Source organism: Talpa europaea, assembly GCF_964194135.1.
Source record: "Talpa europaea genome assembly, chromosome: 7".
Lineage (NCBI taxonomy): Eukaryota > Metazoa > Chordata > Mammalia > Eulipotyphla > Talpidae > Talpa > Talpa europaea.
The window spans coordinates 9,378,998-9,451,086 of record NC_140074.1 but is presented as its reverse complement, the minus strand read 5'-3'; the positions used below and the strand labels follow the sequence as shown (position 1 = coordinate 9,451,086).

Sequence of the window (72,089 nt, the reverse complement as noted above, 5' to 3'; positions counted from 1 at the left end):
CCCATCCTGGTCATCAGGCCGTTGTGCATTGAAATGCTCAGTCATTTGATTAATCAGGGCAAAAAGTCAGACTGTAGAATCCAGAATATTCTGCTGTCAAAATTATGGTGGGGGAAAGAGGTTGGCTCCTCATAAACTAGAGGGCCAGACAATTGCTTGCTTTGGTGGAGAGTCCAAATTTATGGGTGTCTCCATCTCTCTGTCTCTATTTTCTGAAGTCCTTGTCATGACTTCAAAATTCTAGGAAAACTGACAACAAAAGTTCATTAATATAAGAAGGATGCCAAGGGAATCACAAGTCTTTGAACAGACACAAATTTGTCTCAGGAATTTTTGTGGAAAATGAAGGTTTCTACAGTACTGAGAGGGAATGAAAAAGATGTGGTTTTCTGAGGAAGAAAATGATGGGGGCGGGGAAATGTATGAATATGAATTTTCTTTAGCTCTTGAGCCAATTATTAAATCATAATAAAGTCTCAGTGGTTGACTGTTGCATGTGGAAAGAAGTGGTCATAATCAACATCTGTGACACATGAGCTACATGTACTGACTTACCAGAGTTTAGATTGTGTGTCAGGAACCAACACGTACAGGGAAGCAGAGATACCCATGAACATGCACAAAGAGGTCTGCTAGGATTTCCTCCTGCCCATCAGCTTCCCCAGGCCCCTCTTCATGTCTTTGTTTCTTAGACTGTAGATAAAAGGGTTTAGCATAGAGGACAGAACTGTGTAGACAATCGTTGCCACCCGGGTTTTAACAGAGTAGTTGGACAAGGGCTGTAAATACTCATAGAAGATGCTTCCATAGAACAGAACCACCACCGTCAAGTGGGAACCACAGGTGGAGAAGGCTTTGCGTATTCCAGCAGCAGAAGGCATCTTGAGAACTGCGATGAGGATGCGCATGTAAGAGAAAGCAATGCAGAGAAAGGGGGTCACCAAAGCAACAGGGCCTTCGATCATGATCACCATCTCATTGACAAATGTGGAAGAGCAGGACAATTTCAGCAGAGGGTTGATATCACAGAGGAAGTGGTGGATCACGTTGGCACCACAGAAGTTGAGAAGAGTTAGCAGAACTGTGTGGAGAAGTGAGTGGAGAGCAGAAAATGAACAGGAGAAGGCCACCAACAGGACACAGCGGCGGTGGCTCATGGTGGTGACATAGTGGAAGGGGTCGCAGATGGCCACATAGCGGTCAAAGGCCATGACTGCCAGAAGGCAGCTGTCAGTGTTACCCAAAGCATAAAAAAAATACGTCTGTGTCAGACACCCAGCATAGGAGATGGTCTTCACCTCTGACAGGAAGTTGACTAGCATCTTAGGGACGATGGTTGTGGTGAAGCAAAGGTCAGTGCAAGACAGAACACTCAAGAAGAAATACATGGGGGTCTGGAGCTGGGGATCAGTATGGATGGCCAGGATGATGAGCAGGTTCCCTGTTATGGTGATCAGGTACATGGTGAGGAAGAGAATAAAGAGGGGCTTCTGGTCCTCGGGCCTGGAGGAGAGTCCCAGGAGGATGAACTCAGAGACACTGCTGGTTTGGTTGATTTTTTCCATGATCATGCAGCTAAAATGGAGAAGGTCCTACCATTCAACACACATTCTCAAAAGAGCAATCACAAGTCAAGTCTATGCTTCCTCTTGCCTCACTTCGCCCCCACAGGGTCGTGACTAAATTAATTCCATGTGGACAACTTGCCAGCTTCACGGTCCTGGAGGCTGCTCTTCCTTTCATTTGAAAAACCTCTCAGGCTCCTTGTGAGGATAGTATGGACTTGGGAGGAAGAATTTTCTTTCTAAAAGAGAGCTAATCTCTCTATTCAGTTTAATATTAAATATTAAAAATGATTAGTCTCTGAACACATATTCTATATGAAATATTCTTCCACTTATTTTAATAAACTGTGCCTATATCTCATTTTTTCTCTATACAATTTTTTGAGATTTCTCTGTGTTCTGGTTCTTTTGACTGTTTCTTATATGCGTGAAGCACAGAACGTGTTTCCTTAGAGATCCTCCAAGACTTTGCCTCACAAATGACCTGGATTCAAATGTCATCATGCCCACAAAGTATTTTATTCATTCAGATTGACAATGGGCAGATGGGATGGGCAGTTAAATAGAATTTCAGGAATGAACATTTATTTACTCATTCACTTATGCCACATTTAAATATTTGCTTTCTAGCTGGCTCACATCAGGCACGTTAATTAAGCATTCTTTTCAGCTTGCACTTTTTCTTTTCTAACGATGGTTTGTTAACATTTACCCCATAAAATTTTGACGAGTTTTTCACGATATAACGATTAAGGCATGCAGACTGGGTCCAGGAACGGAGCCAATATTTTTTGATACCACCCTCGTCCCCCTCCCTGGCATCATCATTGCCAATTGACATTTTTCTTAACTAGATATTTGTACCTATGTTCAGAGGTAACTAATCTAAATTTCTAAATGAACCTAGTCTTCACACTCCAATACATTATTGGTAAAATTAACTTGTATATAATTTGACAAAGCTTTTTAAGGTGAGTATTTGTCCATACTTTGAATCTGAGAGTTAATCAGTGATCAAATCCTTACCTTACATGGTAGGATGGTACCATGGTATTTTGGCATCTTGTTTACTTTATAAGAACCTAGTTGTTCCTATTTTACTTTCCAATGAAGCAACACATAATTTTCTAAACTCCCCATCAAGTAAACAGTAAAACATCAGGACAATTTCTGAATCTCAAAATTTATCCACATGCATATTCTTACATTTTTATAAAAGTATCTCTGAAACAATTGTGCACAGGATCTATTGTTTTCCAATTTGATAATTTTTTGCTTTAACACACTCACACACACACACACACACACACAGAGACACTCAAACATAACACACACACCACGTGTTTTTCTCCTTACATTTTCTTGACCGCCCTCTAAGAACAGACTTTTTAATAGGATATCTGCTATTTTCTGTGTTGAACAGATTGCAAAATTTGCAGATGCTAATATGCGTGACTGACCACCAGCAATGGGGTCTGACTCTGGATGGGCGGGCATGAGTGTGTGTTGACTTGAGCGTGTGGTAGAACGTGCTCTGGGCTTGGCAACAGGAAAGGCTCTGACTCCATTCCCCGCTCAGCGCTTGATCTTAGATTCGAAAGAGCTAATGAAATACAAATGAGTGCAATTTGTAGAACATACCTGAGGGAAAATAAGTTATTCATGAAGGGGCTGCTGGGGAATGTAAGATGAAGAGATTAGATGTGATTAAGCAAGGCTGGCTACCCAGTGTCTCATCTACGCAGAAGACTTGGGAAAATGAAGGGCATTTTCAGAAGAGAGAATCTTCAGGAATAATTCTAAAAACTGGGATATGTCTGGGAGAAAGACTTTTTCTCCTTTTACTTTCACTGCCAAGCTTCTGTATCTACTAATTAGGGATCCGCTTTCTTAGAAAGCTGGGAGACACACACACACCGTGGCTCAGTGACCGACAGGGTCGTCATGAAACACAAGTTAGACTTAAGCATCGCACCGAAGCCTCTGGTCTGTCTACTCTGCCCCTGTGATTTCTGCAACTGCCAGGCCCGGGGACGAGCACCTGACTGAGGTAGAAGGTCAGCGGCCCCCCCCCCCCCCCCCCCCGCTGCTGCTCTTCACTCCCGTACCCAGGTAACCTCTCACCTTTCCCCGTTCAAACAATCTGTTCTCCTTCCTGCACCACTTCTCCAGATTGGTTGAGTCCACATATCAGTCAAAGCTGACTTCTTGGCCTTCCAGTCAAAGGCGTTGAGAGGAAAGAGAAGGGGGCGGATTGTTCTAGATTCCAGGGGAACAGAGTACTTTGCCTTTGGCGCAGCTCACCCCTGTGTTTTTCTGCCCCTGTCTGTCAGCGTTATTCTGGTCTCTTCTGCTCCCCATTGTGGAAGGCAGGGATGCCAGGCCCACTGCGGCAGAACTCAGTCGTGGAAACCCTGTCAGCTTCTCATGGGCTTGAGCTCTACTCTCCTGGGCTCCTTTGGGTCCTGCTGGGCGGAGGGAGCTGCCACGTGCTCCCTCTAACCTGACCCCTCGAGGGAGTTTGCTCTGTGACCTCTCCAGGTGCACAAGTCACAGAGAGCAGCAGAACTGAGCGCATATGCCCTTCGGGGGCACAGCCTTCCTGAAAAAGATTGGGGCTGTTTTTAGGAGTCTTTACAAAGGGTCAGGAAAAGATAAAACTTGCAAGCTGACCATAGGCATGACCACAGCAGGGGAGTGGCAGGGTGGGGGTCAAAACAGTGGAGGAAAGAGCCCAAAGGCAGTGGTGACGGATCACAGGGCTATGGTGTGGGAGAACTTGGGGGACCAGGCCTGAGGGGAGACATCAAGTACTGTCCAAAAATGAACAATGATGTAAAAAATAAATAATCAAAAACCACCACCAACAAAGTAACAACACGTCCAGGGTTTCCTCAACTGTGGATAATCAAATGTGGTGGACAGTGCATGTGCATTTGTGTGTATGTGTATATGTGTGCGTGTGCATGTGTGTGTGTGTGTGGTATGTGTTGAATAGGAGATGTTGCAGTTTGGATCTTTGGGTAGTTGACTTTGAGATTAGCACCAGGATGTCTGCTGGGGAAGGCTCCTGGGTTCAACACCTATGGGATGGAGAGAAGGAAGAAGAGCTGGACAGAGGCGAAGTTGGGGTGTGATAGTGTGATAGTCTCAGCGGATCCTACCGCGAGCTCTCAAGTGAGCATTTCTTTATGCCCACCCCACACCCCCACCACCGTTGATCACTGGGTGGGGATGTCCCTGAGAGGAAGTATGTTCTTGGTGAAGCAGTTTCCCTAGTCAAGACCACCCCCAAAGCAAGCTTACAGTGCAGGTCTACCTCCCAGGTCAAACTGATGAGCTGCAGTGTAGACACTATCCACTTTTGGCCCGCATGCACACAGTGAGCTGGCCCACCCACCTGACACCTTGACGCCTGACTCCAAGAGGAGGGAAACTCCACTGTCAGCTGTTGCGGGAAATGTTCTCAGCATTCACAGCAATCTGATCCTCCCCTTACATCACTGGATTCTTAAAAATAATCCTGATGTGGAAGGTCTCCTACATCTTTGCAGTATTGATCAGAAGTACTGATTTTATATTACTGATTTCAGAAGTGCATGTGTACTGAGAAGACTAAGCTTCCTAATGAAATTTGGGCTGTCTGTTCCAATCACCATGTTGACATCATTACCGTGGACCAGCATGATGTTCTGTGGATGTCCAGATTATCAGTATATTTTCAACTATTACAACAGAATTCAAGAGCCAGTTGGAAAATCCATCATGGCCCACTGTCCAGTCGATGGGCACGCAAGCTGTCTGACCCTTGTACATGACTGAAGTGGGAAGAGTGTGCTCATCAGCTCCATGGTGGCCGAACACGTATTAGGGCCATAGTGATTCGCCAAATATGGCGAATCTGGCAGGATGCCCACACTGAGGCTACCGCTTGTGTGGCCTGGCAGTAATACGCTGTCATCCTCCAGGATGTCTTGTTTTTGCGGGGACTAGACTATGAGATGGGAGCATCCACCCAGGCTGTGGAGCAGCCTCCACAGGACTGAATCAGAGAACTCTCCAGCTGATGGGGCCACCAGTTCAGCTCTGGGTGCTCTGAGCTGCAGGCTGAATAGATCTCTGCTGGGATGCAGCTGGGAGGAGGGGCGTTCTGCCAAGATCTGAGCTGGGTGCAGTAAGCCCTACCCTCCAGCTCCATTTTTATCTGCTCCTCATTGTCAAGCCTCATAGAATTTCCTAGGGAGCCCTGTAGGTGAGACCAAAGAGGGCCTCCTAGACAGTTCCTCACTAGCTTGGGTGGGGGGGTCTGGATGTCTGGAACCATTTCATCCACTGGAGAAAAAATGGAGAGAGCTGGGTGCTTTTGGGGTGGCACAGACCAGCTGGGGAACAACCACAGGTCAGAGTGGAGTTTCTCCCCATCCTTCTCATGTGGTTCTTCTCAGTCTTCTGTGCCAGGAGGATCCTTCAGCTTCACCTCCGGCTTCTTGTTTACTCTGCAGCCTTTGACTGAACAACCTCCACAATTACGAGACACTTCCTTAAAATAGATGTCTCTCTACAATCCCGCACCTGAAAGGTGCCATTTCTCTGAGAACTTGACTGATACATTTACCATGAACTTAACTGACCTACACACCTCCTCCCCCAATATCGCTCAGCTTAGAACTGGTGATGCAGGCCCCTGACTCAGTCCTGTCCAATGACAGAGGCCCTCAGCATGTTCCTGGATAGGTAAGGCATCACCTCACCTCAGAGGATTTCTAGTCCTGATCTTCACGCTTGGAATACTTCTCTCCAGATATCCCCATGACTTGCTACCTGTCATCTCTAACATGTGTATGTTATCCTTCCAATAAACTGGACTATGCGATGTTAACTGTAACATATAAATATCACACAATGTATCAACATAAATAAGCAACTATAAACCAGAGCAAACTACTGGGGGGGGGCAGGGAGGGGAGGGGTTAGGGTCAAAATAAGGGGGGCAGAACCGTATAGGGAATATAACCAAAAAGAAAATGCATACATTGTGCAAAAATGAAAAATGATGTAAGAATTATATAAAATAAAATATATTAATCAAAAAATTACAAACTCCACCCCAGTACTTTTGCTTCCCCTTTTTATGCTTCCTTTAATCATAGTAGATTTTACCAACAAATCAAAGTAGAATTTACTTATTTATTTCAGAACAAACACCCATGTCCCACAGACCTCATATTCTTATAGTTAAAAAGAAATAATGACAATAAGGAAAATAAGGATGCTTCTAGGTTAAAAACTACTAAGGAAAATAGCATCATGAGTGGGATCAGGAATTCTGGAATGTGAACTCCACATGATGACGGAGTTGGGTTCTTCTTTCTCTAAACTTGTATTTTCAGAACTGAGAAGAAGCCTGGAGTGTAGCACTCATCATTCAGTACTTTTCTGTGCATGAATCATGAATTCATGCACTTCACTGTTCTCTATCAAAAGTGTGTTCTCTTGTTTGGAAACAAGACAATGGTCAGACTTAAATTAATCTCACCGATGTAGGCTGTTCTCACCACCAAAAATCTAATGTCCTTCTTTTAAAAGGAAGCAGAAAAATCTGCTATCATGTTTTCTTTTCGATAGAATGTGTTTTGTATTTTAGCAAGTGATCCAGCTCTCGTCAGAAAGGTAAGACAAAAGTGTGGCCACATACCTGAGTAATAAAGGTGTTCAGTGCTTTGAAAACTACAAAAATGAATGTGTTCTGGGCAATGGCATATTTAGGGTTACAGAAGAATAAATGTCCAACAAATATGATGAAGTGAAAAGGATTTGGTCCAGTAAATGACTGCCATCTTAAAGACACCATTTTTTTAGAAGGCATCTTGACAGTCAGTGGTGAAATAAAAGCATGACCAGGTGATTCTCACCTGACAAAAGGGACATCTTTTCTGAAAAGAAACCTAAAAGCCAATTTGATGTCTCTGTTCCGTAGGCTGTAGATGAAGGGGTTCAGCATGGGGGTCACCACTGTGTACATCAGGGAGGCAATCATGTCTTTGTCATTAGAGTTGCTTGAAGAGGGGGCAAAGTAGACCGCCATGATTGTTCCATAGAAGAGACACACCACAGAGAGGTGGGAGCCACAGGTGGAGAAGACTTTGGTGATGCCTTTGGTAGAGGGGACCCTCAGGATGGAAGCCCCAATGCAGCCATAAGAGACCAGGATGCCACTCAATGGAAAAATGACTGTTGCAGCCCCTTCAGTAAATATCACCAAATCATTGAGAGAGGTGTTTGAGCAGGACAGTTTGAGTAGGACAGAGAGACTACAGAAAAAGTGCGGGATAATGTTGTCAGCACAGAAGGACAAACCCACCAGGAGGACAGTGTGCAAGAGGGCACTGCCACAGGAGATGACCCAGGAGCCCACCACCAGCAGCAGGCACAGTTCTTCCCTCATCATGATGGTGTAGTGGAGGGGGTGACATATGGCCACGTACCTGTCATAGGCCATCACTGCAAGAAGGAGATTGTCTACACACCCAAAAACCAAATAAAAATACACCTGTGAGATACACCCTGGATAGGAGATTGACAGGTCCTGAGTGTGCATGTTCCACAGCATCTTAGGGACAGTGACAGTTGAGAAGGAGACGTCAGTGAGGGCCAAGTGGCTGAGGAAGAAGTACATGGGGGTGTGGAGGCGCGAGTCCAGCCTGATGAGCAGGATGATGAGCAGGTTCCCCAGCACCGTGGTCAGGTACATGCCCAGGAACAGGGCAAAGAACAGGCCCCGCTGCTCTGGACGGATGGGGAGCCCCAGGAGGAGGAACTCGGACACGCTGCTCTGGTTCTCCCAACGCATGTTGCTTTACTGTCTTCTGGGGTAGAGGGAAGTAGGAGATGTCAGGATCTTAGAAACAGTGACATAGCAGTGAAAGATGGTCACATAGTGTGTGAGTGATGGTATCTCTGCAGACACACCATGATGCTCTCTCACCTGCTGGGGCCTTGTCCAGTCTGGGGAGAGCTGGGCAGCGGGCTTTCCTGGACACTGACCTCAAGGCCTTTGACATTAATCAGGATTAGTATATCTTTTTAAGAAGTGTAGATGCTAATTTAGGCACTCAAGAGAGAGAGTGGTAAATAAGCCACAGTCCTTTGGGGTGTCCATTTTTCAGGGCATGTCCTCACAGAACAGTGATGAAGAACAGGAATCTCAATCTCACTCATAAGCTTTGTCTGACTTTTACTATTCTATTAGTAAGTCCCCCCCTCCCTCTTCCTTACACATACACACCATTTGCAGAATTATTGGGGAATTAAAAAAATTCTAAGTATAAAATAAGTGTTCAACACATAGAATCAGATCACATCATTAGAATAACTATTAAGAAACCAAAAATAACAGTGAGAATGTGGAGAAACTGACACCTTTGTGCATTGCTACTGAGAGCGTAAAAATGTACAGTCGCTATTTAAAACATGGAAGTTTTTAGAAAAATTAAATGCAGAATTACCACGATTCAAAAATTAAAATTAAAAACATGGTCTCGAAAAGATATCTGTGCACCATGTTCAGAGCAGTGCTGAATAGCAAGCGCCCAAGGCAGAAGCAAATCGGTCTATTGACACCTAAAAGGATAAACCAGATTTGGCATCTGAACACAGAGTAATATGACTCAGCCTTAAAAAGGCGCAAATCCTGGCACATGCAACAGTAGGGGTGACCCTTGATGACTTTATGCTACATGAGAAAGGCAGTCACAGGAGGATAAAAATTGCATATTTTCACTTTATGAGGTTTTTAATGCAGCCTAACCCATAGAGACAAATTATGGGATGGTGCTTGCCGGGGACTGGGCAGAAGGAGGGTGTAATGGGCAAACTTTCAGTTTGGAAAGTGGATAAAAGTTCTGGAAATGCACGAGGTGATGGTTGCACAACAGTGTAAATGGACTTAATGCTACTGAACTCAACTTAAAAATGCTTCAAATGGTAAAATGTAATAATTATAATATTGGTGTATTACATCCATATTATATAGCACTGATGTAGAAAATATATCAAGAGACATTAAATTGCTGATGAAAACCAACTGTTAAAACAGTTGAATGAAACATAAAAAGAAAGCTCGTTATTTTGGCAGCATGAGCATGAACTACACATGTCAGCAATTAAAGGTCCGAGAAGCCAAGAGACACAGTCAGGTGTCCACCTGAAATGTGGGCTTACATCTGTGGACCACTCCCATGTCCAGGGGAACAAGAGGAGCCCACACCAAGATCCCCAGCGATCAGAGCATCCCCAGCACTTGACTGCTGCCTTGTAGACAAAGGTGTCAAAAATAACTTTTTCTTTAATCTGCCATTCCTCGTTCTCATTTTTGCATCATAGCTGGGCAGTCTCAGGGAATTATTTTTAATTTATTATAATTGATATGGTCACATACGTCACAGCGTGTGAGTCAGACACCCACTGAATAACTTGGACATATAAGCTACACAAACACATTCTCTCTCTCTCTCAATCTCACCAAAGGTCATATCTACACCAGTGATGATTCCTCACCTTTCTCTGAACTGTGACAATTCTTGCTCATCTTAGCTCCTACATGAATCCTGCTTCTTATGCTTCCGTGGTCTAAGGATCTTTTGCACCTTCCATGTCTATTCACAAGCACCACACAATGGGCAGGAAGATCCACATTTACCAACACAAATCACACCCAGGGGAAAACAACCCCAAGCCTCTGGTTACATGGAAGCCCACAGAGCTAATTGCCCAATCTCTTGCCTTCCCCTTGAGAGGATCCTGTGCAGGGGCCAAAGGGACTGAACTCTGGCATCCCAGGGGGAGGTGTCCCTAATGTCAGTGACATGCTCCCTCCCTCTGCCTGTCATGAGGAGGAGGAGCAGATGTGAACACCCTTGACCCCTGAAGAGCCCAGCAATGGAACGGGCCTCTCCACACATCCCAGAATGGCCCAGACAGGGTAGTACCAGCCCATGTAGACCCATACCAGGCACCCCAACCTCCAGGACAGCACACTCTCTACTGGCCACCCAGTCTCCAGGGCTTCCAACTCTCTTGAGAGGCCTGCAGAGCAGGAGCTGAGGTTGATTCAACTGAAAGCCATTGAATTGAGCACTTCAGAAGGGTGAAATATGTGTTACTGTATCTCAATAAAGATGGTAATGGGAAAAGAAAACCAAAGAAACAGAACCAATAAAGGATCACAACAAATATTGTAAAAAAGTCAGTAAGTGACAAGTCTTTAACAAAATAGACCATGAGATAAAATGATCATAATCCCAGAAAAGTGGTCATTACCAAAATGAAAACAAAAACAAATAGAATATCTGAAAACACCTATAAAAACTAAAGAGGTTGAATCAATAATTAAATTTCCCAAATGAATAGACTGAGTTCAAGCAGATTCATTGGAAATTTCATCAAATATTTAAAGAAGAAATTACATAAAACTTCACTTTTTTTCCACAAAAGGAAGAAGAAAGATGTAATTCCTAAGTCATTCTCGAAACCCTACTGTTTCTCAAACTTCTGACATATTCATCAGCATGGAAAAGCAATCTGAAATATGTGTGCACTTAATAATAGAGCTTCAAATATTTATTTAAATGAAAGACTCATAGAACTTCAAGATAATAGATGAATTCACAGTCACACTCATCTGGAGTTGCAACACTCCCCTCAATACCTGAGAGAACAAGCAGACAGAACATCATGAGGACGAGACCTGAATACCACTAGCTACTAAGTTCAGCTGTTAAACTACAAAGTCTACCAATGACATTTATAGAACACACTGACCCCTCCACAGCTGCAGCTTTACAAATGCTCGCTGCCCTTCTGTTTTGGGGGGTGCAAGTGAGGCACTTGGAAGTCATGACTCTACCCTCCCAAATTATTCTTCAACAGTGAAAGGGAAGTAAAGACTTTCTCTGTCAACCAAATACTGAAGGAAACTGTTGGCAACATCAGCATCATCAGAAGTGTTAGACGTTCTTAAGAGGCAAGGAAGGTAACAGAGTTCAGAAACTGAGTCTAACTAAAAATGAAGCTTTGGAGAAGGAATAAATAAAGGTAAATGAAGCACTTATATATTTTTATTCTCAATGCTCTAAAAGATAATTTTATCTTAAATAGAACAGTAACAATAACTCAATTATACTTATGTACATATTTTATGTATTACTATATATATATATATGCTTACGTATGCTTTGAACATTGAAATGAACCATAGCAGTGATATCATGAATGAAAAGAAGGAATGAGAATTGCTTAGTTATTATTAGGAAGATTCACCATAATCTGTTATAAAACAGATCTCAATACATTTAGAAGTATTTAAATCACATCAGATATGCTTACTAAGCACAAGGCAAATAATTGGACATCAATGATATTAAGATAGTTAGGAAAGGTGTAAGTATTTGGTAACAAATAACACAATTACAAATAGCATTTTAGCCAAGCAGGAAATAAAAAGGAAATAAGAAATTAGTTTTAAATGAATGAAAATGAAAACATAACATATAAACTGTGGAGTTCCCCTAAAATAATACAGACAAGAATTTTTTTATCACTTAAACTAAAATTGCTAGGAGAAATTGTTTTGTTTTTTTCTCTTGTTTCCTGAGAACTGAGAAAATCGCCTGGCACATAGTGAGCATGCAGTCAGTAATCCTGTTGTACAAATTATGAATTTGTGCATTTATTAGAAGTGGATATTTTCAGACTGGAAACAACACATTTTTTTCCCAAAGTTGCATCAAACAGAGGATATGGGATATTCTCAACACAAAAATCCAACTTTTCTCTTCAAATGGAAGTCTGAAACCTGGTGTTTTTTTATTCTGAGTGGTGGTGATGTGCTTTGTTATCTAGCAAGGACTCATCTCCTCCAGGAACAGAGACAACAGTGCAGCTATCACGCGTGGTCAGCCCTACCGCCGAGGTTAGGAGCTCGGGAGTTTGAAAAACAAAAATATCAGTGTGTGTTTTGGGCAATTCCATAGTTAAGGTTGTGGAAGAAAAGATGGGTGATAAATATGACTAAGTGGGGAGGAACAGATCCAGCAACATGACCCCCCTTTCAAGAGTACTTGGAGGGGCTGGGACATGGGGGATAGCACACAAGTTATGGGGCAGATCTTGACAAGGTCAGTCATGGAAGAGCATGATCAGGTGATTCTCACTGGGAAAAAAGGACATCTTTTCTGCAAAGGACCCTCATAGCCAGTTTGATGTCTCTGTTCCTTAGGCTGTAGATGAAGGGGTTCAGCATGGGGGTCACCACTGTGTACATCAGGGAAGCAATCATGTCTTTGTCATTGGAGTTGCTTGATGAAGGGGAAAAGAACTCAATCATGATTGTTCCATAGAAGAGAAACACCACAGAGAGGTGGGAGCCACAGGTGGAGAAGACTTTGGTGATGCCTTTGGTAGAGGGGACCCTCAGGATGGAAGCTCCAATGCAGCCATAAGAGACCAGGATGCCACTCAATGGAATGATGACAAACACAGCCCCAGAAATGAATATAACCAAGTCATTGACAGAGGTGTTTGAGCAGGACAGCTTGACCAGGATGGGGAGACTACAGAAAAAGTGGGGGATGATGTTGTCAGCACAGAAGGACAGCTCAGTCAGGAGGACGGTGTGGGACAAGGCACTGCCACAGGAGATGACCCAGGAGCCCGCCACCAGCAGCAGGCACAGCTCCTCCCTCATGATAATGGTGTAGTGGAGGGGGTGACAGATGGCCACATACCTGTCATAGGCCATCACCGTGAGAAGCAGATTATCCAAACAACCACAAACCAAATAAAAATACATCTGTGAGATACACCCTGGATAGGAGATTGACAAGTCCTGAGTCTGCATGTTCCACAGCATCTTAGGGACAGTGACAGTTGAGAAGGACACATCATTGAAGGCCAAGTGGCTGAGGAAGAAGTACATGGGGGTGTGGAGGCGCGAGTCCAGCCTGATGAGCAGGATGATGAGCAGGTTCCCCAGCACCGTGGTCAGGTACATGCCCAGGAACAGGGCGAAGAACAGGCCCCGCTGCTCTGGACGGATGGGGAGCCCCAGGAGGAGGAACTCGGACACGCTGCTCTGGTTCTCCCACCTCATGTTGCTTTACTGTCTTCTGGGGTAGAGGGAAGTAGGAGATGTCAGGATCTTAGAAACCGTGACATAGCAATGACAGATGGTCACATAGCGTGTGAGTAAAGGTGTCTGTGCAGACACAACCCAATGCTCTCACCTGCTGGGGCCTCATCTAGCCTGGACACTGATGCTGCCACGTGAACAAATATGTGACCCAAAGCCTCTCAATGCTAATTAGGGTTAGTGCATCTTTTTTAACAAGTGTAGATGCTGATTTAGTCACTAGAGAGAGAGTAGTAAATAAGCCACCACCCTTCCTTTGGGGAGTCCATTTTTCAGGGCGCATTCTCACAGAGTAGTGATTACAAGCATATTAAATTATAATTCATGAGTTATTCATGTTAAGCATTATACAAACAAACAACGAAGGGAAATTTTAGAAGGTGAGGGCTGTGAGTCCTTCCTTTTGAGATGGTCTCACGTGTGTCTGTATTTATCTAAACTCATCAAAATGTATCTATTCAGTAGCTTTAGTTTTATGAATATTAATTACACTACAATAAAGTTGCTTGCAAAAACACAAAATCGCCACAAGTAGTTGGCCAGACAACTCCCAAACCACACACAGCCAAAGAAGCTCTACTGTGCACACGGACAGTCACGTCAGATACAACACACAGTTACCATGAAGAGGTGCAGCACGAGCACAGCAGCACAGGCGCCCGCGGCATGCAAGCCAGTCCAGCCCCCTGGTCTAGATCAGCGTGGAAGGTGCTCACGTGATGGGAAACACTCCTGTGTGTCCCGACCACGGCAGCGCAGACTCCGGTGACCCCTGAGGATCTGAAGTGCAGCTCATGCGGGTGAGGCTGGTGCCTCAGTTTTAGTTCTTTCTACTTGATTATAATGATATGGCTGTGTGTGTGTATTAGGGTGTGTGTGAGTCAGACACCCACTAAAACACTTGGCTCTACAAGCTACATGAACTCATCTCTAGTTCTTATTGAATAGTCAGCTCGCCACATGATGATCCCCACCTTGCTCTGATCTGTGACAACTCTTCCTCACCCTGGCTGCTGAACCCACATCTCTTACGCCTCTGTGGTCTAAGGATCTTTTGCACCTTCCATGTCTATTCACAAGCACCGCACAAGGAGCAGGAAGATCCACATTTACCAACACAAATCACACCCAGGGGAACACATACTCAAGCCTCTGGTTACATGGAAGCCCACAGAGCTAATTGCCCAATCTCTTGCCTTCCCCTTGAGAGGATCCTGTGCAGGGGCCAAAGGGACTGAACTCTGGCATCCCAGGGGGAGGTGTCCCTAATGTCAGTGACATGCTCCCTCCCTCTGCCTGTCATGAGGAGGAGGAGCAGATGTGAACACCCTTGACCCCTGAAGAGCCCAGCAATGGAAAGGGCCTCTCCACACATCCCAGAATGGCCCAGACAGGGTAATACCAGCCTGTGTAGACCCACACCAGGCACCCCAACCTCCAGGACAGCATGCTTTCCACCAGCACACTCTCCACCCAGGCTCGGGGTTCTCTTCTCTCTTGAGAGGCCTGCAGAGCAGGAGCTGAGGTTGATTCAACTGAAAGCCATTGAACTGAGTGGCACTGTATCTCAGTAAAGATGGTAATGGAAAAAGAAAACCAAAGAAACAGACCCAATATGGGATAACAACAAGTATTGTAGTGACAAAAAAAAAGTAAGTGACAAATTTTTTAGTTGGATTGACCAAAAAAGACAACAAGGCAAAAATTATCCAGATGAAGAATGAGAAACGGGCATCACCACCATCCTTATTAAGTTTAATGAGAATAAAAGGAAATTCTGGGAATAACATACATGAACAAAATAGACTTCTAGATAAAATGATCACACTCCCAGAAAAGTGGTCATTACCAAAATGAAAACAAAAACAAATAGAATATCTGAAAACACCTATAAAAACTAAAGAGGTTGAATCAATAATTAAATTTCCCAAATGAATAGACTGAGTGCAAGCAGATTCAAGGAAATTCCATCAAATACTTAAAGGAGAAATTACATAAAACTTCACTTTTTTTCACAAAAGGAAGAAGAAAGATGTAATTCCTAAGTCATTCTCGAAACCTTACTGTTTCTCAAACTTCTGACATATTCATCAGCATGGAGAAGCAATCTGAACTATATATGCACTTAATAATAGAGCTTCAAATATTTAAATCAAAAACTCATAGAACTTCAAGATAATAGATGAATTTACAATCTCACTCATCTGGAGTTGCAACACTCCCCTCAATACCTGACAGAACAAGAAGACAGAACATCATGAGGATAAGACCTGAATACCACTAGCTACTAAGTTAAGCTGTTAAACTACAAAGTCTGCCAATGACATTTATAGAACACACTGACCCCCCGCCCCTCCACAGCAGCAGCTTTGCAAATGCTCGCTGCCCTTCTGCTTTGGGGGCTGCAAGTGAGACACTTGGAAGTCATCCCTCTACCCTCCCAAATTATTCTTCAACAGTGAAAGGGAAGTAAAGACTTTCTCTGTCAACCAAATGCTGAAGGAAACTGTTGGCAACATCAGCCTCATCAGAAATGTTAGAAGTTCTTAAGAGGAAAGGAAGGTAACAGAGTTCAGAAACTGAGTCTAACTAAAAATGAAGCTTTGGAGAAGGAACAAGTACAGGTAATAGAAAGCATTATTTATTTATTATTTATTTATTAATGTCACTTAGATTTCAGGGTTTATTACAATAGCTTGGTAAGTACTATCTTTTCCAATTTTTTTAAAAATAAATTTACTTATTTTCTTACATCATGGTTCAGTTTGGGACAGTATATGATTTCTATCCTCGGAATAGTCCCTGGAGTTCTCTTACCACCATGCCTTTTGTGATCCATCCCCACTGTCCCTTGTGCTCTTCCCTCCCCTGTTTTCACCCCTTTACCACCCTTTTCACCCCTTTCACCCCTTTACCACCCCCTGCTGTATGTCTCAGAGGTATGGTCAGCTTGCGACTTAAGAAACTTTTTCCTGAATCCTTTGTTCATTTTCTCTAGATTCCACATATATGTGAAACCATCCAATATATATCTTTCTCCTTCGATCTTCCACTGAGTACCAACTACCGTCAGGAAAAGGTCAATCAAAACCACAATGAGATACCACCTTACACCATTGGGAATGACATTTAATTTTATTCTTCATTGCTCTAAAAGATAATTTTATCCTAAATATAACAATGACTGAAAAATATATTTCACCTTCAATTTTTGAAGGCTATATTTACTTATAGAGTTGTCTTAGTCAGGTAAAATTTTTTTTTTAACAAAAGATGCCATTCCTTTGTCTTCCGATTTCCTTCAACCATTTGCTGCTGCTATTATATATAAGTCAACTCTAATCCTTATGGTTTGTTTGGTGGGATGCTTGTGTGTATATAGTCACTACTTATTCTTGACGCTCACTTTTCACTCCAATAATTGGTTCCATTCACTCTTTCATCTCTTCTAGCTTCTGAGCCTCCTGGGTAGGCTCTGGCAACTTGGCAACACAGGTGACCATCACCCACACCTGTGTCCACTATTGAGTCCCAAGATCATGAATCTGGAGAGAACCCCCTGGTGAATGTTCGATAATGGTGCAAGAAGAGAGAAGACTTCTGTGTAAGTTGTGATGCAAGTAAAAGAAAGAACATTTGGGAAGAAAGAAATAACCCAGGAAGAAAAATGGGAGCATTTCCTTGTCAGGAAAATGACATTCATTTTATATGTACTTGTGCAGCATGCAAATATAGGACATACATATATTTATAAAACATTCATACAAAATACAAATCATATATATGTATAGATTATCTGTGTATAATATTTTAGAATAAAAGTCACATATTTATCAAAAATAAAATGTCCTCCAAATTATATAATTTTACACACACACACACACACACACACACATATATATATATATATATACACACACACACACACACCCTAACCCTTTGACTGAGAAAATCTGGCCTCCGTTTGTGTATTAATATAGGACATGAATAGACGAAGCATATAAATTTGAAATGTAGAGCCTGATAAATTTTTACATATTTATACATCTACTGTAACTACCACTTGGGTCAAGATGTAGAACAATTTTATCACTTTACTTAGAAATAACCAAAATATTTTGCTTAGCATAAGTTAGAAGGAGAAAGACAAATACCAGATGACGTCACGTGTAGAATACAGAGCAACCAGAAAAAAGGTCAGATGGAGTCAAAGCGAAAAACTAGCTTGCAAAAGCCGACTATGGAACTGAGGCATTCAGAGGGGGAGGGAAGGGGGACAGGCGAGGACAAGGTGGGGATCAGGGAGCACAATGGACACGGGGTGCACTACCAGTGGGAGTGATAGGGTCACATCACGGCACAGGGCAGGTCCTACCCTGTCAAAATACAGACAACAGTGTGAACCAAGATAACTGTTACAAGATAATTTATAAACAAACAACTAAAATATTCACTAAAATAGAAAAATTTCAAAATGTTATCATTACATATATTGGTTAAAGGCAGGACTATTCCTGTGAACCCACACTTTACAGGATGCTAGGAGCCATCGGGAGTTTACTGTGGGGATGTCAGATGTTTCAAAGTTAGAAATTCAGCTTGTGTTAGCAGAATGTTCTAAGATGCTCTCTCTAGCTCCTTCCTCCCTTTGACTGGGAGGAGCCATGAAGAAAGGCAGGATTCCCTTAAGGTTGGTGGGACTGAAGGAGTTTCCTACCTTATTCCTTCCAGTTGGCATCCTCACGCCTCTCCCACCCCTAGTCCTGTTCATGTTACTATAAGGAATCGTGTATCCCAAGAATTGTTAAGAAAACATCACAATCATTGAGTCAGTCTGGGTAAACACAACTGGTAGACCTCAGCAGAGAGGGACACGGGAGAGGCCAACTTCCCTGGGCTCTACATGCAGCCCAGATTCAACTGGACATTCAGATGTCGGTCAAGGGTAGATGGTTTCCTTGTTCATCGGACTATGTAACACATTCAGATCAAGTCTTTTGACATAAGGAACTTAGCCCGCTTAACAACAGTTTCCAGGGCACGTTTCATGTCTCTGTTTCTCAGGCTGTAGATGAAGGGGTTCAGCATGGGGGTGACTATCATATACATCACAGACGCAATTATGTTTTTATCACTGGAGGTGGATGATGAGAAAAAGTAAACTTCTGCAGCAGTCTCATAGTATAAAGATACAACAAGCAGATGGGAGCCACAGGTAGAAAGGACTTTGAAGAATTTCTTAGCAGAGGGTTCTCTTAGCACCGTGGACCAAATCTGGATATAGGAGCCGAAGATGCCACTCAAAGACAGAATGACAAGTATTCCCCCCTCAATGAGGACCACCAACTCATTGAGGGACACATCTGAGCAGCTCATCCTCAGGAGTGTAGTGAGGTCACAGAATAAGTGGGGGATGGTATTGTTAGCACAGAAGGACAGTCGGGCCAAGAGCAGAGTGTGCAACAGAGAATGGAGACAGCAGAAGAGCCAGGACCCAGCTACTAGGGAAACACACAGCTCCTGCCTCATGATGGTGGTGTAGTGGAGGGGCTGACAGATAGCCACGTACCTGTCATAGGCCATCACTGCAAGAAGGAGACTGTCAAGACAAAAAAACACTATGAAAAAGTACATCTGAACTATGCATCCAGCATAGGGGATGGACTTGTGATTAGTGTGCATGTTGGACAGCATCTTAGGGAGAGTGACAGATGAGAAGGAGACATCATTGAAGGCCAAGTGGCTGAGGAAGAAGTACATGGGGGTGTGGAGGCGCGAGTCCAGCCTGATGAGCAGGATGATGAGCAGGTTCCCCAGTACCGTGGTCAGGTACATGCCCAGGAAAAGGGCAAAACACAGGCTCCTTTTCTCTGGATGGATGGGGAGCCCCAGGAGGAGGAACTCGGACACGCTGCTCTGGTTCTCCCACCTCATGCTGCTCATGTCTCTGCCGGGGATGACGGAAAGAAGGGGAGGTAGGAAGTCTAGAATTAGCCACAAGGACACTGCAATATCCTTTTTACCTGAAGGCATGAGTTTTGAACCACGATCTGTTTACTGCTCACACCTGTGGTTGTGTGAATCCCAGTCTGTCACAGCGGGCTCTGAGGGTACGTAAGACCTCATGATACCCTACAAAGTTTCCTTCCACAGAACCAGAGGGCATTTTTCTCTATTCCACAAATATGTCTTGAACAACTGCTTTGGCCCAGGCTCCCCACAAAGCACTGAGTTCATAACAGCAAGCAGGAAATGCAGCCTCTGCCTTCAAGGAGTTTCCATCTTTCTATCATTGCAGGTCACATGACAGTAACTGGCATCATGGCAAAGTCATGAGATGGGCAGCAGGAGAGAATCCATAACTTCCTCTTGAAGAGACCTGACACTCTCTAAATTGGAAAAGAATACCTGGTGATTTCTCGCCAGGTAGAGTGAAACTGGCAGGATGTAACTGATCTGAGATATTGCTGATTTCCTTTTAACAAAAGTCCATCAGCTTCCCCAACCAACACTACTAATATTGTTAAATATTTATCTTAAACATAGAGCATGCCAGACTCTATGCTATGGTTTCATGCACTTTCTACCTAAATCCTAGGCATCTCCCTAATAAATCAACAGTATAAATCCTATTTTAACAATGAGGAATAAAATATACTTTATCTAAATGTGCAGCGATACATGAATAATTAGCAAAAAAGGCCAAGTCACAATATCTGTCTCTGGCCAGACTCCACCAATTAACCCTCTACATACATGTCACACCCCCAGTAGTTAGAATAAGGGGACAGAAGTATGACATCATTTGTCATTCCTTTGTCCAAGAGTTATCAAACATTACTGGTGTATCACACAACTAACAAAGTGCTTTCACACACTTTAATTAATGTATATCTAGAGATTATATGATATATAAGGTAGTTATAACCTTCACTGGAAGATATATAAGGTAGTCCTAATTTCATAGATGGGAAAAACTGAGGACAAAGATATAATGACCAATGAAGGCTCTCAGTTTTCTGATGGTGGATTCCAGACGCACCCTTCCTTTGGCAGTGAGGTTAGAGTTAGGATTAGACACACACGTACACACACACACACAGACACTAAAGAGTGATCTGCACTGACTCTCAATCAAGCAGGAGCAGGACAATGAGGCCCACGCAGCGACCATGAACTTGCTGAGGGCTCTGATTGTCTTGGTTCATGGCTTCCCACTCATGTGAGCTGTGTCAGCCTCACTGAGAAGCCAGGAAACAAGCAGGACCCACTGGACTGACTGGGACCTTGACTGGGGCAGAGCTTGGAGGAAGGCACTGGGTCCTGAGCCCTGGATGGATCAGGCCATGTGCTCCAGTATGTGAGGGTGTGCAGGGGCCCCTGTTCTGAGGTGTCTACTCACCCTGAACCAGACAGCAGCAAAGTGGGGGTCTCCATCACACTGGCACTGGCTTGGGGAAAGAGAATAAAACTCCTCCATTCTTCTGAGCACCAATCATGAGCCAGGCGAGGTCCTAGGTAGTCTGTTTCATTGGCCCATTGTTCCTCAGAACACCAATTATGTGGGAGTAGTTACCCTCCGTTCCCAGGGAGGGATCTGAATATCAAGACAAAAATATGTAAGGACAAGCAAGGACTGGGCCCCAGTGGAAACTGCTGCAGGCACTGAGGTCCCATCCATTAGTATGTGACACCTGCCCAGTGTGGGAGACCGAGTGACCCTCTCAATGCAGAGCATGACCACTGTGAACGGCCACAAGGTGTCAGTGAGGATGGCACGTGGGCCCCATGCCATGGGTGGTGCCCCACAGAAACATTGCCTACGATGAAAACATCAAAACATAACCACACACCCTAAACCTTGGGTGAATGCATATGTTAGTTTTGTCATAAACAAAAAGCGACATCGCACCTACTGCTTGACTCTATAACAATTTCAGATCCTCCATCCCCTGCTGCTCATGGATAAAGGCAGGATCCCTGCTCCAGAGTGGGGAGCACATCTTCTCTCTTTACCCTCTGCAGTCTCCTTCCTTACCTGTGCTGAGTAGCCAAGATGAACATGGGGGAGTCATGCAGCAGGGAGGGCAGAGACTTGAAATCAAAGGACTGGTTAAGAGACTGCAGGTCCCACCCAGCAGTGGTGCCCACTTGCCTATTGGGGACCCAGTAGGTGCTTGAGCTCTGGGTCAAAGAGAGGAAAAGAATCACCTTGTGTTATTTACCCCTCTCTGTCTCTTGTGTCCGTCTGTCTGTCTCTTCCTATCATCTTTTCAATCTCCGTCTCTCAGTCTATGTATGTATAAATATGTATGTACGTACAAAATTCTGGCAGGAGACAAATTTGTATCTACATTACAAGCAAAGACCCATAAGGAATCCATAGGAAGAAACATTTTTTTTCTCTTAGAATTTACACCACACCCTGACCTGCCATTCTTACTACGTCAATGACCTTCTAATTCAGTATCTGTTATGGACACCAGGAAAAAAGTATGAAGCAAATCTCTGCGAGTCCACGACCTCCTGACTTTTCCGTGTCTGTCCTTGTACATCAGAGCAATAGCCAGGAGGATGCTCTTTTATAAACCACGAGAGGACAAAGAAATGGTCCCTAAACTCTTGGTGAAAAAATGCCAGCAATTAATTGCCTTTAATTCCTATCAGACCCTGGGGAGAAGCCTGTGAAGAGGCCAAAGAGACTAAGCTGGGGAAACACCTGGGATGGTGTCTTGGGTACAGGGACACTCTGGGTTGCCCAGTAAGCAGGAAATGCAGCCTCTGCCTTCAAGGAGTTTCCATCTTTCTATCATTGCAGGTCACATGACAGTAACTGGCACGCATGGCAAAGTCACGAGATGGGCAGCAGGAGAGAATCCATAACTTCCTCTTGAAGAGACTGAAACTCTCTAAATTGAAATAGAATAGATTTCTCACAAGCTAGAGTGAAATTGACAGGGCCATAACTGATCAGACATGTTGCTATTCCCTGTCAACAAAAGCCCATCCAGAATTTTAAACAAACTCTAAAAATATTGTCAAATCTTTGTCTTTAACCTACAGCATGCCAGATCAACGCCTATGGTTTGATATGCACTCTCTACCAAATCCTAGGCATAGCCCTAAAAATCAATAGCATAAATCCCACTTTCACTATGAGGAACAAAATATACACTATCTAAATGTGCAAAGATACATCAATAATCAGCAAAAAAGGGCCAAACCACAATATATCTCTAGGGACAGAATCCATCATTAAACTCTCTGCAAACATCTCAATCCCCCAGTAGTTAGAATCAATATAAATATAAATCAAGGGATTATATGATATGTAAGGTAATTATGCCCTTCATTTCATAGATGGGAAAACACTCAAGACAAAGATATAAAGACCAATGAGGTCTCTCAGTTCTCTGATGGTGGATTCCAGATGCACGCTTCCTTTGGCAGTGAGGTTAGAGTTAATTAGATACGCCCGCACACACACACACACACACACACACACACACACACACACACACTGATGAAGGACCCTCACTGACTCTCAATCAAGCAGTGAACAGGACAGTAAGGCCCACTCAGGGACCACGAGCTTGCTGAGGGCTCTGCTTATCTTGGCTCACGGGCACCGAGAGGACAGTGTCTGGACCCCATGTGGATGCCTGGCTGCCCACTCATGTGAGATGTGTCAGCCTCACTGAGAAACAGAGGAAACAAGCAGGAACCAACTAGACCTATTGGCCCCTTGATTGGGGCAGGGTTTGTGAGCAAGGATCTGGGTTCTAGCCCTGGATGGATCAGGCCATGTGCGCAGTGTGTGAGGGTGTGCAGGGGCCCCTGATCTTAGGCTTCTACTCACCCTGCTCCAGACAGCAGCAAAGTGGGGGTCTCCAGCACACTGGCACTGGTTTGGGGAAAGAGAATAAAAATCCTCGTCTCTTCTGAACACCAATCATGAGCCAGGCGAGGTCCTGGGTAGTCTGTTTGCATTGGTCATTACTCCTCAGGAAAGCACTGTATGTGGGAGTAGTTACCCACTTTTTCCAGATGGGATCTGAACGTCAGAGAGCAAACTTAAGGGCTAGATGAGGACTGCACCGCAATGGACATGCTGCAGGCACTGTGGTCCCATCCATTAGCATGTGACACCTGCCCAGTGGGGTGACCTGAGTGACCCTCTCAATGCAGAGCATGACCACTGTGAATGGCCACTAAGGGGTCAGTGAAGAATGCACGTGAGCCCCTTGTAGTAGACGGTACCCCACAAAAACACTGCTGAAATGAAAACATCAAAACAACCACACACTAAACCTTGGGTGACATGCATATGTCAGTTTTGTCATAAACAAAAAGCCACATCACACCTACTACTTGACTCTGTAACAATTTCAGATCCTTCCCCTGCTGCTCATGGATAAAGGCAAGATTCCTGCTCCAGAGTGGGCACCACATGTTCTCTTTTTACACTCTGCAATCTCTTTACTTACCTGTGATTTAGCCAGAGATAAATATGTGGGAGCTATGCAGGAGGGAGGGCAGATAATTGAAATCAAATACTGGTTAAGAGAATGAAGCTCATACCCAGCAGTGGTGCCCACTTGCCTTATGGGGACCCAGTAGGTGCTTGAGCTCTGGAACGAAGAGAGGAAAAGAATCACCTTGTGTCATTTACCCCTCTCTGTCTCTTGTGTCCCTCTCTCTGTCTCTTCCTTACCATCTTTTCAATCTCTGCCTCAGTCTATGTATGTATATATACGTAGGTACATACAAAATTCTGGTAGGAGACATATTTTATCTACATTACAAGCAAAGACCCATAAGGAATCCAAGGAAGAAACGTATTTTTTTTCCTCTAAGTATAAAAGCACATTCTGACCTGCCATTCTTGCTATGTCAATGACCTTCTAATTTAGTTTTTGTGTTCTTAGCTTCTGTTGTGGACACCAGGCAAAAAGTATGGAGCAAATCTCCATGAGTCTATGACCTCCTGACTTTTTGTGTCTGCCCTTGAACTTCAAAATAAAAGCCAGGAAGATGCCATTTTATAAACCATGAGAGGACAAAGAAATAGTCCCTAAACACTAGGTGAAAATGACTGCAGTTAATTGCTGCAGTTCCTATCAGACCTTGGGGAGGAGCCCATGCAGAGGCCAAAGAGAATGAACTAGGGAACCACCTGGGGGGGTGTCTCAGGTACAGGGACACTCTGGGTTGCCCAGAGATCCAGTTGGGAAGCAGGATCTTCTAACACCCAACTTCTAAAACCCATATGGCCAATGCCCTGATCAGACAGCACTGGATGCTGGGCTCTGCCTGCCATTCATTGTAACTTCTGCAACCTTGTTTCATAAGTTGTTTCACCTTGTTAACTTTAAAGTGTAGATAATCAGAGTACCATCAGTATCAAGTTTTTATTAAAGTTATATTAGAGCATTCCTGCTAAAGCATGTTAAGAACACCATAAATGTCAGTTCTCACTGTATATTCCAAGAAAGGAAAATAAATATATGATCATTCATGTTGATATAGTATTGTTATGAATGAATCATAGTTAGTTGATATATAATTAAAAAAGTCAGTTGCAGTTCTATATGAAAACAATAGGTTAGAAGAGTGAAAAAGGAAGGAAATAATCCCATCCACAATTATCAGAAAGAATGGACTACCTAGGAGTAAACTTAACAAAGGAGATGAAGGATCCACACAATGAGATCTGTAAGACATTATTAAGAGAATTATGGATTGGGGCACAGCAGACCTCTCCTGCCTTACCTGTTGCTACTTTTGGCAGTGTGCCTCAATAAACTGCCTGTTCAGTTTTCCACTCTGTCTCTGATGAATTCTTTCACCCTGAACATTTGGCATATACCTGATTCTTCCTCACCAAAAAAAGAAGATAATGATTGGAAAAATTTACATTACTAACACAGACATACTACCCAAAGAAATACATAGATTGAATACAATCCTGGTGGTAGGTGTGGTCTGAAACATATATATGTAGAGATTTGAACTGATAACCCCTAAAACAAATGCAATAATGTAAACCATTGTGAATAAACAGCATATAAATAAATTAAAAATCAATTAAAGACTTGGATATAAGACCTCAAGCCATAAAATACAAAGACACTAGAAATGATATATTTCACCACATCGACCATGCAGACATCTTTAGGGAACTGACCCCTACAACAAGGGAAAATACAACAAAAATAAACAATTAGAACTAAAGGAAATTAAAAATATTTGTACAGTAAAAGAAAATATTAGCATATTAAAAAGACAGTCTACTAAGTGGGAGAATATATTTATACATTACACAACTAATAAGGGATCTTATGTAAGGTATACAAGAACCTATTCGACTTGACAACAAAAACACAAAACAGGGTCTACCTGGGGGCAGAGTGGGTTTAGCACCGTGCTGTGAAGCTGTCTGCAGCCTCTGCAGTGCGGGTTCCATTCCTAGCCAGCCAGGAAGAATCCCTCGTGGTGAGCCAGACCTGTCCTGCCTCGCCCACTGCTCCCCTCATCAGTATTATGGTCCATCTGCCTGTTCTGCTCCCCGCTCTGTCTCTGGTGAATCCTCTCACCCTCCGGAGCCTCTGACCTCTACCCCAGTTCTTTTATAATTAAACATATCTTTATATATACATATATGTATGTGTATATATATGTACATACATATATATATGAATTTATAAAGATTTATTTCATGTATATGTACATGAACCCAAAACAACCCAACTACAACATGGGCAAAAGACTCCAATTGATACTTCTCCAAAGAAAATATACAGTTGGTCAATGGATATATGGGGAAAAAAAGTTTGTCTTCACTTCTAATAAAGGAAATGTAAATCAAAACCACAATGAGATATCGCCTCACTCTTGTGAGAATGGCCATATTTAAAAGAATGGAAGGAAAAAATGGTGAGGATATGGGAAAAAAAAAAGAACTCATCCATGGTCAGAATGCAAGTTGGTGCAGCCTCTACAGAAAGGGTATGGAGCTTTTTTCAGAAAATACAAAAAATGAAAATCCCATATGATCATAGAACATCTCCATCAGGCATTTGCCCTAGATATGAAATCTCTAATACAAAAAGACTTATATACCCATATATTCATAGCAGTGCTGGCCACAAGTGCTCAGTCATGGAACCAACCTAAGTGCCCAATGACAAATCGGTAAAGAAATTGTAGAATACATGTGCATGGTGGAATATGACACAATGCAATGTGGATGGCCTCAAGGTGGTGATGGTAAGTGAAATAAGCCATACAATGAAAGGCAGATACTAGGTGGTTTTACTCATCTCTGGAATATAGAAACGGAAAAGCATTAACTGGTAAAATACAGCAAAAAAAAAAAATCTTTGAACTAAAGGACAATAGTTAACTCATAATCAGAGAGAACAAGGAGATGGAGGTGTGAATTGGTGGAGGGGCTAGGGCAAATATGGGTGGTTTGGTGGATGGTGGTGGAATATGGGCACATGTGGAGGGGTAAAATTATATATGACAATTATGTAATATTTTTAAATTAAAAAGGGCTCTATCACAGTATTTCCCAATTCCATAGTGCACATATGCCCATTTCAGCGGACTAAAATCTACCACCATGTCATTGTAGAGTTGGGAAAAGCTGTAAATCATCAACTTGAAGATGAGGAAAGCAGCTCAGCCCCTCACCACATAACATCAGTCCACTGGGAGCAGATCATGAAGCTAGATCTGTGTCTTCATAACATAACAGACAAAATACATATGAGACACTGACATATCTCAAATGGAAGGCAACACACATTTGCAATTGTGTGAAATATTTTTATAAGATTTTGCACATAACTTGTCGGAGATAAAAAAAGAGCAGAATAAAGTAATGAGGATAAAAAATATTTAATAAACCAAGTTACCAAATTTGACCAAGTCGATGCATTAACATCATTGACAGGAGAAGGCATGTTCATTCCAAGTTACATGGAGTTATCAACCCTCTCACACAATCTTAGGAGACACATCTCACGGTGTTCGTGACTACAATCAGATATTTACAGGTTGTCATTTGAAGGTGATCTTATTGAGAAAAGTCTCTAAGGCCTGTTTTATATCTCTATTCCTCAGGCTGTAGATGAAGGGGTTCAGCATGGGGGTGACGACCATGTACATCACAGAGGCGATCACGTCTTTGTCTTGAGAGTTCGATGATGATGAGAAGTAAACTCCTGCAGCTGTCCCATAGTATAAAGACACAACAAGAAGGTGGGAGCCACAGGTCGAAAAGGCTTTAAAGATACTTTTAGTGGAGGGGACCCGCAGGACAGTCTTCCCTATACGGACATAGGAGCCCAGGATGCCACCCAAAGATAGGGAAAAGACCACTCCTCCCTCAGTGAAGATGACCAACTCATTGAGGGACACGTCTGAGCAGCCCATCTTCAGGAGTGCAGGGAGGTCACAGAAGAAGTTGGGGATGGTATTGTCACCACAGAAGGACACTTGGATCAAGAGCAGGGTGTGCAATAGAGCGTGGATAAGGGAAAAGAACCAGCACACAGCTACTAAGGAGACACACAGCTCCTGCCTCATGATGGTGGTGTAGTGGAGGGGCTGACAGATGGCCACGTACCTGTCATAGGCCATCACTGCAAGAAGAAAACTGTCAAGACCGCCAAAGAACATAAAGAAATACACCTGGGAAATACATCCCCTATAGGAGATGGACAGTTTCTGAGTGTGCATGTTCGTGAGCATCTTTGGGACAGTGACAGATGAGAAGGAGACATCAGCGAAGGCCAAGTGGCTGAGGAAGAAGTACATGGGGGTGTGGAGGCGCGAGTCCAGCCTGATGAGCAGGATGATGAGCAGGTTCCCCAGCACCGTGGTCAAGTACATGCCCAGGGACAGGGCGAAGAATAGGCTCCGCTGCTCTGGACGGATGGGGAGTCCCAGGAGGAGGAACTCAGACACGCTGCTCTGGTTCTCCCACCTCATGCTGCTCATGTCTCTGCCGGGGATGAAGGAAAGAAGGAGAGGTAGGAAGTCTAGAATTATCTGCAATGACTTGGCAAGATTCTTTTTACACGAAGGTATGATTTTTAAAGCATGATCTGTTTATTGCTCTCACCTGTGGACGTGTGGCTCCTTCTGTCACAGCGGCTCTGAGGGTACTAAGACCTCACGATACCCTACAAAGCTTTCCTTCCACAGAACCAGAGGACATTTTTCTCTGTTCACAAACATGTGTTGAACAACTGCCTTGGTCCAGGCCCCCCACAAAGCACTAGGTCCATAACAGCAAGCAGGAAATGCAGCCTCTGCCTTCCAGGAGTTTCCATCTTTCTATCATTGCAGGTCACGTGACAGTAACTGGCACGCATGGCAAAGTTACGAGCTGGGCAGCAGGAGAGAATCCATAACTTCCTCTTAAAGAGACCTGAAACTCTCTAACCTGGAAAAGAATACCTGGTGATTTCTCACAAGCTAGAGTGAAATTGGCAGGATGCAACTGATCAGAGATATTGCTATTCCCTGTCAACAAAAGTCCATCCAGGATCTTAAACTCTTATAATAATGTCAAATCTTTGTCTGTAACCTACAGCAGGCCAGGCCCTATCCTAAGGTTTCATATGTGCTTTCTACCTAAATCCTAGGCATCGCCCTAATAAAGCAATAGTATAAATCATATTTTTTAACAATGAGGAACAAAATATACATTAGCTACATGTGCAAAGATACATCAATAATCAGCAAAAAAAAAAAAAAAAAAGGCCAAATCAGAATATATCTCTATGGACAGAATCTACCATAAAACTCTGCAAACATCTCACTTTCCCAGTAGACAGAATAAATATAAATACAATATAAATCTAGAGATTATATGATATATAAGTTAGTTATACCCTTCATTTCATAGATGGGAAAACAATCCGGACAAAGATATAAAGGTCAACGAGGTCTCTAAGTTCTCTGATGGTGGATTCCAGACTCACCCTTCCTTTTGCAGTCAGGTTGGAGTTAAGATTACACACACACACACACACACACACATACACACACACACACACTGAAGAGGGATCCTTACTGAATCAATCAAGCAGGGAGCAGGACAGCAAGACCTACTCAGGGACCATGAACTTGCTGAGGGCTCTGCTTATCTTGGTTCACGGCCACAACAGGACAGTGTCTGGAGCCGCATGTGGAGGACTGGCTGCCCACTCTGTTTCTCCCTGAGAACAGAGGAAATATTCTTGGCCTCACTGAGAACCAGAGAAAACAAGCAGGAACCAACTGGACCAAATGGGACCTTGATTGGGGCAGGGCTTGTGAGGAAGGTTCTGGGTCCCGAGCCCTGGATGGATCAGGCCGTGTGCTGCAGTGTGTGAGGGGTGTGCAGGGGCCCCCATTCTTAGTCTTCTACTCTCCCTGCCCCAGACAGCAGCGAAGTGGGGGTCTCCATCACACTGACACTGGTTTGGGGAAAGAGAATAAAAATCCTCCTATCTTCTGAGCACCCATCATGAGAAAGACAAGGACCTGGGTAGTCCGTTTGCATTGTCCCATTACTTCTCAGGATAGCACTGTATGTGGGAGTAGTTACCCTCTTTTTCCAGATGGGATCTGAATGTCAGAGAGCAAACCTAAGGGCTAGATGAGGACTGCACCCCAATGGACATGCTGCAGGCACTGTGGTCCCGTCTGTCAGTATGTGACACTTGTCCAATGGGAGACCTGAGTGACCTGAGTGGTCAATGCAGAGCATGACCACTGTAAATGGCCACTAAAGGGTCAGTGAAGAATGTACGCGAGCCCCATGTAGTAGACGGTACCCACAGAAACACTGCTGATAATGAAAACATCAAAACAACAGCACACGAAACCTTGGAGTGACATACATATGTCAGTTTTGTCATAAACAAAAAGCCACATCACAACTACTACTTGACTCTGTAACAATTTCAGATCCTCCTTCCCCTGCTGCTCAGGGATAAAGGCAGGATCCCTGCTCCAGAGTGGGGAGCACATCTTCTCTCTTTACCCTCTGCAGTCTCTTTCCTTACCTGTGCTGAGTAGCCAGAGATGAACATGGGGGAGTCATGCAGCAGGGAGGGCAGATACTTGAAATCAAAGGACTGGTTAAGAGACTGCAGGTCACACCCAGCAGTGGTGCCCACTTGCCTTATGGGGACCCAGTAGGTGCTTGAGCTCTGGGCCGAAGAGAGGAAAAGAATCATCTTGTGTCATTTACCCCTCTCTGTCTCTTGTGTCTCTCTCTGTCTCTTCCTATCATCTTTTCAATCTCTGTCTGAGTCTATGTATGTATAAATGTGTATGTACATACAAAATTCTGGCAGGAGACAAATTTATATCTACATTACAAGCAAAGACCCATAAGGAATCCATAGGAAGAAATATATTTTTTTTTCTCTTAGAATTTACACCACACCCTGACCTGCCATTCTTGCTACGTCAATGACCTTCTACTTCAGTATCTTTTATGGACACCAGGCAAAAAGTATGAAGCAAATCTCTGCGAGTCCACAACCTCCTGACTTTTCCGTGTCTGTCCTTGTACATCAGAGCAATAGCCAGAAGGATGCCATTATATAAACCACGAGAGGACAAAGAAATGGTCCCTAAACTCTTGGTGAAAAAATGCCAGTAATTAATTGCCTGTAATTCCTATCAGACCTTGGGGAGAAGCCTGTGCAAAGGCCAAAGAGACTCAGCTGGGGAACCACCTGGGATGGTCTCTTGGGTACAGGGACACTCTGCGTTGCCCATAGATCCACCTGGGAAGCAGGATGACTTAGTCATCTTCCAGTACCCATGTGGCCAATGCCCTGGTCAGATAGCACGGGATGCTGGCTCTGCCTGTCATTCATTGTTGGCTCTGAACATGTAACTTCTCTCAACCTTGTTTCAACCTTGTTTCATTTTAAAGTGCAGATAATCAGCATACCATCAGCATTAGTTTTTATTAAAGATATATTAGAACATTCCTGCTAAAGCACATAAGAGCACCCTGTCAGCTCTTAATATATATGTTCCAAGAAAGAAGTAAATATATGATCATTGATGTTGATATAGTATTGATATGAATGAATGACTCACTTAGTTGATTTATAATTTGAAAGGTCAGTTGCAGTTCTATATGCAAACAATAGGTTAGAAGAGAGAAAAACAAATAAAATAATTGTCTCTTTTGCTGTGCAGAAGCTCTTTAATTTGATGTAGTCCCAGCTGTTTATCTTTGCCTTCACTATCACTGTTTTGGGTGATGTGTCTGTAAAGATGTCTTTGATGTGCAAATCACGTAGTGTTTCGCCTATATTTCCTTCTATGTATTTTATGGTTTCAGGTCTTATGTCTAGTTCTTTAATCCATTTTGAGTTGATTTTTGTGTATGGTGTGAGGTAGTGGTCAAGCTTCATTCTTTTGCATGTAGCGACCCAGTTTTCCCAGCACCATTTATTGAACAAACTTTCTTTGCTCCAATGCATAGTCTTTGCTCCTTTGTCAAAGATTAGTTGACCATAAATCTGTGGGTTTATTTCTGGATTTTCTATTCAATTCCATTGGTCTGTATGTCTGTTCTTGTTCCAATACCATGCAGTTTTGATGATTATGGCTTTGTAGTATAGTTTGAAGTCTGGGAGTGTGATGCCTCCATTCCCTTCTTTTTTATTCAGGAGAGCTTTGGCTATTCGGGGTTTTTTGTGATTCCATATGAATTTCATCAATAATTGTTCTATTTCTTTGAAGAATGACATTGAAATTTTGATTGGAATAGCATTGAATCTGTATATTGCTTTTGGTAGGATGGCCATTTTAATAATGATAACAAAAACAAAGAGAAACCCCACCTACTCGGAGAACATTTTTGCACCCAACACTAATGATAAAGGACTGATCACAACAATCTGCAAAGAGCTGATGAGACTCAGCAACAACAAAGAAAATAATCCAGTCAAAAAATGGGCAGAAGAGCTAAAAAGAAACTTCTCTGAAGAGGAAATGCAAATGGCCAACAGACATATGAAAAAATGTTCAACATCATTTGTAATCAGGGAAATGCAAATCAAAACTACCATGAGATACCATCTCACACCAGTGAGAATGGCACATATTAAAAAGACTAGCAACAACAAATGTTGGCGAGGGTGTGGAGAAAAAGGAACTCTCCTGCACTGTTGGTGGGAGTGCAAACTGGTCCAACCACTATGGAGAGCTGTGTGGAGATTTCTGGACCTACTAAACATAGAGCTTCCATATGATCCAGCAATTCCACTCCTAGGTATTTACCCCAAGGACACAGAAACATCAATTCCAAAGAGCACCTGCACCCCTATGTTTATATCAGCACTGTTTACAATAGCTAAGCTTTGGAAACAGCCCAAATGCCCAAAAATAGATGACTGGATCAAGAAGATGTAGTACATATATACCATGGAATATTACTCAGCATTCAAAAAAGATAAACACATGCAATTTGCAGCAACATGGATGGCGCTGGAAGGGATCATGCTCAGCGAAATAAGCCAAAAAGAAAAAGAAAAATACCAGATGGTCTCACTCATAGCAGGAATCTAGAAAACTTAAATAAGGGACCAGGAAAATGAATATACGAAAGTGAAAATCAAAATCAACAAAAAACTATGAACCAGAGACACTTTTTGGGGGGTGGGGGGCGGGAGGGGAAGGATTGGGGTCAGAATGGGGCGTTTGCAATTGTATGGGGGAATATAAAAATAAAATTTATTATTAAAAAAAAATAAACTGCTAATTTGACAAAAAAAAAAGAAATAAAATAATCCCATTCACAATTACACAGAAAGAATAAACTACCTGGGAGTAAACTCAACAAAGGAGGTAAAGGTTCCACACAATGGGAACTATAAGACATTATTAAGAGAATTATGGATTGGGGCACAGCAGACCTCTCCTGTCTCACTTGTTGCTACTCTTAATAGTGTGGTTCAGTAAATTTGCCTGTTCTGTTTTCCACAAAGTCTCTGATGAAACTTTCACCCTGTGCCTTGGGCCTACACGTGATTGTCCCCTACTCAAATAAAAAAAAAAAGATATATATGTATTGGAAGAATGAACATACTACCACAAACATACTACCCAAAGAAATACATATATTCAATAGAATCCTGGTGGAATGTCATAAACTGAAAGGCAGATATGGGTGGTTTTACTTATTTGTGGATTATAAATAAGCAAACAACATAAACTGGTAAAACACAACAAAAAAAATTTGAACTAAGGGTGAAAATTATTTGTTATCAGAGAGAACAGGAGAGTGGGAGCAATGAGTTTGGAAGGGAGGCCAGGGCATTGGCACGGGTGGTTGGTGGATGGTGGCGCAATATGGGCACCTATGGAGGAATAAACATATATATATATATATATATATATATATATACATACACAATTATAATAACATTTTAAATGGAAAAGGGCCCTATCACAGTATTTCCCAATTCCATAGTGTAAGTATACCCATAATAGCTGACTTCAATCTACCAACATGTCATTGTAGAGTTGGGAGAGCACTGAACCATCAACTTGAAGAGGAAGGAAGCCCGCTCAGCCCCCACCACATAACATCAGCCCACTGGGAACATATCAGGAAGCTAGATCTGTGTGTTCGTAACATAACAGAAAAAATACATTGGTGACACCGACATATCTCAAAGTAGAAGGCAACACACATTTGCAATTGTTTGAAATATTTTTATAAGATTTTGTACATAACTTGTAAGAGATGGAAAAAAGGCAGAAAAAAGTAATGAGGATGAAGAATGCTTAACAAACCAAGTTACCAAATCTGACCTAGTCGATGCATTAACATCCTTGACAGCAGAATGCATGTTCTTTTCAAGTTACATGGATTTATCAACCCTCTCACATAATTTTAGGAGATACAGCTCATGGTGTTCATGACTAAAATCAGATGATTTACAGGTTGTCACTTGAAGAAGTTCACCTTATTGACAAATGTCTCCAAGGCCTGTTTTATATCTCTATTCCTCAGGCTGTAGATGAAGGGGTTCAGCATGGGGGTGACGACCATGTACATCACAGAGGCGATCATGTCTTTGTCTCTGGAGGTGGATGAGGAGAAGAAGTAAACTCCTGCAGCGGTCCCATAGTATAAAGACACAACAAGAAGGTGGGAGCCACAGGTAGAGAAGGCTTTAAGGAAACTTTTAGTGGAGGGGACCCTCAGGACAGTGGTCCCTATGTGGACACAGGAGCAAAGGATGCCACCTAAACGCAGAGTAAGGAGCAATCCTTCCTCAGTGAAGATGACCAACTTATTGAGGGAAACCTCTAAGCAGCCCATCTTCAGGAGTACGATGAGGTCACAGAAGAAGTGGTGAATGGTATTCTCACCACAGAAGGACACTGGGATCAAAAGGATGGTGTGCAACAGAGAGTGGATAAGGGAAAAGAACCAGGATGCAGCTACTAAGGAGATACACAGCTCCTGCCTCATGATGGTGGTGTAGTGGAGGGGCTGACCGATGGCCACGTACCTGTCATAGGCCATCACTGCAAGAAGGAGACTGTCAAGACAAGCAAAGACCACAAAGAAATACATCTGGGAAATGCACCCACTATAGGAGATGGATACTTGCCTAATGTGCATATTCATCAGCATCTTAGGGACAGTGACAGAAGAAATGGAAATGTCTTTTGGGCCAAATGACTGAGGAAGAAGTACATGGGGGTGTGGAGGCGCGAGTCCAGCCTGATGAGAAGGATGATGAGCAGGTTCCCCAGCACTGTGGTCAGGTACATGCCCAGGAACAGGGCGAAGAACAGGCCCCGCTGCTGTGGACGGATGGGGAGTCCCAGGAGGAGGAACTCGGACACGCTGCTCTGGTTCTCCCACCCCATACTCTTCATGTCTCTGCCAGGGATGAAGGAAAGAAGGAGATGTAGGAAGTCTAGAATTATCCGCAACTACTTGGCAATATCCTTTTTACATCTAGGCATGATTTTTTAAGCATGATCTGTTTATTGCTCACAATGTGGATTTGTGGATATGTCTGTCACAGCGGGATCGATGGTACGTAAGACCTCACGATACCCTACAAAGCTTTCCTGCCACGGAAACAGAGGGCATTTTTCTCTATTCCACAAATATGTCTTGAACAACTGCCTTGGACCAGGCCCCCCACAAAGCACTGATTCATAACAGCAAGCAGGAAATGCAGCCTCTACCTTCAAGGAGTTTCCATCTTTCTATCATTGCAGGTCACGTGACAGTAACTGGCTCGCATGGCAAGGTCATGTGTTGGGCAGCAGGAGAGAATCCACAACTTCCTCTTGAAGAGACTGAAACTCTCTAAATTGAAATAGAATAGATTTCTCACAAGCTAGAGTGAAATTGGCAGGGCCATAACTGATCAGACATGTTGCTATTCCCTGTCAACAAAAGCCCATCCAGGATTTTAAACAAACTCTAAAAATATTGTCAAATCTTTGTCTTTAACCTACAGCATGCCAGATCTACGCCAATGGTTTGATATGCACTCTCTACCAAATCCTAGGCATAGCCCTATAAATCAATAGCATAGGCCTCCCCGGTGGCGCAGCGGTTGAGCGCTGGGTTGTGAAGCTGCCCGCAGCCTCCGCGGCGCCGGTTCGATCCCCGGCTGCTCTCCGGCCACCGGAGGAGGGTCCCGCATGGCGCGCAGACCTCTCCTACCGCCCGCTGCTCCCCTCAGCAGTGTACTTCAGTCCTTCTGCCTGCTCTGCTCCCCACTCTGGCTCTGGTGAATTCTCTCACCCTCATGCTTCTGACTGTACCCAGTGCATGTATAAACAAAACAAACAAGCAAACAAACAAATAAATAAATAAATAAAAAACATGCCTCTTAAAAAAAAAATAAATCAATAGCATAAATCCCACTTTCATTATGAGGAACAAAATATACACTATCTAAATGTGCAAAGATACATCAATAATCAGCAAAAAAGGGCCAAATCACAATATATCTCAAGGGAAAGAATCCATCATTAAACTCTCTGCAAACATCTCAATCCCCCAGTAGTTAGAATCAATATAAATATAAATTAAAGATTGTATGATATGTAAGGTAATTATGCCCTTCATTTCATAGATGGGAAAACACTCACGACAAAGATATAAAGACCAATGAGGTCTCTCAGGTCCCTGATGGTGGATTCCAGACGCACCCTTCCTTTGGCAGGGAGGTTAGAGTTAATTAGATACACGCGCGCGCGCACACACACACACACACACAAACACTGATGAGGGACCCTCACTGACTCTCAGTCAAGCAGGGAGCAGGACAGTAAGGCCCACTCAGGGACCACGAGCTTGCTGAGGGCTCTGCTTATCTTGGCTCACGGGCACCGAGAGGACAGTGTCTGGACCCCATGTGGAGGCCTGGCTGCCCACTCATGTGAGATGTGTCAGCCTCACTGAGAAACAGAGGAAACAAGCAGGAACCAACTAGACCTATTGGCCCTTTGATTGGGGCAGGGCTTGTGAGCAAGGATCTGGGTTCTAGCCCTGGATGGATCAGGCCATGTGCGCAGTGTGTGAGGGTGTGCAGGGGCCCCTGATCTTAGGCTTCTACTCGCCCTGCTCCAGACAGCAGCAAAGTGGGGGTCTCCAGCACACTGGCACTGGTTTGGGGAAAGAGAATAAAAATCCTCGTCTCTTCTGAACACCAATCATGAGCCAGGCGAGGTCCTGGGTAGTCTGTTTGCATTGGTCATTACTCCTCAGGACAGCACTGTACGTGGGAGTAGTTACCCTCTTTTTCCAGATGGGATCTGAACGTCAGAGAGCAAACTTAAGGGCTAGATGAGGACTGCACCACAATGGACATGCTGCAGGCACTGTGGTCCCATCCATTAGCATGTGACACCTGCCCAGTGGGGTGACCTGAGTGACCCTCTCAATGCAGAGCATGACCACTGTGAATGGCCACTAAGGGGTCAGTGAAGAATGCACGTGAGCCCCTTGTAGTAGACAGTACCCCACAAAAACACTGCTGAAATGAAAACATCAAAACAAACACACACAAAACCTTGGAGTGACATGCATATGTCAGTTTTGTCATAAACAAAAAGCCACATCACACCTACTACTTGACTCTAACAATTTCAGATCCTTCCCCTGCTGCTCATGGATAAAGGCAAGATTCCTGCTCCAGAGTGGGCACCACATGTTCTCTTTTTACACTCTGCAGTCTCTTTACTTACCTGTGATTTAGCCAGAGATAAATATGTGGGAGCTATGCAGGAGGGAGGGCAGATAATTGAAATCAAATACTGGTTAAGAGACTGCAGGTCACACTCAGCAGTGGTGCCCACTTGCCTTATGGGGACCCAGCAGATGCTTGAGCTCTGGGCCAAAGAGAGGAAAAGAATCACCTTGTGTCATTTACCCCTCTCTGTCTCTTGTGTCCCTCTCTCTGTCTCTTCCTTACCATCTTTTCAATCTCTCTCTCAGCCTACGTATGTATATATATGTAAGTACATACAAAATTCTGGTAGGAGACATATTTTATCTACATTACAAGCAAAGACCCATAAGGAATCCAAGGAAGAAACATATTTTTTTTCCTCTAAGTATAAAAGCACATTCCGACCTGCCATTCTTGCTACGTCAATGATCTTCTAATTTAGTGTTTGTGTTCTTAGCTTCTGTTGTGGACACCAGGTAAAAAGTATGGAGCAAATCTCCATGAGTCTATGACCTCCTGACTTTGTGTGTCTGCCCTTGAACTTCAAAATAATAGCCAGGAAGATGCCATTTTATAAACCATGAGAGGACAAAGAAATAGTCCCTAAACACTAGGTGAAAATGACTGCAGTTAATTGCTGCAGTTCCTATCAGACCTTGGGGAAGGCCCATATAGAGGCCAAGGAGAATGAACTAGGGAACTACCTGGGGGGGTGTTTCAGGTACATGGACACTCTGGGTTGCCCAGAGATCCAGTTGGGAAGCAGGATCTTCGAACACCCAACTTCTAAAACCCATATGGCCAATGCCCTGGTCAGACAGCACTGGATGCTGGGCTCTGCATGCAATTCATTGTAACTTCTGCAACCTTGTTTCATAAGTTGTTTCACCTTGTTAACTTTAAAGTGTAGATAATCAGAGTACCATCAGTATCAAGTTTTTATTAAAGTTATATTAGAGCATTCCTGCTAAAGCACGTAAGAGCACCATAAATGTCAGTTCTTACTGTATATTCCAAGAAAGGAAAATAAATATATGATCATTCATGTTGATATAGTATTGTTATGAATGAATGATAGTTGATATATAATTTAAAAAGTCAGTTGCAGTTCTATATGAAAACAATAGGTTAGAAGAGTGAAAAAGGAAGGAAATAATCCCATCCACAATTATCAGAAAGAATGGACTACCTAGGAGTAAACTTAACAAAGGAGATGAAGGATCCACACAATGAGATCTGTAAGACATTATTAAGAGAATTATGGATTAGGGCACAGCAGACCTCTCCTGCCTTACCTGTTGCTACTTTTGGCAGTGTGCCTCAATAAACTGCCTGTTCAGTTTTCCACTCTGTCTCTGATGAATTCTTTCACCCTGAACATTTGGCATATACCCGATTCTTCCTCACCAAAAAAAGAAGATAATGATTGGAAAAATTTACATTACTAACACAGACATACTACCCAAAGAAATATATAGATTGAATACAATCCTGGTGGTAGGTGTGGTCTGAAACATATATATGTAGAGATTTAAACTGATAACCCCTAAAACAAATGCAATAATGTAAACCATTGTGAATAAACAGCATATAAATAAATTAAAAATCAATTAAAGACTTGGATATAAGACCTCAAGCCATAAAATACAAAGACACTAGAGATGATATATTTCACCACATCGACCATGCAGACATCTTTAGGGAACTGACCCCTACAACAAGGGAAAATACAACAAAAATAAACAATTAGAACTAAAGGAAATTAAAAATATTTGTACAGTAAAAGAAAATATTAGCATATTAAAAAGAAGTCTACTAAGTGGGAGAATATATTTATACATTCCACAACTAATAAGGAATCTTATGTAAGGTATACAAGAACCTATTCGACTTGACAACAAAAACACAAAACAGGGTCTCCCTGGGGGCAGAGTGGGTTTAGCACCATGTTGTGAAGCTGTCTGTAGCCTCTGCAGTGCGGGTTCCATTCCTAGCCAGCCGGGAAGAATCCCTCGTGGCGAGGCAGACCTGTCCTGCCTCGCCCACTGCTCCCCTCATCAGTATTATTGGTCCATCTGCCTGTTCTGCTCCCCGTTCTGTCTCTGGTGAATCCTCTCACCCTCCGGAGCCTCTGACCTCTACCCCAGTTCTTTTATAATTAAATATATCTTTATATATACATATATGTATGTGTATATATATGTACATACATATATATATATGAATTTATAAAGATTTATTTCATGTATATGTACATGAACCCAAAACAACCCAACTACAACATGGGCAAAAGACTCCAATTGATACTTCTCCAAAGAAAATATACAGTTGGTCAATGGATATATGGGGAAAAAAAGTTTGTCTTCACTTCTAATAAAGGAAATGTAAATCAAAACCACAATGAGATATCGCCTCACTCTTGTGAGAATGGCCATATTTAAAAGAATGGAAGGAAAAAATGGTGAGGATATGGGAAAAAAAAAAAGAACTCATCCATGGTCAGAATGCAAGTTGGTGCAGCCTCTGCAAAAATGGTATGGAGCTTTCTTCAGAAAATACAAAAAATGAAAATCCCATATGATCATAGCACATCTCCATTAGGCATTTGCCCTAGATATGAAATCTCTAATACAAAAAGACTTATGCACCCATATATTCATAGCAGTGCTGGCCACAAGTGCCCAGTCATAGAACCAACCTAAGTGCCCATTTTCAAATTGGTAAAGAAATTGTAGAATACATGTTCTCAGTGGAATACACACACTGCCACGTGGATGGCCTCAAGGTGGTGATGGCAATTGAAATAAGCCACAAAATGAAAGGCAGATACTAGGCGGTTTTACTCATCTCTGGAATATAGAAACCGAAAAGCATTAACTGGTAAAATACAGCAAAAAGAAAAAAAAATCTTTGAACTAAGGGACAATAGTTAACTCATAATCAGAGAGAACAAGGAGATGGAAGTGTGAATTGGTGGAGGGGCTAGGGCAAATATGGGTGGTTTGGTGGATGGTGGTGGAATATGGGCACATGTGGAGGGGTAAAAATATATATGACAATTACGTAATATTTTTAAATTAAAAAGGGCTCTATCACAGTATTTCCCAATTCCATAGTGCACATATGCCCATTATAGCGGACTAAAATCTACCACCATGTCATTGTAGAGTTGGGAAAAGTTGTAAATCATCAACTTGAAGATGAGGCAAGCAGCTCAGCCCCTCACTACATAACATCAGTCCACCGGGAGCCGATCAAAAAGCTAGATCTGTGTCTTCATGACATAACAGACAAAATACATATGAGACACTGACATATCTCAAGTGGAAAGCAACCCACATTTATTATTGTGTGAAATATTTTTACAAGATTTTGCACATAACTTGTCGGAGATTAAAAAAAGCAGAATAAAGTAATGAGGATAAAGAATATTTAACAAACCAAGTTACCAAATTTAACCAAGTCGATGCATTAGCATCATTGACAGGAGAAGGCATGTTCTTTCCAAGTTACATGGAGTTATCAACCCTCTCACACAATCTTAGGAGATACATCTCATGGTGTTCATGACTAAAATCAGATGATTTACAGGTCATCATTTGAAGGTGATCTTATTGAGAAAAGTCTCTAAGGCCTGTTTTATATCTCTATTCCTCAGGCTGTAGATGAAGGGGTTCAGCATGGGGGTGACGACCATGTACATCACAGAGGCGATCATGTTTTTGTCTCTGGAGGTGGATGATGAGGAGAAGTAAACTCCTGCAGAGGTCCCATAGTATAAAGACACAACAAGAAGGTGGGAGCCACAGGTAGAAAAGGCTTTAAAGATACTTTTAGTGGAGGGGACCCGCAGGACAGTCTTCCCTATACGGACATAGGAGCCCAGGATGCCACCCAAAGATAGGGAAAAGACCACTCCTCCCTCAGTGAAGATGACCAACTCATTGAGGGACACGTCTGAGCAGCCCATCTTCAGGAGTGCAGGGAGGTCACAGAAGAAGTTGGTTATGGTATTGTCACCACAGAAGGACACTTGGATCAAGAGCAGGGTGTGCAATAGAGCGTGGGTAAGGGAAAAGAACCAGCACACAGCTACTAAGGAGACACACAGCTCCTGCCTCATGATGGTGGTGTAGTGAAGGGGCTGACAGATGGCCACGTACCTGTCATAGGCCATCACTGCAAGAAGAAAACTGTCAAGACCGGCAAAGAACATAAAGAAATACACCTGGGAAATACATCCCCTATAGGAGATGGACAGTTTCTGAGTGTGCATGTTCGTGAGCATCTTTGGGACAGTGACAGATGAGAAGGAGACATCAGCGAAGGCCAAGTGGCTGAGGAAGAAGTACATGGGGGTGTGGAGGCGCGAGTCCAGCCTGATGAGCAGGATGATGAGCAGGTTCCCCAGCACCGTGGTCAGGTACATGCCCAGGGACAGGGCGAAGAACAGGCTCCGCTGCTCTGGACGGATGGGGAGCCCCAGGAGGAGGAACTCGGACACGCTGCTCTGGTTCTCCCACCTCATGCTGCTCATGTCTCTGCCAGGGATGAAGGAAAGAAGGAGAGGTAGGAAGTCTAGAATTATCTGCAATGACTTGGCAAGATTCTTTTTACACGAAGGCATGATTTTTAAAGCATGATCTGTTTATTGCTCACACCTGTGGATGTGTGGCTCCTTCTGTCACAGCGGCTCTGAGGGTACTAAGACCTCACGATACCCTACAAAGCTTTCCTTCCACAGAACCAGAGGACATTTTTCTCTATTCACAAACATGTGTTGAACAACTGCCTTGGTCCAGGCCCCCCACAAAGCACTGAGTCCATAACAGCAAGCAGGAAATGCAGCCTCTGCCTTCCAGGAGTTTCCATCTTTCTATCATTGCAGGTCACGTGACAGTAACTGGCACGCATGGCAAAGTTACGAGCTGGGCAGCAGGAGAGAATCCATAACTTCCTCTTAAAGAGACCTGAAACTCTCTAACCTGGAAAAGAATACCTGGTGATTTCTCACAAGCTAGAGTGAAATTTGCAGGATGCAACTGATCAGAAATATTGCTATTCCCTGTCAACAAAAGTCCATCCAGGATCTTAAACTCTTATAATAATGTCAAATCTTTGTCTGTAACCTACAGCAGGCCAGGCCCTATCCTAAGGTTTCATATGTGCTTTCTACCTAAATCCTAGGCATCGCCCTAATAAAGCAATAGTATAAATCATATTTTTTAACAATGAGGAACAAAATATACATTAGCTACATGTGCAAAGATACATCAATAATCAGCAAAAAAAAAAAAGGCCAAATCAGAATATATCTCTATGGACAGAATCCACCATTAAACTCTGCAAACATCTCACCCCCCCAGTAGACAGAATAAATATAAATACAATATAAATCTAGAGATTATATGATATATAAGTTAGTTATACCCTTCATTTCATAGATGGGAAAACAATCCGGACAAAGATATAAAGGTCAACGAGGTCTCTAAGTTCTCTGATGGTGGATTCCAGACTCACCCTTCCTTTTGCAGTCAGGTTGGAGTTAAGATTAGACACACACACACACACACACACACACACACACACACACACACACACACTGAAGAGGGATCCTTACTGAATCAATCAAGCAGGGAGCAGGACAGCGAGACCTACTCAGGGACCATGAACTTGCTGAGGGCTCTGCTTATCTTGGTTCACGGCCACCAACAGGACAGTGTCTGGAGCCGCATGTGGAGGCCTGGCTGCCCACCCTGGGTCTCCCTGAGAACAGAGGAAAGGTTCTCGGCCTCACTGAGAACCAGAGGAATCAAGCAGGAACCAACTGGACCAAATGGGACCTTGATTGGGGCAGGGCTTGTGAGGAAGGTTCTGGGTCCCGAGCCCTGGATGGATCAGGCCGTGTGCTGCAGTGTGTGAGGGGTGTGCCTGGGCCCCCATTCTTAGTCTTCTACTCTCCCTGCCCCAGACAGCAGTGAAGTGGGGGTCTCCATCACACTGGCACTGGCTTGGGGAAAGAGAATAAAAATCCTCCTCTCTTCTGAGCACCCATCATGAGAAAGACAAGGACCTGGGTAGTCCGTTTGCATTGTTCCATTACTTCTCAGGATAGCACTGTATGTGGGAGTAGTTACCCTCTTTTTCCAGATGGGATCTGAATGTCAGAGAGCAAACTTAAGGGCTAGATGAGGACTGCACCCCAATGGACATGCTGCAGGCACTGTGGTCCCATCCGTCAGTATGTGACACTTGTCCAATGGAAGACCTGAGTGACCTGAGTGGTCAATGCAGAGCATGACCACTGTGAATGGCCACTAAAGGGTCAGTGAAGAATGCACGTGAGCCCCATGTAGTAGACAGTACCCCACAGAAACACTGCTGATAATGAAAACATCAAAACACAACCACACACTAAACCTTGGAGTGACATGCATATGTCAGTTTTGTCATAAACGAAAAGCCACATCACACCTACTACTAGACTCTGTAACAATTTCAGATCCTCCTTCCCCTGCTGCTAGAGATAAAGGCAGGATCCCTGCTCCAGGGTGGGGAGCACATCTTCTCTCCTTAGCCTCTGCAGTCTCTTTCCTTACCTGTGCTGAGTAGCCAGAGATGAACATGGGGGAGTCATGCAGCAGGGAGGGCAGATACTTGAAATCAAAGGACTGGTTAAGAGACTGCAGGTCACACCCAGCAGTAGTGCCCACTTGCCTTATGGGGACCCAGTAGGTGCTTGAGCTCTGGGCTGAAGAGAGGAAAAGAATCACCTCGTGTCATTTACCCCTCTCTGTCTTGTGTCTCTCTCTGTCTCTTCCTATCGTCTTTTCAATCTCTGTCTCAGTCTATGTATGTATAAATATGTATGTACATACAAAATTCTGGCAGGAGACAAATTTATATCTACATTACAAGCAAAGACCCATAAAGAATCCATAGGAAGAAACATATTTTTTTTTCTCTTAGAATTTACAGCACATTCTGACCTGCTATTCTTGCTACGTCAATGACCTTCTAACACAGTGTCTGTGTCCTCAGCTTCTGTAGTGGACACCAGGCAAAAAAGCATGAAGCAAATCTCTGTGAGTCTATGATCTCCTGACATTTTGTGTCTGCCCTTGAACTTCAAAATAATAGCCAGGGAGATGCCATTTTATAAACCATGAGAGGACAAAGAAATAGTCCCTAAACTCTTGGTGAAAAAATGCCAGTAGTTAATTGCTGCAGTTCCTATCAGACCTTGGGGAGCAGCCTGTGCAGAGGCCAAAGAGACCAAACTGGGGAACCACCTGGGAGGGTGTCTTGGGTAAAGGGACACTCTGGGTTGCCCAGAGATCCAGTTGGGAAGCAGAATCTTCTAACCCCCATCTTCTAACAGCCATGTGGCCAATGCTCTGGTCAGACAGCACTGGATGCTGGGCTCTGCCTGCCATTCATTGGTGGCTCTGAACTTCTAACTTCTACAACCTTGTTTCCTAAATTGTTTCAATTTTGTTTCACTTTAAAGTGCAGATAATCAGAATTCCATTGGTATGAAGTTTTCATTAAAGTTATATTAGAACATTCCTGCTAAAGCACGTAAAAGCACCAGAAACGTCAGTTCTTACTACGTATATTCCAAGAAAGGAGAAGTAAATCTATGATCATTCATGTTGCTATAGTATTGATATGAATGAATGATAGTTAGTTGATTTATAATTTGAAAAGTGTGGAGGCGGAGCAACATGGCGGCGAGGAGACGCTGCGAGTAAGATCTCCCATTAAAAAAAAGTTAATAGGGAGGAAAAGCGGCAGGTCCCAGTGAGAACTGGGACACGGAAGATAAACGGACAACTCCAGCAAACTGCCCGAAGAAGAAAGTTGCCATAAAAGAGGACGAGAAGGGAGGGAAGCGCAGAACCCTGCTCCCCTCCCCCGCCCACAAAGTCGGCACTCTCCGACCGACCGGCAGAAAGGAGGGAAACAACAAACCAAAACGGCCAACAAGAAAAACGGACGCAGCAAGTGGGACTGTGAGTGGAAAGGAACTATTGCAGCCACCACACCCCGTGAACGGGAGAGGCGAACCCTGCAGGATCCGCCGCGGAGGTGAGCTCCAGGCGCCATTAAAGAGAGCCCCGCCCCCCAGGAGGAGACCAGCACCAGCACACAGCCCCGGCCGCGGTAAGGTTGCGTGCGGAAAGCGGCGCGGATCCGGACCGGATCGCAGCTGCCCAGGTCCCCGCGCCTGCGACCTAGGCTTGCGGGGAGACGGCGGAGGCCCTCCCTGAGTGAGCAGGAACAAGGCGCCCAGGCAGGGGAGCGGGATTCAAAAGGCGCCATTCCCGCGCCACTGATCTGGGCTACAGCCCGCGTCCTGGAACTGAGGGCTTTGGAACTGAGACCCGGGGCACGAAATTAGGGGGAGACTGCGGAGGCCCTCCCTGAGTGAGCAGGAACAAGGCGCCCAGGCAAGGGAGCTGGATTCAAAAGGCGCCATTCCCGCGCCACTGATCTGGGCTACAGCCTGCGTCCTGGAACTGAGGGCTTTGGAACTGAGACCCGGGGCACGAAATTAGGGGAAGACGGCGGAGGCCCTCCCTGAGTGAGCAGGAACAAGGCGCCCAGGCAAGGGAGCTGGACTCAAAAGGCGCCATTCCCGCGCCACTGATCTGGGCTACAGCCCGCATCCTGGAACTGAGGGCTTTGGAACTGAGACCCGGGCACGAAATTAGGGGGAGACGGCGGAGGCCCATCCTGAGTGAGCAGGAACAAGGCGCCCAGGCAGGGGAGCAGGATTCAAAAGGCGCCATTCCCGCCCCACTGATCTGGGCTACAGCCCGCGCCCTGGAACTGAGGGCTTTGGAACAGAGACCCGGGGCACGAAATTAGGGGCGTGGGTTCCCCACGACAGTGGGGCACAAGGCAGACACAGCACCCCAAAGCCGTTGAGGTGTACCCTATCATCCCCGCTCTGCTCCCTGTCCCACGGGGTGGAAAATCAGCTCCCCAAGGGCTCTAGGAGAGATCTCTGGCACCACCTAGCGACTTGAAGCCAGCAGAGGCTCCTGAAGGAGCTAGTGGCCAGCTGGGGAGTTTGCCCACACCGGGCCCCTTCCGAACAAGTAGTCTGAGCCCACAGGGAGAGCGAGCACCCACAGCCGGGGCAGACCAGGTGCGCAGAAGAGTGTGCCTGAGACCAGACGCGCAGGGAGTGTGTCCCACATCACCATTTTAGAACAGGGTCATTTCTTCAGTAAAGACTACCTGCAGAAGGCTTCCTCAGGAGCCAGAGGTGAACGGGGGAAGTTCGCCCACGCCAGACCCCCTCTGGCCTGCAGTCCAAGCCCAGAGGGGAGCAGGAACCCACCGCCGGGGCAGACCAGGCGCACAGGGGAGTGTGTCCCTACATCGGCATTTTAGAACAGGGACCTTTCTCCAGTAAAGACTGCTTGAAACTGACAGATGACTCCTGGAAGAACCAGAGGGGAACAGAGAAGCCCACCCAAGATGCCGGCCAGTCCCAACTACACAGTGTCCCAACGCATACGGCAAATTAGAAAACAGACAGTAGGGAAGAGAAGAACCACACGCAACCTAGCAACTCTCCAGAGAAAAAGCACACCACAAAAAGAAAGCCAGCCCCCAGATTGCAAAGACAATAACTTGGAAGAATTTCTGAGCCTTCCAGAAAGAGAATTTAAAATTGCCGTGATTAAAAAACTAACAGAAGTCATAAAGGAAAACAATGATAAGGGAAAAATAATCAACGATCAGAAGAATGCAATTGAGTCCCTAGAGAGGGAAAACAATGGTCAGAAGAAAGAAATTGAGTCCCTAAAGAGGGAAGTAAAAGAAATGCAGGAGATCAAAGAATTAATGGAAGAACTAAAGAATTCTGGGAAAAGCAATGAAAGCAGAATAGATGAAATGGAAGAACGAATAAGTAATCTTGAAGACACAGAAATAAAAAGAACCAAAACAGAAAAGGAAAGAGAAGTACGAAGGAAAAAGAACGAAGAAAGACTTCAGGAACTATCTGACTCCATGAGGAAAGGAAATATAAGAGTTATAGGAATACCAGAAGGAGAGGAGAGAGATGTAGGAACAGAGAAAATATTCAAAGAGATAATTGAAGAGAACTTCCCAAATGTGAAGAAGGAGCTGAAAATTGATATACAAGAAGCAAGAAGAACACCAAACTTCCACGACGAAAGGAAAAATACAGCAAGACACATAATAGTAAAGCTCCCAAGAATCCAGGACAAGGAAAAAATAATGAAGCTGGCAAGAGGGAAGAAACAGATAACATTCAAAGGAAAACCAATCAGGCTGACATCAGACTTCTCCGAAGAAACACTACGGGCAAGGAGAGAGTGGAGGGACATAGTCAACAGACTCCAAGAAAACAGATGCCAACCAAGAATACTCTATCCCGCAAAGCTCTCCTTCCTCTTTGAAGAAAGAATATGGACCTTTCCAGACAAACAGAAACTCCGGAATTTCATTGCAACTAAACCCCCACTCCAAAAAATACTACAAGGAGTCCTAAAGCCAGAACCTCAGAGGGACGAATAACAATGAAAGAAGGCCAAAAAAAAAAAAAGTTATTAAAAGAATAAATAAATAAAATCAAAGGAAAGACAAACACAATGGCAAATACAGATGTTAACATATCAATAATAACTCTGAATGTAAATGGACTAAACTCTTCAATAAAAAGACACAGAGTTGCAGCCTGGATTAAGAAACAAAACCCAACCTTTTGCTGTCTCCAGGAAACACATTTAGCTACAAAAGATAAAAATAGGCTCAAAGTTAAAGGATGGAAAACAATCCTACAAGCAAATGGACCAAAAAAGAAAGCAGGAACAGCTATACTTATATCAGATAAAACAGATTTCAAACTCAAAAAGATAAAAAGAGACCCCAAGGGTCACTACATTATGATCAAGGGGACAATACTTCAAGAAGAAATAACACTCATTAACATATACTCACCAAACGAAGGAGCACCAAAATATATCAGACAACTGTTGTCCTCTCTGAAAACAGACATCAGAGAAAACACATACGTAGTGGGAGACTTCAACACACCACTATCAACAATGGATAGATCAACAAGACAAAAAATAAGTAAAGAAACTAAAGCTCTAAATAAGGACCTAGAGCAATTGGGCTTAACAGACATCTATAGAACACTAAACCCCAAAAAAACGGAGTACACATTTTTCTCAAGCGCACACGGATCATTCTCCAGGATCGATCACATACTGGGGCACAAGACAAACATCAACAGATACACCAAGATTGAAATCATATCAACCATCTTTTCTGACCATGAAGGCATCAAACTAGAAATAAACCATAAAAAGAAGGCAAGGAACTTTCCTACCTCATGGAGATTAAAAACCACACTACTGGAAGACCATTGGACTAATGAGGAGATCAAAGAAGAAATTAAAAAATTTTTTGAATTGAACGACAAGGAGGACACCAATATCCTAAATGTATGGGATGCAGCAAAAGCAGTAATAAGAGGAAAATATATAGCAATAGAAGCTCACATCAAGAAACAAGAAAGAACGCAAAGAAACAACCTAATCTCGAAGCTCAAAGATCTAGAAAAAGAACAACAAAAAAACCCCAAAACCAGTAGAAGAAAAGAAATAATAAAAACCAAAGCAGAAATAAATGAAATTGAAACTAAAAAAACAATCCAAAAGATCAATGAAACCAAGAGCTGGTTCTTTGAAAAAATCAATAAAATAGACAAACCCCTAGCCAGGCTCACAAAGGAAAAAAGGGAGAAAGCACAAATAAACAGGATCATCAATGAAAGAGGAGAAATCACAACGGACACAGCAGAAATCAAAAGAATAATCAGTAACTACTATGAACAGTTATATGGAAACAAGTTCAACAATCTAGAGGAGATGGACAAATTCCTACAACTCTACAATCACCCAAAGCTAGATAAAGAAGAAATAGAACACCTAAACAGACCAATTACAATTAGCGAAATTGAAATGGTAATAAAAAACCTCCCCAAAAACAAAAGCCCAGGACCTGATGGATTTACAAATGAATTCTACCAAACATTCAGAGACGAATTAGTGCCTATCCTTCACAAACTCTTCCAAAAAATTGAGAAGGAAGGGACAATACCAAACACGTTTTATGAAGCCAACATTACACTAATACCAAAACCGAACAAGGACAACACAAAAAAGGAAAACTACAGGCCAATCTCCCTAATGAACACTGATGCAAAAATCCTCAATAAAATTTTAGCTATCAGAATCCAACAATGTATCCATAAGATAATTCACCACGACCAAGTTGGATTCATTCCAGGGGCACAAGGATGGTTTAACATCCGAAAATCAATCAACGTTATCCAACACATCAACAAAAAGAAATATAAAAACCATATGATAATATCAATAGATGCTGAGAAAGCTTTCGACAAAGTGCAACACCCATTCATGATAAAAGCCCTTGAAATTCTTGGGATACAAGGAACATACCTCAACATCATAAAGGCCATCTATGACAAGCCAACAGCCAGTATCATTCTCAATGGTGAAAAGCTGAAAGCAATTCCATTAAGATCTGGAACAAGACAAGGATGTCCACTCTCACCATTGCTTTTCAATATAATACTGGAAGTCCTAGCCAGGGCAATAAGACAAGAGAAAGACATCCAAGGAATCCAAATAGGAAAAGAAGAAGTCAAACTATCACTATTTGCAGACGATATGATATTATATATAGAGAACCCCAAAAACTCCACAGAAAAGCTAATTCAACTCATCAATCAGTTCAGTAAAGTGGCAGGATACAAAATCAACACGCAAAAGTCAGTAGCCTTCCTATACACAAACAATAAACCTGAAGAAGAAGAAATCAAAAAGACCATCCCTTTTGTTATTGAAACAAAAAAAATCAAATATTTGGGAATAAATCTAACAAAAGAGGTAAAGGACCTATACAAAGAAAACTATAAAACACTGTTAAAAGAAATAGAAGAAGACACAAAGAAATGGAGAGACATCCCCTGCTCATGGATTGGAAGAATAAACATTATTAAAATGGCCATCCTTCCAAAAGCAATATACAGATTCAATGCTATTCCAATCAAAATTTCAATGTCATTCTTCAAAGAAATAGAACAATTATTGATGAAATTCATATGGAATCACAAAAAACCCCGAATAGCCAAAGCTCTCCTGAAAAAAAAAGAAGGAAATGGAGGCATCAGACTCCCAGACTTCAAACTATACTACAAAGCCATAATCATCAAAACTGCATGGTATTGGAACAAGAACAGACATACAGACCAATGGAATCGAATAGAAAATCCAGAAATAAACCCACAGATTTATGGTCAACTAATCTTTGACAAAGGAGCAAAGAATATGCATTGGAGCAAAGAAAGTTTGTTCAATAAATGGTGCTGGGAAAACTGGGTCGCTACATGCAAAAGAATGAAGCTTGACCACCACCTCACACCATACACAAAAATCAACTCAAAATGGATTAAAGAACTAGACATAAGACCTGAAACCATAAAATATATAGAAGGAAATATAGGCGAAACACTACGTGATTTGCACATCAAAGACATCTTTACAGACACATCACCCAAAGCAGTGATAGTGAAGGCAAAGATAAACAGCTGGGACTACATCAAATTAAAGAGCTTCTGCACAGCAAAAGAGACAATAACAAAAACAAAGAGAAACCCCACCAACTGGGAGAACATTTTTGCACCCAACACTAATGATAAAGGACTGATCACAAAAATCTGCAAAGAGCTGATGAGACTCAACAACAACAAAGAAAATAATCCAGTCAAAAAATGGGCAGAAGAGCTTAAAAGAAACTTCTCTGAAGAGGAAATGCAAATGGCCAACAGGCATATGAAAAAATGTTCAACATCACTTGTCATCAGGGAAATGCAAATCAAAACTACCATGAGATACCATCTTACACCAGTGAGAATGGCACATATTATAATTTGAAAAGTCCATTGCAGTTCTATATGCAAAGAATAGGTTAGAAGAGAGAAAAAGAAATAAAATAATCCTATTCACAATCACACAAAAGAATAGAATGCCTAGGAGTAAACTTAACAATGGAGATGAAGGATCCATACAATGCAAACTATAAGACATTATTAAGAGAATTATGGATTGGGCACAGCAGACCTCTCCTGCCTTACCTGTTGCTACTTTTAGCAGTGTGCTTCAATAAATCTGCCTGTTCTGTTTTCCACATTGCCCCTGATGAATTCTTTCACCCTTATGCCTCAGGCCTACACCTGGTTGTTCCCCATCCAAAAAAAAAAATATATATATATATATATATGGATTGGAAGAATTTATATTACTAATATAGACACACTATCCAAAGAAATATATATATATTTTCAATAAAATCATGGAGGACTGTCATAAAGTGAAAGGAGATATGCGTGGTTTTACTTATCTGTGGAATATAAATAACCAAACAGATATACTGGCAAATATAGCAAAAAAAAATCATCTTGAACTAGGGAAAAAACATTATTTGTTAGGGGAGAAAACAAGGGGGTGTGAGCAGTGAGTGGGGTGAAGGGCTAGGGCATCGGCATGGGTGGTTTGGTGGATGGTGGTGGAATACGGGCACCTGTGGAGGAGTAAAAATATACATCCACAATACAGTATCTTTTAACCTAAAAAGAGCCCCATCACAGATGTTCCCATTCCATAGTGTAGGTATTCCCAATATAGCTGACTTCAATCTACCAACATGTCTTTGTAGAGTTGGGAAGAGCTGTGAACCATCAACTTGAAGATGAGGCAAGCCCGCTCAGCCCCCACCAAATAACATCAGATCATGTTATTTGATCTGATGAGCAGATCATGAAGCTAGATCTGTGTCTTCATAACAGAAAAAATACATACATGAACACTGACAGGTCTCAAAGTAGAAGGCAACACACATTTATAACAGTGTGAAACACTTTTATAAGATTTTCCATGTAAGGGCCTCCCTTGTGGCACAAGGGGTGAAGCACCGCACTATGAAGCGGTCTGCAGCCGCTGCAGCATGAGTTTGATCCCCGGCCAGCCAGAGAAAACCCCACATGGCGAAGCAGACTTCTGTCTCGCCCACTGCTCCCCTCAGCAGTGTATTTCTTCAGTCTGCCTGTTCTGTTCCCCACTCTGTCTCTGGTGATTCCTCTCACCTGCCCGCATCTCTGACCTGTACCCCAGCTCTTGCATGCATAAATAAATAAATCTTAAAAAAATATTGCCCATGTAACTTGCAAGAGATGAAAACAAAGCAGAACAAAGTATTGAGGATAAAAACTATTTAACAAACCAAGTCACCAAATCTGACCTCGTTGATGCATTAACATAACTGACAGGACCTCTCCAGTGGTACACGGGTTGAGCGCTAGGTTGCGAAGCTGCTCACATCCTCTGCAGTGCTGGTTCGAGCCTCAGCCGCTGGTTGAGGGTCCCACATGGGGCGCAGACCTCTCCTGCTGCCCGCTGCTCCCCACAGCAGTGCACTTCATCAGTCTGCCTGTTCTGCTCCCCACTCTGGCTCTGGTGAATTCTTTCACCCTCCCGCGCTTCTGACTGTACCCAGTGCTTGTATAAATAAATTAAAAAAAAAGTAAATCTTTAAACGAAAAAACACTGACAGATGAATGCATGTTCTTTTCAAGTTACATGGAGTTATCAACCCTCTCACATAATCTTAGGAGACACATCTCATGGTGTTCATGATAAAATCAGATGATTTACAGGTTGTCACTTGAAGCTAATCTTATTGAGAAAGTCTCTAAGGCCTTTTTATATTTCTATTCCTCAGGCTGTAGATGAAGGGGTTCAGCATGGGGGTGACGACCATGTACATCACAGAGGCAATCATGTCTTTGTCTCTGGAAGTGCACAATGAGAAGTAAACTCCTGCAGTGGTCCTGTAGTATAAAGACACAACAAGAAGGTGAGAGCCACAGGTAGAGAAAGCTTTGAAGAGACTTTTGGTGGAAGGGACCCTCAGGACAATGGTCCCTATATGGACATAGGAGCCCAGGATGCCACCCAAACACAGGGAAAAGAGCAATCCTCCCTCAGTGAAGATGACCAACTCACTGAGGGACACGTCTGAGCAGCTCATCTTCAGGAGTGCAGGGAGGTCACAGAAGAAGTTGGGGATGGTATTGTCAGCACAGAAGGACACTTGGATCAAGAGCAGGGTGTGCAACAGAGAGTGGATAAAGGAAAAGAACCAGGATACAGCTACTAAGGAGACACACAGCTCCTGCCTCATGATGGTGGTGTAGTGGCGGGGCTGACAGATGGCCATCACTGCAAGAAGGAAACTATCAAGACAAGCAAAGAACAAAAGGAAATATGCCTGAGAAATACATCCCCTATAGGAGATGGATACTTGCTGAGTGTACATGTTTGTGAGCATCTTAGGGACAGTGACAGATGAGAAGGAGACATCAGTGAAGGCCAAGTGGCTGAGGAAGAAGTACATGGGGGTGTGGAGGCGCGAGTCCAGCCTGATGAGCAGGATGATGAGCAGGTTCCCCAGCACCGTGGTCAGGTACATGCCCAGGAACAGGGATGGATGGGGAGCCCCAGGAGGAGGAACTCGGACACGCTGCTCTGGTTCTCCCAACTCATGCTGCTTTACTGTCTTCTGGGGTAGAGGGAAGTAGAAGATGTCAGGATCTTAGAAACAGTGACATAGCAGTGATACATGGTCACATAGCATGTGAGTGACAGTGTCTGTGCAGACACACCTCGATGCTCTCACCTGCTCTCACCTGCTGGGGCCTCGTCCAGCCTGGACACTGATGCTGTCACGTGGACAAATATGTGACCCAAAGCCTCTCAATGCTAATTAGGGTTAGTGCATCTTTTTTAACAAGTGTTAAAAAGTGTTCTTAGCTTCTGTTGTGGACACCAGGCAAAAAGTACGAAGCAAATCTGAGTCTATGACCTCCTGACTTTTCTGTTTCGGTCCTTGAACGTCAGAGCAATAGCCAGGAGGATGCCATTTTGGTGCAGGCCATGCTACTCATGCCGTCTGACAAAGGTCCGGGCATGGGGAAGATTTCTGAAAAGTCAGAAAACTCAATAGCTGGCTCCTGCTGCTTCCTTTCATTTGTTTGTGGCAGTTATTGAAACCCTGGAAATTTTCTATAAGCTTAGAATATCACAATGAGTGTTGGCTAAATGCCATTTTCGGTAATGCACACCTCAGTAGTTTGAAAAAATGTACCTTCCAACATGATTGATAATGAAATGGTTTCCAATAATTCTCCACATCCTCCAATTTGTAACAAACCACACTTAGTAGAACTGATAGAACTGAGCCCGGTAAAAGTCCCCTCTAGAGAAGGCCCTGAGGCGCCCTGGGAGGTGAAATGATCCGCGAAAAACACACCACATGCTGTTCTCATGGCACCGGGACCCCTTGGTTCTATATAGAAAAGAGAAGGCCGCCCTCAATTTTACAATGCCCGCTTAGCCTTGTTTCAGTTACCTAGCTTGACTGCTTGAATCACATTGCGTGTCGCACCTGTTTCTACTTTCTGAATAACATACATCACCGAGGAAAATATGTAGCCATGTAAATGTAAACAAGCAACCAAGTTAATCATATACTGGGAAAATCAGAAAAAAGGACTGTGCACTGTTAATGATCATTAATAATTTCTGAAACAATGTAAAAGTGAAATCACATGATTGCATGATGTAATGATCACATAAAGAATTTCTGATGTATAAATAAAGGCCCGCTGAGACCCTCAGCAGGAGATACTTGCACCAGAGATAATGTCTGTGTCTACCTCACTCCACTTCCCCTCAGACCCCCAAGTTTTCGCCAACGTCATCCTCTCCTTTCAGGGACTCCTGACATGACACTCTGCTGGAGCGGGTCTCCAGCACGATTTTATAAACTGCGAAAGGATAAAGAAATGGTCCCTAAACTCTTGGTGAAAATATGCCAGCAATTAATTGCCTGTAATTCCTATCAGGCCTTGGAGAGAAGCCTGTGCAGAGGCCAAAGAGACTAAGCTGGGAACTACCTGGGAATGTGTCTTGGGTACAGGGACACTCTGGGTTGCCCATAGATCCAGCTGGGAAGCAGGATGACTTAGTCATCTTCCAGTACCCATGTAGCCAACGCCCTGGTCAGATAGCACGGGATGCTGGCTCTGCCTGTCATTCATTGTTGGCTCTGAACACGTAACTTCTCTCACCTTGCTTCAACCTTGTTTCATGTTAAAGTGCAGATAATCAGCGTACCATCAGCATGAAGTTTTTATTAAAGTTATATTAGAACATTCCTGCTAATGCACGTAAGAGCACCATAAATGTCAGCTCTTATTACGTATATTCCAAGAAAGAAGTAAATATATGATCATTGATGTTGATATAGTATTGCTATGAATGAATGACTCAGTTAGTTGATTTATAATTTGAAAGGTCAGTTGCAGTTCTATATGCAAACAATAGGTTAGAAGAGATAAAAATGAAGAAAATAATCCCATTCACAATTACACAGAAAGAATAGAATATCTGGGAGTAAACTCAACCAGGAGGTGAAGGATCCATGCAGTGAAAACCATAAGGCATTATTAAGAGAATTATGGATTGGGGCACAGCAGACCTCTCCTGTCTCACCTGTTGCTACTCTTAACAGTGTGGTTCAATAAATCTGCCTGTTCTGTTTTCCGCATTGTCACTGATGAATTCTTTCACCCTTGTGCCTTGGGCCTACACATGATTGTCCCCTACTTCAAAAAAAAAATATGGATTGGAAGAATCAACACACCAACAAAGACATACTACCCAAGGAAATACATATATTCAATACACTCCTGGTGGAATGTCATAAACTGAAAGGCAGATATGGGTGGTTTTACTTATCTGCAAAACATAAATAAGCAAACAGCATAAACTGGTAACATACAGCAAAAAAACATGTTGAACTAAGGGTGAAAATTATTTATTATCAGAGAGAACAGGGGAGTGGGAGCAATGAGTGGGGGAGGGAGGCCAGGGCATTGGCATGGGTGGTGGGTGGATGGTGGTGCAATATGGGCACCTGTGGAAGAGTAAAAATATATATACACAATTTCAATAACAGTTTATTTATTTTTTTCATTCCTCTTTTTTTTAACATTTATCATTTTTAAAAATTTTTTGACAATATTTGCTTCCCTCGACCCCCTCAGATTGAGTCCCCATAGAATCTCCTTCCCAAGGCACCCGTGCACCATCATCACAGTATCCTGTGCTCCTCCCTCCCGCCCTCTGATCCCTCTCCCTCCTACTCCCCTGCAGGATGTCTCTGGTTTATAATTGTCTGCTTTTATTTTTGTTGATACATAATTATAATAACATTTTAAATGGAAAAGGGCCTGATCACAGTATTTCCCAATTCCATAGTGTAAGTATTCCCAATATAGCTGACTTCAATCTAGTAACACGACACTGTGGAGTTGGGAAGAGCTGTGAACCATCAACTTGAGGATGAAGCAAGCCCGCTCAGCCCCCACCAAAACATCAGTCCACTGGGAGCAGATCATGAAGCTACATGTGTGTTTTCATAACGTAACAGAAAAAATACATAGGTGACACTGACATATCTCAAAGTAGAAGGCAAAACACATTTGCAATTGTGTGAAATTTTTTTTTTTAAAGATTTATTTACTTATTTATTTATTTATACAAGCACTGGGTACAGTCAGAAGCGCGGGAGGGTGAGAGAATTCACCAGAGCCAGAGCGGGGAGCAGAGCAGGCAGAAGGACCGAAGTACACTGATGAGGGGAGCAGCGGGCGGCAGGAGAGGTCTGCGCGCCATGTGTCTCCTCCGGTGGCCGGGGAGTGGCCGGGGAGCAGCCGAGGATCGAACTGGCGCTGCAGAGGCTGCGGGCAGCCTCGCAACCCAGCGCTCAACCGCTGTGCCACCGGGGAGGCCCTTGTGTGAAATATTTTTATAAAATTTTGCACATAACTTGTAAAAGATGAAAAAAAAGGCAGAAAAAAGTAATGAGGATAAAGAATGTTTAACAAACCAAGTTACCAAATCTGACCTAGTTGATGCATTAACATCTCCGATAGCAGAATGCATGTTCTTTTCAAGTTACATGGTTATTAACACCCTTATATAATTTTGGGAGATACATGTCATGGTGTTCTTGACTAAAATCAGATGATTTACAGGTTGCCACTTGAAGAAGTTAACCTTATTGACAAATGTCTCTAAGGCCTGTTTTATATCTCTGTTCCTCAGGCTGTAGATGAAGGGGTTCAGCATGGGGGTGACGACGGTGTACATCACAGAGGCGATCATGTCTTTGTCTCTGGAGGTGGATGATGAGGAGAAGTAAACTCCTGCAAGTGTCCCATAGTATAAAGACACAACAAGAAGATGGGAGTCACAGGTAGAGAAGGCTTTAAGGAAACTTTTAGTGGAGGGGACCTGCAGGATAGTAGTCCCTATACGGACATAGGAGCCCAGGATGCCACCCAATAGCAGGGTAAAGAGCGATACTCCCTCAGTGAAGATTGAGGGACTTATTGAGGGACACGTCCGAACAGCCCATCTTCAGGAGTGCAGGGAGGTCACAGAAGAAGTTGGGTATGTTATTGTCACCACAGAAGGACACTTGGATCAAGAGCAGGGTATGCAACAAAAAGTGGATAAGGGAAAAGAACCAGCACCCAGCTACTAAGGAGACACACAATCCTGCCTCATGATGGTGGTGTAGTGGAGGGGCTGACAGATGGCCACGTACCCGTCAAAGGCCATCACTGCAAGAAGGAAACTGTCAAGAAAAGCAAAGACCACCAAGAAATACATCTGGGAAATGCACCCACTATAGGAGATGGACAGTTGCTGAGTGTGCATGTTCGTGAGCATCTTAGGGACAGTGACAGATGAAAGGAGACATCAGTGAAGGCCAAGTGGCTGAGGAAGAAGTTCATGGGGGTGTGGAGGCGCGAGTCCAGCCTGATGAGCAGGATGATGAGCAGGTTCCCCAGCACCGTGGTCAGGTACATGCCCAGGAACAGGGCGAAGAACAGGCCCCGCTGCTCTGGACAGATGGGGAGCCCCAGGAGGAGGAACTCGGACACGCTGCTCTGGTTCTCCCACCTCAAGCTGCTCATGTCTCTGCTGGTGATGAAGGAAAGAAGGAGAAGTAGGAAGTCTAGAATTATCTGCAATGACTTGGCAATATCCTTTTTACATGAAGACATGTAAAGGCATTTTTAAAATATGATTTTTTTAATTTATTTTTTTAAAAGATTTATTTATTCATTTATGCAAGCACTGGGTTTAGTCAGAAGCGCAGGAAGGTGAGAGGATTCACCAGAGCCAGAGCGGGGAGCAGAGCAGGCAGACTGACGGAATACACTGCTGAGGGGAGCAGCGGGCGGCAGGAGAGGTCTGCACACCATGTGGGACCCTCACTGGCGGCCAGGGATCGAACCGGGGCTGCAAAGGCTGTGGGCAGCTTCGCAACCCAGCGCTCAACCGCTGTGCCACTGGGGAGGCCCATCATGATGTGTTCATTGCTCACACCTGTGGAGTGTGAATCCCAGTCACAGAGGGCTCTGATGGTACATAACACTCATGATACCCTACAAGTTTTCCCTCCATGGAACCTGAGGGCATTTTTCTCTATTCCACAAATAGGTCTTGAACAGCTGCCTTGGCCCAGGCTCCCCACAAAGCACTGGGTTCATAACAGTAAGCAGGAAATGCAGCCTCCACCTTCAGGGAGTTTCCATCTTTCTATCAAACAGATCACGTGACAGTAACTGGCACGCATAGGAAAGTCACGAGATGGGCAGCAGGAGAGAATCCATATTTTCCTCTTAAAGAGACTGAAATTCTCTAAATTGAAATAGAACAGATTTCTCACAAGCTAGAGTGAAATTGGTAGGATCATAACTGGTCAGAGATATTGCTATTCCCTGTCAACAAAAGTCCATCCAGGATCCTAATCAAACTTGTCAAATATTTGTCTTTAACCTACAGCATGCCAGACTCTATGCCTACGATTTGATGTACTCTGCCAAATCCTAGCATAGCTTTAATAAATAAATAGTATAAATCCTATTTATCCATGAGGAACAAAATATACACTATGTAAATGTGCAAATATACATCAAAAATCAGCCAAAAAAGGCCAAATCACAATATATCTCTATGGACAGAATCCATCATTAAACTCTCTGCAAACATCTCACTCCCCTCATAGTTAGAATCAATATAATCATAATATAAATCAAGAGATTATATGATGCACATCAAAGACATCTTTACAGACACATCACCCAAAGCAGTGATAGTGATGACAAAGATAAACAGCTGGGACTACATCAAATTAAAGAGCTTCTGCACAGCAAAAGAGACAATAACAAAAACAAAGAGAAACCCCACCAACTGGGAGAACATTTTTGCACCCAACACTAATGATAAAGGACTGATCACAAAAATCTGCAAAGAGCTGATGAGACTCAACAACAACAAAGAAAATAATCCAGTCAAAAAATGGGCAGAAGAGCTAAAAAGAAACTTCTCTGAAGAGGAAATGCAAATGGCCAACAGGCATATGAAAAAATGTTCAACATCACTTGTCATCAGGGAAATGCAAATCAAAACTACCATGAGGTACCATCTTACACCAGTGAGAATGGCACATATTAAAAAAAACTAGCAACAACAAATGTTGGCGAGGATGTGGAGAGAAAGGAACTCTTCTGCACTGTTGGTGGGAGTGCAAACTGGTCCAACCACTGTGGAAAGCTGTGTGGAGATTTCTGGACCTACTAAACATAGAGCTTCCATATGATCCAGCAATTCCACTCCTAGGTATTTACCCAAAGGACACAGAAACATCAATTCCAAAGAGCACCTGCACCCCTATGTTTATAGCAGCACTATTTACAGTAGCTAAGCTTTGGAAACAGCCCAAATGCCCAAAAATAGATGACTGGATCAAGAAGATGTGGTACATATACACCATGGAATATTACTCAGCATTCAAAAAAGATAAACACATGCAATTTGCAGCAACATGGATGGAGCTGGAAGGGATCATGCTCAGCGAAATAAGCCAGAAAGAAAAAGAAAAATACCAGATGGTCTCACTCATAGCAGGAATCTAGAAAACAAATAAGGGACCAGGAAAAAGAATAACTATAAGAAAGTAAAAATCAAAATCAACAAACAACTATGAACCAGAGACACTCTATGGGGGGTGGGGGGCGGGGAAAGGAGGGATTGGCGTCAAAATAAGTGGGTTGTAATTGTGTGGGGAATATAAAAATGAAATCTAAGTTAAATAAAAACAAACAAAAAACCATTTCAGTCAGCCTTCTCCCTTGCAGTCCTCAAGTCAGCTCCTGATCATCCTCATGCAACAAAGATATAAAGGTCAACGAGGTCTCTCAGTTCTCTGATGGTGGATTCCAGACTCACCATTCCTTTGGCAGTGAGATTAGAGTTCAGATTAGACACACACACACACACACACACAAACACACTCTCTGAAGAGGGATCCTCACTGACTCAATCAAGCTGGGAGCAGGACAACAAGGCCTCTTCAGGGACCATAAATTTGTTGAGGGCTCTGCTTATCTTGGTTCAAGGCCACCGAAAGAACAGTGTCTGGACCTCCATATGGAGCCTGGCTGCCCACTCATGTGTGCTGCGTCAGCATCACTGAGAAATAAGAGGAAACAAGCAGGAACCAACTGGAATGACTGGGACCTTGACTGGGGCAGAGCCCGTGAGGAATGGTCTGGGTTCCAGCCCTGGATGGATCAGGCCATGTGCTCCAGTGTGTGAGGGGTGTGCATGGGCCCCTGATCTTAGCCTTCTACTCGCCCTGCCCCAGGCAGCAGCGAAGTGGGGGTCTCCATCACACTGGAACTGGCTTGGGGAAAGAGAATAAAAATCCTCGTCTCTTCTGAGCACCAATCATGAGCCAGGCAAAGTCCTGGGTAGTCTGTTTGCATTGTCCTGTTACTACTCAGAATAGCACTGTATGTGGGAGTAGTTACCCTCTTTTTCCAGATGGGATCTGAATGTCAGAGAGCAAACTTAAGGGCTAGATGAGGACTGCACCGCAATGGACATGCTGCAGGCACTGTGGTCCCATCCATTAGCATGTGACACCTGCCCAGTGGGGTGACCTGAGTGACCCTCTCAATGCAGAGCAGGACCACTGTGAATGGACTCTAGGGGGACAGTGAAGAATGCATGTGAGCCCCATGCCATCGACACTGCCCCACAGAAACACTGAGATAATGAAAACATCAAAACACAACTATACACACCATAAACAAATAGCCACATCACACCTATTACTTGGCTCTGTAACGACTTTAGATCCTTCCCCTGCTGCTCAGGAATAAAGGCAGGATCCTGCTCCAGAGTGGGGAGCACATCTTCTCTCTTTACCCTCTGCAGTCTCTTTCCTTACCTGTGCTGAGTAGCCAGAGATGAACATGGGGGAGTCATGCAGCAGGGAGGGCAGATACTTGAAATCAAAGGACTGGTTAAGAGAGAGCAGGTCACACCCAGCAGTGGTGCCCACTTGCCTATTGGGGACCCAGTCGGTGCTTGAGCTCTGGGCCGAAGAGAGGAAAAGAATCACCTCGTGTCATTTTACCCCTCTCTGTCTCTTGTGTCTCTCTCTGTCTCTATCGTCTTTTCAATCTCTGTCTCTCAGTCTATGTATGTATAAATGTGTATGTACATACAAAATTCTGGCAGGAGACATATTTATATCTACATTACAAGCAAAGACCCATAAGGAATCCATAGGAAGAAACATATTTTTTTCCCCTTAGAATTACAGCACATTCTGACCTGCCATTCTTGCTAAGTCAATGACCTTCTAATTAGTGTCTGTGTTCTTAGCTTCTGTTGTGGACGCCAGGCAAAAAATATGAAGCAAATCTCCCTCAGCCTATGACCTCCTGACTTTTTGTGTCTGCCCTTGAACTTCAAAATAATAGCCAGGGAGATGCCATTTTATAAACCATGAGAGGACAAAGAAATAGTCCCTAAACTCTTGGTGAAAAACTGCCTGCAGTTAATTGCTGCAGTTCCTATCAGACCTTGGGGAGGAGCCTGTGCAGAGGCCAAAGGGACTAAACTGGGGAACCACCAGGGAAGGTGTCTCGGGTACAGGGACACTCTGGGTTGCCCAGAGACCTAGTTGGGAAGCAGGATCTTCTAACACCCAACTTCTAACACCCATATGGCCAATGCCCTGGTGGGACAGCAATGGATGCTGGGCTTTGCCTGCCATTTTTGGTGGCTCTGAACTTGTAACTTCTACAACCTTGTTTCACAAGTTCTTTCAACCTTGTTTCACTTTAAAGTGCAGATAATCAGAGTACCATCAGTATCAAGTTTTTATTAAAGTTACATTAGAACATTCCTGCAAAAGCACGTAAGAGCATCATAAATGTCAGTTCTTACTGTATATTCCAAGAAAGGAGATGTAAATATATTATTACTCATGTTGCTACAGTATTGATATGAATGAATGATAGTTAGTTGATTTATAATTTGAAAAGTCTGTTGCAGTCTGTATGCAAACAATAGATTAGAAGAGAGAAAAACAAAGAAAATAATGCCATTCACAATTACACAGAAAGAACAGAATACCTAGGAGTAAATTTACAAAGGAGATGAAGGATCCATACAATGCGAACTATAAGACATTATTAAGAGAATTATGGATTGGGCACAGCAGACCTCTCCTGCCTTACCTGTTGCTACTTTTAGCAGTGTGATTCAATAAACAGCCTTTTCTGTTTTCCACATTGCCCCTGATGAATTCTTTCACCCTTATGCCTCAGGCCTACACCTGGTTGCTCCCCATCCAAAAATAAAAGTAAATATATATATATGGATTGGAAGAATTTACATTACTAACATGGACATGCTACCCAAAGAAATGTGTATATATATATATATATATATATATATATATTCAATACAATCCTGGAGGACTGTCATAAAGTGAAAGGCAGATATGGGTGGTTTTACTTATCTGTGGAATATAAATAACCAAAAGCATATACTGGCAAAATATAGCAAAAAATATGATCTTGAACTAGGGAAAAAACATTATTTGTTATGGGAGAAAGCAAGGGGTGTGAGCAGTGAGTGGGGTGAGGGGCTAGGGCATTGGCATAGGTGGTTTGGTGGATGGTGGTGGAATACGGGCACCTGTGGAGGAGTCAAAATATACATCCACAATACAGTATCTTTTAACTGAAAAAGAGCCCCATCACATATGTTCCCATTCCATAGTGTAGGCATTCCCAATATAGCTGACTTCAATCTACCAACATGTCTTTGTAGAGTTGGGAAGAGCTGTGAACCATCAACTTGAAGATGAGGCAAGCTTGTTCAGCCCCCATCACGGACCATCAGTCCACTGGGAGCAGATCATGAAGCTAGATCATGAATCTGTGTCTTCATAACATAACAGAAAAAATACATGCATGAACAGTGACATATCTCAAAGTAGAAGCCAACACACATTTGTAACTGTGTGAAATATTTTTATAAGATTTTGCATGTAACTTGTAAGAGATGAAAAAAAAAGCACTACAAAGTAATGAGGATAAAGAATATTTAACAAACCAAGTTACCAAATCTGACCTAGATGATGCATTAACATCTCTGATAGCAGAATGCATGTTCTTTTCAAGTTACATGGAGTTATCAACCTTCTCACATAATTTTAGGAGATACAGCTTATGGTGTTTGTGACTAAAATCAGATGATTTACAGGTCGTCACTTGAATAAGTTCACCTTATTGACAAATGTCTCCAAGGCCTGTTTTATATCTCTATTCCTCAGGCTGTAGATGAAGGGGTTCAGCATGGGGGTGACGACTGTGTACATCACAGAGGCGATCATGTCTTTGTCTCTGGAGGTGGATGATGAGGAGAAGTAAACTCCTGCAAGTGTCCCATAGTATAAAGACACGACGAGAAGGTGGGAGCCACAGGTAGAGAAGGCTTTGAAGAGACTTTTAGTGGAGGGGACCCTCAGGACAGTCTTCCCTATACGGGCATAGGAGCCCAGGATGCCACCCAAAGACAGGGTAAAGATCAATCCTCCCTCAGTGAAGACGACCAACTCATTGAGGGACACATCTGAGCAGCCCATCTTCAGGAGTGCAGAGAGGTCACAGAAGAAGTTGGGGATGGTATTGTCAGCACAGAAGGACACCTGGATCAAGAGCAGGGTGTGCATCAGAGAGTGGATAAGGGAAAAGAGCCAGCACCCAGCTGCTAAGGAGACACACAGCTCCTGCCTCATGATGGTGGTGTAGTGGAGGGGCTGGCAGATGGCCACGTACCTGTCAAAGGCCATCACTGCAAGAAGGAAAGTGTCAACACCAGCAAAGGCCACAAAGAAATACATCTGGGAAATACATCCTCTATAGGAGATGGATAGTTGCTGAGTGTGCCTGTTCGTAAGCATCTTGGGGACAGTGACAGATGAGAAGGAGACATCAGAGAAGGCCAAATGGCTGAGGAAGAAGTACATAGGGGTGTGGAGGCGCGAGTCCAGCCTGATGAGCAGGATGATGAGCAGGTTCCCCAGCACCGTGGTCAGGTACATGCCCAGGAACAGAGCAAAGAACAGGCCCCGCTGCTCTGGATGGATGGAGAGCCCCAGGAGGAGGAACTCGGACACACTGCTCTGGTTTCCCCTACTCATGATGCTTTACTGTCTTCTGGAGTAGATGGAAGTAGGAGATGTCAGGATCTTAGAAAGCGTGACATAGCACTGACAGATGGTCACATAGCATGTGAGTGATGTTGTCTCTGCAGACACACCCCGATGCTCTCACCTGCTGGGGCCTCATCCAGCCTGGGGAGAGTTGGACAGTGGGCTTTCCTGGACACTGATGGCTTTCATGTGGACAAATATGTGACCCAAAGTCCCTCGATGCTAATCTGGGTTAGAGGTTCTTTTTTAACCAGTGTAGATGCTGATTTAGTCACTAGAGAGAGATAGAGTAGTAAATAAGCCACTGCCGTTCTTTTGGGGAGTGCATTTTTCAGGGTACATTCTCTCAGAGTAGTGATTACGAGCATATTAAAATATACCTGAGTTAGTCATGCTAAGCAGTACTACAAACAAACAACAAAGGAAAATTAGCAGGTGATGGCTGTGAGTCCTATTTCCTTTTTGAGATGGTCTCACGTGTGTCTGCATTTATCCAAACTCATCAAAATGTATCTATTCTGTAGCTTTACTTTTTTAATATTAATTACACTACAATAAAGTTTTTTGAAAACCCACAAAATCACCACATCTAGTTGGCCAGACAACTTCCAAACCACACACAGCCAAGCAAGCTCTACTGTGCACACGGACACTCACGTCAGATACAACACACAGTTACCGTAAAGAGGTGCAGCACGAGCACAGCAGCACAGGCGCCTGTGGCATGCAAGCCAGTCCAGCCCCCTGGTCTAGATCAGCGTGGACCAGGTGTGATGGAAACACTCCTGTGTGTCCCGACCACGGCAGCGCAGCCTCCAGTGACCCTTAAGGACCTGAAGTGCAGTTCGTGCAGGTGAGGCTGGTGCCTCAGTTTTAGTTCTCCATGATGATACGGCTGCATGTGTGTAATAGGGTGTGTGTGAGTCAGACACCCACTAAAACACTTGGCTCTACAAGCTACATGAACTCCTCTGTGTCTCTCGTTCTTATTGAATACTCATCTCGCCACATGATGTTTCCCCACCTTGCTCTGATCTGTGACACCTCTTCCTCATCCTGGCTGCTGAACCCGCATCTCTTATGCTTCCGTGGTGTAAGGATCTTTTGCACCTTCCATACCCATTCACAAGCACTGCACAAGGAGCAGGAAGATCCACATTTACCAACATTAATCACACCCTGGGGAACACAACCCCAAGCCTCTTGTTACATGGAAGCCTACAGAGCTAATTGCCCAATCTCTTGCCTTTCCCTTGAGAGGATCCTGTGCAGGGGCCAGAGGGACTGAACTCTGGCATCCCAGGGGGAGTTGTCCCTAATGTCAGTGACATGCTCCCTCCTGCTGCCTGTCATGAGGAGGAGGAGCAGATGTGAACACCCTTGACCCCTGAAGAGCCCAGCAATGGAACAGGTCTCTCCACACATCCCAGAATGGCCCAGACAGGGTAGTACCAGCCCATGTAGACCTACACCAGGGACCCCAACCTCCAGGACAGCATACTCTCCACTGGCCCCCAAGACTTGTGGTTCTCTTCTCCCTTGAGAGGCCTGCAGAGCAGGAGCTGATGTTGAGTCAACTGAAAGCCATTGAACTGAATGGCACTGTACCTCAGTAAAGATGGTAATGGGAAAATAAAATAAAAGAAACAGACCCCATAAAGGACAACAACAAGTATTGTAAAAAAGTCAGTAAGTGACAAATCTTTAGTTGGATTGACCAAAAAAGACAACAAGGCAAAAATTATCCAGATGAAGAATGAGAAACGGGCATCACCACCATCCTTATAAGGTTAATGAGAATAAAAGGAAATTCAGGGAATAACATACATGAACAAAATAGACTTCTAGATAAAATGATCACACTCCCAGAAAAGTGGTCATTACCAAAATGAAAACAAAAACAAATAGAATATCTGAGAACACCTATAAAAACTAAAGAGGTTGAATCAATAATTAAATTTCCCAAATGAATAGACTGAGTTCAAGCAGATTCATGGGAAATTCCATCAAATACTTAAAGAAGAAATTACATAAAACTTCGCTTTTTTTTCCACAAAAGGAAGAAGAAAGATGTAATTCCTAAGTCATTCTCGAAACCCTACTGTTTCTCAAACTTCTGACATATTCATCAGCATGGAAAAGCAATCTGAAATATGTGTGCACTTAATAATAGAGCTTCAAATATTTATTTAAATGAAAGACTCATAGAACTTCAAGATAATAGATGAATTCACAGTCACACTCATCTGGAGTTGCAACACTCCCCTCAATACCTGAGAGAACAAGCAGACAGAACATCATGAGGACGAGACCTGAATACCACTAGCTACTAAGTTCAGCTGTTAAACTACAAAGTCTACCAATGACATTTATAGAACACACTGACCCCCCCACAGCAGCAGCTTCACAAATGCTCGCTGCCCTTCTGTTTTGGGGGCTGCAAGTGAGGCACTTGAAGTCATCCCTCTACCCTCCCAAATTATTCTTCAACAGTGAAAGGGAAGTAAAGACTTTCTCTGTCAACCAAATGCTGAAGGAAACTGTTGGCAACATCAGCCTCATCAGAAATGTTAGACGTTCTTTAGAGGCAAGGAAGGTAACAGAGTTCAGAAACTGAGTCTAACTAAAAATGAAGCTTTGGAGAAGGAATAAGTAAAGGTAATAGAAAGCAATATTTATTTATTTATTAATGTCACTTAGATTTCAGAGTTTATTACAATAGTTTGGTACTATCTTTTCCAATTTTTTAAAAATAAATTTATTTATTTTCTTACATCATGGTTCAGTTTGGGACAGTATATGATTTCTATCCTCGGTGTAGTCCCTGGAGTTCTCCCACCACCATGCCTTTTGTGATCCATCCCCACTGTCCCTTGTGCTCTTCTCCCGTTTTCACCCCTTTACCACCCATCCCCTGCTGTATGTCTCAGAGGTATGGTCAGCTTGCGACTTAAGAAACTTTCCTGAATCCTTTGTCCATTTTCTCTAGATTCCACATACATGTGAAACCATCCAATATGTGTCTTTGTCCTTCGATCTTCCATTGAGTACCACCTACCATCAGGAAAAGGTCAATTAAAACCACAATGAGGGCCTCCTCGGTGGCGCAGCGGTTGAGCGCTGGGTTGCGAAGCTGCCCGCAGCCTCTGCAGCGCCGGTTCAATCCCGGCTGCTCCCCTGCCACTGGAGGAGGGTCCCACATGGCGCGCAGACCTCTCCTGCCGCCCGCTGCTCCCCTCAGCAGTGTACTTCGGTCCTTCTGCCTGCTCTGCTCCCCGCTCTGGCTCTGGTGAATTCTCTCACCCTCCCGCGCTTCTGACTGTACCCAGTGCTTGCATAAATAATAAATAAATAAATCTTTACTTTAAAAAAAAAAAACCACAATGAGATACCACCTTACACCGTTGAGAATGACATTTAATTTTATTCTTCATTGCTCTAAAAGATAATTTTATCCTAAATATAACAATGACTTGATTATAGTTGCATTCTTATTTCATGTATTATGATATATATGCTTGCGTATGTTTTGTATGGTGAAATGAAGTAAATTAGATTAAATAAAAGGTAGCTAGCAAAGGCCTAAATATTTGGTAACAAAATATTAACAATTACAAATAACCCTTGAGCCAAAGAGGGAATAAAAAAGGAAATCAGAGATTATTTCAAAATGAAGGAAAATGAAAATATAACACATCAACATGGTTCCCCTAAAATAATACATGAAAGATTTTTTATCACTTAAACTAAAATTTCTAGAGAAAACTATTATGCCTTTTTCTTGTTTCCCCAGAACCCAGAAAACCAGCTGGCACATAGTGATCATGCAGCCAGTATTTTGCGTGCATGAATTATGAACTTGTGCATTTATTAGAAGTGGATATTTTCAGACTGGGAACAAGACAACACAATTTTTCCAGACCTGCATCTAACAGACAGATGTGGGCTATTCTCAACACCTCCAACTTTTCTCTTTCAAATGGAAGCCTGAAACCTGCTGTCATTTATTGTCATAGAGGTGGTGATGCGCTTTGTTATCTAGCAAGGACTCATCTCCTCCAGGAACAGAGACAACAGTGCCGCCGTCACGCGCGGTCAGCCCCACCACTAAAGGGTAGAAGCTCGGGAGTTTGAAAACCAAAAATCAGTGTGTGTTTTGGGCAATTCCATAGTTAAGGTCGTGGAAAAATAGATGGATGATAAATATGACTAAGAGGGAGGGGCTAGATCCAATGACATGACTCTCCCTTTCGGAGCAGCTGGAGGTGCTGGGACAAGGGGGTCGGCACACAGGCTATGGGAAGATCTTGACAAGGTCAGTGGTGCAAGGAGAGCAGGACGAGGTGATCCTCACCTGGCAACAGGGACATCTTTTCTGCAAAGGACCCTCACAGCCAATTTGATGTCTCTGTTCCGTAGGCTGTAGATGAAGGGGTTCAGCAAGGGGGTCACCACTGTGTACATCAGGGAGGCAATCAGGTCTTTGTCAATGGAGTTGTTTGAGGAGGGAGAAAAGTACACAGCCATGATGGTTCCATAGAACAGAAACACCACAGAGAGGTGGGAGCCACAGGTGGAGAAGATTTTGGTGATGCCTTTGGTAGAGGGGACCCTCAGGACGGTAGCCCCAATGCAGCCATAAGAGACCAGGATGCCACTCAATGGAATGAAAACAAACACAGCCCCTTCAGCAAATATGACCAGCTCATTGAGAGAGGTGTTTGAGCAGGACAGCTTGAGTAGGACAGAGAGACTACAGAAAAAGTGGGGGATGATGTTGTCAGCACAGAAGGACAGCTCAGTCAGGAGGATGGTGTGGGACAATGCATTGCCACAGGAGATGACCCAGGAGCCCGCCACCAGCAGCAGGCACAGCTCCTCCCTCATCATGATGGTGTAGTGGAGGGGGTGACAGATGGCCACGTACCTGTCATAGGCCATGACTGCAAGAAGCAGATTGTCCAAACAACCATAAACCACATAAAAATACATCTGTGAGATACACCCTGCATAGGAGATTGACAGGTCCTGAGTGTGCATGTTCCACAGCATCTTGGGGACAGTGACAGATGAGAAGGAGACATCAGTGAGAGCCAAGTGGCTGAGGAAGAAGTACATGGGGGTGTGGAGGCGGGAGTCCAGCCTGATGAGCAGGATGATGAGCAGGTTCCCCAGCACCGTGGTCAGGTACATGCCCAGGAACAGGGCGAAGAACAGGCCCCGCTGCTCTGGATGGATGGGGAGCCCCAGGAGGAGGAACTCGGACACGCTGCTCTGGTTCTCCCACCTCATGTTGCTTTACTGTCTTCTGGGGTAGAGGGAAGTAGGAGATGTGAGGATCTTAGAAACCGTGACATAGCAGGGACAGATGGTCACATAGCATGTGAGTGACAGTGTCTCTGCAGACACACCCCGATGCTCTCACCTGCTGGGTCCTCATCCAGCCTGGGGAGAGCTGGGCAGCGGGCTTTCCTGGACACTGATGCTGTTACGTGGACAGCTATGTGACCCAAAGCCCCTTGATGCTAATCAGGGTTAGTGCATCTTTTATAACAAGTGTAGATGCTGATTTAGTCACTAGAGAGAGTAATAAAGAAATCACAATCCTTCCTTTGGGGAGTGCATTTTTCAGGGTGCATTCTCAGAGTAGTGATTATGAGCATATTAAAATATAATTGAGTTATTCATGTTAAGCAGTACTACAAACAAACAACAAAGGAAAATTAGCAGGTGAGGGCTGTGAGTCCTACTTCCCTTTGAAGATGGTCTCACGTGTGTCTGCATTTATCCACACTCATCAAAATGTATCTATCCCATAGCTTTAGTTTTATGAATATTAACTATACTACAATAAAGTTGTTTGAAAAAACACAAAAGCACCACTTCTAGTTGGCCAGACAACTCCCAAACCACACACAGCCAAGCAAGCTCTACTGTGCACACGGACAGTCACGTCAGATACAACACACAGTTACCATGAAGAGGTGCAGCACGAGCACAGCAGCACAGGCGCCTGCGGCATGCAAGCCAGTCCAGCCCCCTGGTCTAGATCAGCGTGGAAGGTGCTCACGTGATGGGAAACACTCCTGTGTGCCCCGACCACGGCAGCGCAGCCTCTGGTGACCCCTGAGGACCTGAAGTGCAGCTCGTGCGGGTGAGGCTGGTGCTTCAGCTTTCGTTCTTTCTAGTTAATTACAATGATACGGCTGCGTGTGTGTAATAGGGCGTGTGTGAGTCAGACACCCACTAAAACACTTGGTTCTACAAGCTACATGAACTCATCTCTCTCTCTCATTCTTG

The 72,089-nt window shown here is 43.6% G+C and overlaps 7 protein-coding genes across 7 annotated transcripts; all 7 read right to left on the bottom strand.

Moving 5' to 3' along the window:
* Nucleotides 1–632: 632 nt before the first annotated feature.
* Nucleotides 633–1,571, bottom strand: LOC311172845 (olfactory receptor 1L8-like; the record flags this gene model as incomplete). Its single annotated transcript, XM_084236375.1, has 1 exon — nucleotides 633–1,571. The coding sequence occupies one exon, from the start codon at nucleotides 1,569–1,571 to the stop codon at nucleotides 633–635; it is 939 nt and encodes a 312-aa protein (XP_084092501.1).
* Nucleotides 1,572–7,473: 5,902 nt separating this feature from the next.
* LOC311172825 (olfactory receptor 1J4-like) lies at nucleotides 7,474–8,415 on the bottom strand (the record flags this gene model as incomplete). The annotated part of the gene is made up of 1 exon (XM_084236352.1): nucleotides 7,474–8,415. One exon carries the CDS (start codon nucleotides 8,413–8,415, stop codon nucleotides 7,474–7,476), a length of 942 nt encoding a protein of 313 aa, XP_084092478.1.
* Nucleotides 8,416–12,771: 4,356 nt separating this feature from the next.
* Nucleotides 12,772–13,713, bottom strand: LOC311172824 (olfactory receptor 1J4-like; the record flags this gene model as incomplete). Its single annotated transcript, XM_084236351.1, has 1 exon — nucleotides 12,772–13,713. One exon carries the CDS (start codon nucleotides 13,711–13,713, stop codon nucleotides 12,772–12,774), a length of 942 nt encoding a protein of 313 aa, XP_084092477.1.
* Nucleotides 13,714–18,735: 5,022 nt separating this feature from the next.
* LOC311172823 (olfactory receptor 1J4-like) lies at nucleotides 18,736–19,686 on the bottom strand (the record flags this gene model as incomplete). Its single annotated transcript, XM_084236350.1, has 1 exon — nucleotides 18,736–19,686. One exon carries the CDS (start codon nucleotides 19,684–19,686, stop codon nucleotides 18,736–18,738), a length of 951 nt encoding a protein of 316 aa, XP_084092476.1.
* Nucleotides 19,687–27,819: 8,133 nt separating this feature from the next.
* On the bottom strand, nucleotides 27,820–28,752 carry LOC311172822 (olfactory receptor 1J4-like; the record flags this gene model as incomplete). The annotated part of the gene is made up of 1 exon (XM_084236349.1): nucleotides 27,820–28,752. The coding sequence occupies one exon, from the start codon at nucleotides 28,750–28,752 to the stop codon at nucleotides 27,820–27,822; it is 933 nt and encodes a 310-aa protein (XP_084092475.1).
* Nucleotides 28,753–34,735: 5,983 nt separating this feature from the next.
* Nucleotides 34,736–42,525, bottom strand: LOC311172821 (uncharacterized protein; the record flags this gene model as incomplete). Its single annotated transcript, XM_084236348.1, is given in 4 exon segments — nucleotides 34,736–35,469; nucleotides 35,472–35,683; nucleotides 37,383–37,581; nucleotides 41,595–42,525. Coding segments are annotated over 4 exon segments (2,076 nt in total).
* A 22,316-nt stretch (nucleotides 42,526–64,841) lies between these two features.
* LOC311172820 (uncharacterized protein) lies at nucleotides 64,842–71,154 on the bottom strand (the record flags this gene model as incomplete). Its single annotated transcript, XM_084236347.1, has 3 exons — nucleotides 70,144–71,154; nucleotides 66,814–66,921; nucleotides 64,842–65,781 (listed from the first exon to the last, which is right to left on the bottom strand). The coding sequence occupies exons 1-3, from the start codon at nucleotides 71,079–71,081 to the stop codon at nucleotides 64,842–64,844; spliced, it is 1,986 nt and encodes a 661-aa protein (XP_084092473.1). The 5' UTR covers nucleotides 71,082–71,154.
* Nucleotides 71,155–72,089: the final 935 nt, after the last annotated feature.